The 72,089-nt window shown below is 43.1% G+C and overlaps 1 protein-coding gene across 2 annotated transcripts; it reads left to right on the forward strand.

The window, feature by feature from the left end:
* The first annotated feature begins 13,651 nt into the window (after positions 1–13,651).
* LOC120991670 (C-X-C motif chemokine 10-like) lies at positions 13,652–35,157 on the forward strand. 2 transcript variants are annotated; one of them, XM_040420468.1, is made up of 5 exons: positions 13,652–13,713; positions 14,791–14,865; positions 29,337–29,472; positions 30,305–30,385; positions 33,944–35,157. In XM_040420468.1, exons 2-5 carry the CDS (start codon positions 14,799–14,801, stop codon positions 33,963–33,965), a joined length of 306 nt encoding a protein of 101 aa, XP_040276402.1. In that variant the 5' UTR covers positions 13,652–13,713; positions 14,791–14,798; the 3' UTR covers positions 33,966–35,157. The 2 variants fall into 2 exon arrangements, 1 of the variants encoding a protein (XP_040276402.1); XR_005776755.1 differs by lacking the exon at positions 13,652–13,713 and having other exon boundaries at positions 14,751–14,865; positions 30,305–30,389.
* The last annotated feature ends 36,932 nt before the right edge of the window (positions 35,158–72,089 follow it).

Raw genomic sequence — 72,089 nt, forward strand, 5'->3', positions numbered from 1 at the left:
AAACTATATAAATGTGGTATTGACCCATAGAATGAAAGTAACAGGTCAGTAGGGAATGTTGTAATAACAAAACCCATAAAACAGTGGTGGAATTGTGTGTTTTTACCAATTTTTTCCAATTTTCTTCCAGCTTCACACTACATCATATTCAACAGTAAATGGTGCCATTAGAGAGTACAACTTTTCTCACAAAAGACAATCCCTCATACAGCTATGTGAACAGAAAACATAAAAATGTTATTGCTCTGGGATGGCCGGTAGTAAAAAACGGAAACTTAAAAATGGAAAATCACCCAGGGCTGAAGGGGTTAAGCAGCTCTGTGTGCACCAGGGACAGACAGCCTAAAGGGATCCCAAGGAAAACAGACCAGGTGGCATCCTTCCGAGAGAAAGAAGTACAGCATTTTTTAAGATAGTTGAGTAGCCACATAAAGAGATTTGTGCATGAAACCAAGTCTGTTGAGGTAACATTCATGTTTAGCTTTTAGACTCCAAAGCTTTAGCTGGATTTCAAAGATCCTGGCTCCTAGTCATACCTGAGGGACAGATATAGATCTGTTATAAGGTCTACACCCCCAGCTGGGCATTGTGGACAGACGTTTTGAGAGAATTGCACCCCTCGGATGGATTGGGACGTTAGCACTGTTTCATTTAAAATTATCAGGCAATGTACTCACTCCATAATCCAGCCTCAGAATTGTTTGGTACATTCAAGTACTCTGCCTCCATTTACTCTGAATGTATGTGAATGCTGCTGATACTTCAGCAAAAGTTCATCATTTTACGGCATCTGCTACGTTTCCTGCCTTGCACCTCACAATCTACCAACGCCAAGGGCACCCCACCTTTCAACAGGCAGCATACCTTCACCAGGGCATGCCGCTGGGGAGCAAAGGTGCTCTCCTTTTTTACTGTGCACAGCCCAGGGAGCAGTGGATCAGGAACATCCCCACAGAGAGCACCAACACCTCTCGCAAGACTACCACTCCCACCCTGTTCACCACACACCTCCCATGCGGGCCCACTGCATATCAAACTTGCAGGAGCAGAACCTCGTAGAGTAAAAGTTTGTATTCACACTAATCGTGATAATAAAAGCTCCACAAAAGGTTTTTGTTCTCCTGTCCCTGACCCTTATCTAGTACTGTCAGCACTGTAGCATGATAAAAACTGCTGACAAATTCTCTTTAAGGTGGTGGGATCCCCCCTCCCCTTAAGTTGCACAACCCCTTTAAGTCCTATAAACCCCCTTTCAATAAATATTTGCAAAATAAATTATTAGGAAATACAGGATTGCAGTGACAGGATAAATTGTTACTGTTATTGGTGGTTGCAGATTTTCCAGTGAAATGTTTATGAATGAAAAATGAAAAGTAATGTCTATGAATAGACCTCAACAGCACTACTGAGAAATGAAACTGCATACATAGCTAGATATCACCATGTGGGATAACCAGGAACTATGGTACAACCTATTTTTTGTAGAGATTGAAAAAACACAGTTAATGTATCATTTAAAGTTTTTTTAAATTGATGGCCTATCCTTATGGTGGATTTACACTGGCAGATTATTGGGCAGATTATCGATAATTAATGTTCCTTCGAACGCTGCAATGTATCAATAGTGGAATAATGTACAGTTGGGAAATGCAGACTGATGTAATAATAATAGGAAAAAATGTGCATGGTGATTTCACAGTATAGGGATAATCCACACAGTGTTATCACAGTACAGTAATAAACACAGTGATGTCACACTACAGGGATAGTAAACACATAGTGGCACCACAATACAAGGATATTGTACACACTGATGTCACAGTACAGGGATAATGTACACAGTGATGTCACAGTACAGGGATAATGTACACAGTGATGTCACAGTACATGGATAAAGTACAGAATGGTGTACAGGGATACTATAAACCGTTACATCACAGCACTGGTATAATGCACACAATGATGTCACAGTACAGAGACAATACACACAGTGATGTCACAGTACATTGTTAATAAACACAGTGACCTCACAATAAAGTGATTATGAACAGAATGATGTCACAGTACAGTGATGTAATGTTACAACATGAATTATACATAGTGTGATGTCTCACAGGGTGAAGTAATTGAAGGTATATATGTGTCTCCCAGGTTCTTAGCATATGCTGAAGAAAGATATTTAGGAAAGGGTTAAAAAACCTAAGCCTGGGTCCTGATGAGCTGCACCTGGGGAGTTGCTAGCTAACTGGGCTGTCAACACACTTGCTCAGAACTTCCTGAGAGTGAGAGAAGCCACATCTCACTGAGGGACCCTGAAGGTCCAGAGCCTGCAAACTGCAAGTATCACAGGTTGCTGTTCAGACAGCGTGCTTATTTTGGGTGGACTGAGGATAGCTCATCCACGTCCTAGAGTGGGACCTATTGTTTAGTTAGAGCCTGGACAAGGCTAGGTGTTCCGTTTATGTTTTTGTGTTTTAATGCAACCTGTGAAATAAAGCTGGCAGGAAGCCAGTTGAAATGCACTTCTGTCTCCTGAAGTCTCCTTGTGCGAAATAATCTGACTAATCCCACTACCTTTTCACCTCTGAGCTAAATAACGGACTATCAGAACTGGTGGAGGATGCGGGCAACGACACCTCAGAAAAGCTGAATGCTGCTGAATACTGCAAGAAAAAATAAAAAAACTGTGTGGAGTTAAAGGGGGCTTGCTGCTGGAAATTTTTCTGGTCCTTGAGCAGATGGTTGCTAAGGGTAACGCCTGCATACGAATTTTTTCTGGACTTGGTAATGTCCTGGGTAAAACCTGCTACGTTGCTGCAGAGAGAGACTCCTGACATGGAGGATATGTTAAAAGCTTTGCTGCAAGCCACCGCAGCCCAGCAACATGCAAACAAAGTGCAGCAAGAAGCTAATTGGCAGACAGAGGATCTGCCGCGGTCTATGGCAATGCAACTTACCGTTCTAACCGAGATGCAAAACAAAGATCATGTTGCTTTGACTGAGCTGGTGCAGCGCTTTGCATACCAGACCCCTTGGTCGACTGAAAGTGGTCCCATGGAGAAGAAGGACATATGTGCTGGGAACTACCTACAAAAGATGGCTGCCACGGATGATGTGGAGGCTTATTTGATTACCTTTGAGCGCACCGCTGAGAGTGAAAGGTGGCCACCAGATCAGTGGGCGGGGTTGATAGCCCCGTTTCTGAGTGGAGAGGCTCAGAAGTCTTATTATGATTTGGATCCTGCTGACGCTCAGGATTACTGTAAGCTGAAAGCGGAGATTTTGGCCCGTCTGGGAGTTACTTTGTTGGTTCGGGCCCAAAGAATGCACCATTGGGTTTTTCAGGCAGGCAAACCAGCTCGCTCCCAAATGTACGACCTGGTACACTTAACCAAGAAGTGGTTACAACCAGATGTTCTATCGGCTCCAGAGGTTGTCCAAAGTGTGGTAGTGGACAGATATCTTAGAGCCCTTCCACCTGAAATATGCAAGTGGGTTACCCACGGTGACCCTAACAGCGCAGATGAGTTGGTCTCTCTGGTGGAAAGATATGCTGCGGCAAAGGACCTGTTACAAAAGCCCCACCTAACCCAGGAAAGTACCCGGCAGGGGGGTACTCCTGCGAGGGGTGGGGCCCCTAACAGGGACACAAAGTCCAAAGCTGAACTCTGGCCGGAACGCTCCAAAAGGTCCAAGTCTGACTTTCTGAGACCAGAACCTGAAAGGAATCCATGTTTTTTTTAATGATAAAACCAATTCTGCTTTTTGCTGAAGTTTCATTTCTCTGTTAGAAACTAACTCTGATTGCTTGCTGTTAAGTTTCTTTTCTCTGTAACCCTGAATTTTATCTCTTTGGCACTACTCCCGGACAATATTCCTAATATGGAAGTTCCGTTTTTGTTTCTCTTTTTCTGTCTGTAGAATAGTAGAACGTGTTAATATGATAGGTTGAGTACATAACTTACGATGATATGCTAATAAAGGGGGTAAAGCCCCCTCTATATAACCTGTGTGCATTAAAAATAAACCTGAGTGTTTATTCAGTACATCACTGTTGTGTCTTTTATTACCTACTGAGTGAAGCGCTCTCCTGACGTCAGAAAAGGACTCAAACCAAGCCGATACTAGAAGTTTGGTGCCAGGGGTACCAAGTGGGACGTTGAGATTCCTATCAGAAACTATCAAATGCTTCCGGTGTAAGGGACCAGGACATATTACTGCTAACTGTCCGTTAATCTCAGAACCCATGCAGTGTGATATGAGTGCTATGCCAAATACGAAATCGATGTTTGCCCAAGGGGTTTGTTCTATTGGGATCCCTGAAAAGGTCGATAAACATCTGTGTCAGTAGAGGGGAGAGAGGTGCAGGCTCTCCTGGATACTGGCAGTATGATCACGTTAGTCAAAGCCAGTTTGGTAAACTCCCATAGCTTACAGACCCAGTCAGTAGGGGGTCACCTATATTTATGGGGAAACTCGAGAGTATAATACGGTACGGGTTACCATAGGAACTCTGCTCAAACAGGTAACCTGTCAGGTAGCGATAATACCCACTCTCATGTATGACGTAATACAGGGGAGGGATTTTCCTTTTTTCTGGGAATTGTGGGAAAAAAGGGTTAAAGAGCCAACAGTGGTTACGATCTCTGGAGAAAGGGCAACAGGAGTCACAGAACCTGAGCTTCTTCATGAGGTTCTGTCATCTCCTGATGGGGCCGTGTTTCCTTTTAATGTAATGTCAGGGCACACCGAAACCACTGATGTAAGTGGGAAGCCAGAGGAGAGGGTTAACAATGTCTTAGCGGATATAAAGGTTTCACGCGACAATTTTGCCACAGCGCAGCTGAATGACCCTACTTTGGTTCGGGCCTGGGAAAATGTAAAAATAATAAATGGTGTTCTGGTTTACCCAGATGTCACGCTTGCTTATCCCCATATCGCGATGCAAAATAACTTACTGTATCAGGTAGACAAGCAAGGTGAAGACATCGTAGAACAACTGATAGTTCCCAAGCCATTTAGGAAGATGGTCTTGGATCTAGCACATGGTCATTTGTTGGGGGAACATCTGGGGATGAAAAAGACAAAAGAACGAATTTTAATGTGTTTCTTTTGGCCAGGGCTAGTAGCAGAGGTACGAGATTACTGTGCATCTTGTCCCGAGTGCCAATATACAGCTCGTCCCCTAACTTTAGAAGCCCATTAGTACCCTTACCCATTGTGGAAGTGCAATTCTAACGAATAGCTATGGATCTAGTAGGCCCTATAGTGAAATCAGCTCGCGGACATCAGTACATACTGGTGATCCTAGACTATGCCACCAGATATCCAGAAGCTATTCCATTAAGAAATATGATGGCAAAGACCATAGCCAAGGAGTTGGTCCTGGTGTTCAGTAGGGTTGGGATCCCTAAAGAGATCTTAACGGATCAGGGCACCCCATTTATATCCAGCGTGACCAAAGAATTATGTCAGCTATTCAGGGTGAAGCATATCCGAACCTCAGGCTACCATACGCAAATGGATGGATTGGTGGAAAGATTCAATAAAACCCTGAAAAAAGGTGATTGCCAAGGATGGTAGGGATTGGGATTGCCTACTTCCCTATTTACTGTTTGCCATACGAGAAGTATCGCAATCGTCTACAGGGTTTTCACCCTTTGAACTTCTGTATGGCAGGCAGCCCCGAGGGCTACTCGACATAGCTAAAAAGACGTGGGAGCAAGAATCTACCCCGTACCGCAGTATAATTGAGCATGTGTCACAGATGCAGGACCGGATCAAGGCAGTCATGCCCTTGGTTCGAGAACATATGCAGCAAGCCCAACAGGCCCAAAGTAGAATATATAACCGGGGTGCGAAACTGCGTCATTTTAGTCCAGGGGACTGGGTGCTTGTATTAATACCCACAATAGAAAGCAAATTCTTAGCAAAATGGCAAGGGCCCTTCACAATTATTAAAAAGATAAGCAAGGTGAACTATCTAGTTCATCAGCCCGGGAAGAGAAAACCCGAACAGAACTATCATATTAACTTGATAAAGCCCTGGAAAGATAGGGAAGCTCTGGTGGTAAACTCAGTACCACGAAGCTACACCATACCTGAGGTTAGAATTGCTGAGTCCCTGTTTCCCCATCAAAAACAGGAATCACAGGAATTCGTTATGAGAAATAACGATTTTTTCTCAGAACTCCCAGGCCTCACTCATGTGATAAAACACGATATTGTCACAGAACCCAGTGTTAAGGTGAAGATTAAGCCCTACGGGATCCCCGAAGCGAGGCGCGAGGTCATTACCCAAGAGATTAACAAGATGTTAGACCTAGGGGTAATAGAAGAGTCCGTAAGTGAGTGGTCTAGTCCCATCATTTTAATTCCCAAACCTGATGGGTCCATAAGGTTCTGTAATGACTATCGCCAGTTAAACTCAGTCTCAAAGTTTGACGCCTACCCAATGGCGAGAGTAGACGAGCTAATAGACAAGCTGGGTAGCGCTCGGTACATAACAACAATGGACTTAACTAAAGGGTACTGGCAAATTCCGCTAACTGAAAGGGCCATAGAAAAGATGGCTTTTTCTGCACCCAGCGGTCATTTCCAATACACTAGGTTGTCATTTGGCCTCCATGGGGCCCCGGCGACTTTTCAGCGTATGATGGATAGGATCCTAAGGCCACATATTGGTTATACATCAGCATATCTGGATGATGTAATAATTAACAGTAGCGACTGGGAGTCTCACCTACAAAAAGTGCAGGTGGTTGTGGATTCACTAAGACAGGCGGGTCTCACCGCAAACCCAAAAAAGTGTGCCATCGGCTTGGAAGAAGCCAAGTATTTGGGGTACACCATTGGGCGAGGTCTGATCAAACCCCAGCGAAACAAAATAGACGCAATGCAAAACTGGCCTAGACCCCTAAACAAGAAGCAAGTGAGGTTGTTTTTGGGAATTGCAGGGTATTACAGAAGGTTTATCCCTAATTTTTCATCTAGGGCGGTTCCCTTAACCGATCTTACAAAAGGAAAAAATTTGGTGATGATAAAATGGACCCCAGAGGCCGAGAGGGCGTTCCAATCCTTGAAACAAGCCCTGTGCTCCCAGCCGGTACTGGTATGTCCGGATTTTCATAAACCCTTCTCACTGCAAACCGATGCTTCGGAGGCCAGGTTAGGAGCAGTGTTATCACAAATAATTGATGGGGAAGAACCCCCTGTCTTATACATAAGTCGGAAGCTGAATGACCATGAAAAGAGGTATGCCACTGTAGAGAAAGAGGCTTTGGCCATTAAATGGGCCCTGGATGCTCTCAAATACTACCTACTGGGCAGAGAATTCACCCTCATCACAGACCATGCACCCCTAAAGTGGATACAGAATAACAAGGAAAAGAATAGTAGGGTTACCAGGTGGTTTCTGTCCCTCCAGCCTTTTAGGTTTACAGTACAGCACCGAGCAGGCAGCCTCCAGGGAAATGTAGAAGGTTTGTCTCGTACTTACTGTTTGTCAAGCCAGGGTGCCCCAACCCATAGGTTAGTGCAAAAGGGGGGGAAATGTGGTGTCTCACAGGGTGAAGTAATTGAGGGTATATATGTGTCTCCCAGGTTCTTAGCATATGCTGAAGAAAGTTATTTAGGAAAGGGTTAAAAAACCTAAGCCTGGGTCCTGATGAGCTGCACCTGGGGAGTTGCTAGATAACTGGGCTGTCAACACACTTGCTCAGAACTTCCTGGGAGTGAGAGAAGCCACATCTCACTGAGGGACCCTGAAGGTCCAGAGCCTGCAAACTGCAAGTATCACAGGTTGCTGTTCAGACAGCGTGCTTATTTTGGGTGGACTGAGGATAGCTCATCCACGTCCTAGAGAGGGACCTATTGTTTAGTTAGAGCAGGGGTAGGCAACCTCCGGCACTCCAGTTGTTGTGAAACTACAACTCCCAGCATGCATACTTGCTCTGCTCTTCTCAGAACTCTCATAGAAATGAATGGAGCATGCTGGGAATTGTAGTTTCACAACAGCTGGAGTGCCGACGGTTGCTGATCCCTGAGTTAGAGCCTGGACAAGGCTAGGTGTTCCGCTTATGTTTTTGTCAAGCCAATTGAAATGCACTTCTGTCTCCTGAGATCTCCTTGTGCAAAATAATCTGACTAATCCCACTACCTTTTCACCTCTGGAAAGGTGAGCTAAATAACGGACTATCACAATGCCTTGAAAAAGTATTTATACCCCTGGAATTTTTCCACTTTAGCTTCCTGACCTCAGTTTGGCACGGCATGTGGAAAAACTGCTCCATCATGTTGAGGAGACTGAATTGGCTGTTGCTTCTGTGGCGGCACAAGGGGGGTGACTACAGGGGGTGAAGAAGGGCCTCCCTTTTAGACACACTGGCAGCAGGCGTGTGGTCGTCGTAAGCTTCGGCAAGCTGTATACACTATGTTTCCTGGTAATAACGTAACATAATTTGTTGTCCCTTTTTGCAAGAGCAAAACATTCCCCCGTTTTGCCTTGATCACGACGGTCTAAAAACATGGCTACTCAGTAATCATCAGACTGCTTGTCAACGATACGCCTGTCACTGCGTAAGCAAGTGAGCATACAGGCTGCCATTTTGGCCAGTGTGCCCGAGGAGCCGTTTCTTTCTGACTCTGCCCCCCACTGAGACAATTGGGTGTCCTGACCGGTGCCATTGTCATTATCGTCCTCTTGTTCCTCCACCTCTTGCAGTGGCAGCTCATAATCCTCCTCCCCCTCCATGGCAGATTCCCTTTGTGTGTCCCCACCAGCTATAGGATGGACTGCAAGATGTGTCATCGTTCATGCCGCAGTTCTCCCTTCTGACGAACACTGTGACCTCGAAGGGCTTCAGCACCAACAGGCATCTCAAATGAGCTGCCACTGCTGCTGAGGTTGTCTTGTTCTTGACACAATCGATCACAGCTTTTCGCTGCTCATACAGACGCTCAAGCATTTGCAATTTTGAATTCCAGGGAGTTGGCACATTGTGGATTAAGCAGTGTAGCGGCAGGCCGTTCTGTCGCTGAGGTCCAGGGGAGCGTTTCTCACCAAGTAAGAGTGGCTGAAGTGCTTGAACAGTTTTCTGGACTTTGCCAGCACCTTGCGCAAGCCACTGTACTTATTTAGAAAGCATTGCACCCAGGTTCTGAGCGGCCAGGATGTTGCGCTAATTTTCACTGACCGCCGTGCCCAGGTGGAGTCGGCGAGGTGACAGCCAGTTGGATGTTTTCTGCTTAGAGTACTTCAGCAACTAAACGCCTTTGTGGGTACTCTCGCCCAGGCCGATCAGCTCCAACATGGCATGGCAAAGCTTGACTTGACACATGTGATAGGAAGGAGAAAACATTGACCCAGTAGGCCATGTACTGTCCCTGACCATAAGAGCTGCTCCAGGTGTCCACTGTGGTGTGAACCTTGCAGCACAGCCAGAATCGCAGGAAGCGTCACATGTTGTCCACCACGTGAGAGTACATGGCAGGGATGACTTTTTGGGAGAAATAATTCTGGCTAGGATTCTTACAGTGAGGATGAGCGCACACCATTAGCTCTCTAAAGGCAGCAGACTCTACTAAATTGTCTGACAGCAAACCCTGACTGCTCTCACACAAGTCTTCAACAGGGAGACTCTCTCGACTATCTGCTGTTAGATAGATAGATAGATAGATAGATAGATAGATAGATAGATAGATAGATAGATAGATAAAAAAGCAAAAGAAGGCAGCACTCCAAATAGTGATGAAAAAAAGTGGACGGTTTATTCACTCATCAGCAACGTTTCAGCTCTCTCTATGGAGCCTTTGTCCAGCTGAGTAACATGTGCAAAATTACATTTATAAATAGTGCAAGTGATTAACAAATTACAAATTGATACATTATATAATAAAGTGCAAATGCATGGATAATACAGCCATGTTACAAGTGTAATCAATATATCATCATAGTTCAATATCGCAGAAACATAAGTGTAATGATAAAAATTCCATGACGTGATACATACAATATAAAATCGCCAAAATTGCATAATTAATAATCAAGTGTGGTAAGTGAACAGGTGTGTTTACCATAATACATCAATAAAAATAGTTAAAAACCTTTGAATGGATCACTTTAGGCCGAGTAGACTTGGTGGGAACTGTTGGCGTCCAGGAGAGAAGACGGCGCATGCGCCGCTCTAACCGCTATCGTGAGACTCACAGTAGTACGTAGTATACAGACCACATCAAAGATGGCCGCTATTGAACATTGCTTTAGGGCGCATGCGCATGCCAGCACAGCCGCCCATATAGAATTGACAGACACTTGTACAGTGTCTTAAGCGCCGCAGTGTATAGCAGACAAAGCTGATCCAGACATCGGGGACCAGCGGATCAACGTCGGTCACCAATAGGATATCTGTATCAGCGGGGTGATGCGGTGGTCATACCGCTAACATCCCGCTGTTCAGAATTGACAGCATATCCGCTCCATGTCACTCACCGCCACACAGTGGGTAGGATCCACATTTTGTGAGTCCAACACCACTGTCAGTTGGGAGGACACGGACAAACTGCATCGGGGCTCATAATATATTAGTATTGCATATGGCAGCAACACCCGTCTGCACAGATGCCACCCAAGTCCCTAAAGGGGGCTGGAGTCGCACCACAGCGCAGACAGGGGCTGTCATCAAACAGTGGCTAAACATAATAAAAATACAAAAATGAAAAATGTAAAGAAGGATCGCCAACACAGTTCCTCCAGTCTTCGCCATACGTGACCATTCGTAATTTATATTTCAAAATAATGTCCTATAGAAAGGAAAAAAGACCAGTTTAGTATATAGTGTTGTTTTCCATATATGCCATCAAAACAGAAAAGAACACACATGATCAATAACTAGACAACCCTAAACTCCACATTTAATCCTGTGGCTTTAAGGTGCCAAGTGTATAAATCCAGTAGAGCTCACGTTTCTTCAATAATTTTATTCGATCACCACCTCGCCTTGAGGGGGATATTTGCTCCAAGATTCTAAAACGTAAATCATTTTGTGTGTGTTTAGCTTCGGTGAAGTGTTTTGACACAGGGAGATCCATTTTTTGTTTTCTGATAGAATACCGGTGTTGGTTGAGACGAGTTTTGACGTCCCATGTAGTCTCACCAATATATAGAAGACCACAGGGGCACATCAACAAATAGATAACATAAGACGAGTCACATGTTAAATATTGTCTGATTTTAACCCTCTGTCCAGAGGCCGGGTGCACAAAGGAGTCACCTCTCAACATCAATTTACAGTTAACACAATTATAACAAGGATAGCAACCTTTACGGGTAGAACCAAAATAGCTCTCACACGTCTCCCTTGAGGAGCCTATGTCAGACTTCACCAGTCTATCGCCTAAATTGGGGCTGTGTGTTGGTACCCACGTGTCTGGAATTTAGACCCCATTTCTTGCAGTCTGTTCTCTACTTTTACTGGATCTTGGACAATTTTTTATTTTTTATTTTTTAACCCTAAGGAGTTGACTAAAGGGAAGTGACCTTATCATAGGTTTTGGGTGGTGACTCTCATAATGCAATAAAGTGTTTTTGTCTGTAGGTTTCACATACAAGTCAGTCACTAACTTGTCATTGTGAATACTAACCTGAGTGTCCAAAGATTGTAAAGATACCTCAGAGTGTGTCAATGTGAACTTAACACTGGGATCAATGGTATTCCAAAAGCTATGGAAGGCGATGCGGTCCCCCGTGGCGCCGACCCAAATCAGGAAAATGTCATCAATGTAACGCCACCACCCCAGCACATGGCTGAAGTGGTGGCTCACATAGATGACAGACTCCTCAAGGTGTGACATGTAAAGATTTGCATAGGTCGGCGCCACGTTGGACCCCATTGCGGTTCCGCGCAACTGTAAAAAGAAGTCATCCTGAAAAAAAAAAAAATTCGAGTCAGGATGAACCTCAACAAAGTACTCAAAAATCGTTGACAGTCAATACTGTATTGTGTTTTTTGTAGAACCTGTTCAATGGCTCGTATGCCTAATTCGTGTTCTATCGAGGTGTATAGGCTTACCACATCGAAAGAAGCCAACAGTGCCCCCTTAGGAATAGATAGACCATCGATCTTAATCAGAAAGTCACTAGTGTCTCTAATGTATGATCTTGAAGATAGGGCAGAGGGATGTAAAATCTTATCAAGGAAAATGGCTGCCTTACAGAACAGTGAATCCATCCCCGAGACGATAGGACGTCCCTGGGGTGAAGTCAAGGACTTATGTATTTTGGGTAAAGTATATAAGATAGCTGTGGCAGGCTTATCACAATACAAAAAGGCTAAAATATTCTCATCAATTATGACTTTCTCTTTGGCTTCAATTAATATTTCCTTGAGCTCTCTCAATAGCACAAATTTAGGATCATTGTAGATCCTTTCATATACCTTAGTATCTGCAAGCTGCTGTCTGATTTCAGCTACGTAGGATCTGGTGTCCATGACCACAACCCCACCACCCTTGTCCGCAGACTTGATGGTGAGGTTGCGGTCCAAAGCCAGATCTCTAAGTGCCGCCATCTCTGCTTTGGTCATATTAGCGAATTTGAGTGTTTGCTGAAATGTTTCCTGTTTGAGACTCTCAATGTCGCGTTTGACTGCGAGACCAAAAGCCTCAATAGCAGGATGATCAATTGCTGGAGTGAAATCACTTTTAACATATAGACCCTATCATATAGATAGATAGATAGATAGATAGATATACTCAGCTCCTGCTCTATAACATGCTGCCTGCAGATTGCATTGCAGTTGTGGAGACAGTTCCTCTTTAAGGGCAATAAGGACAATACATCAATCTAACAGTAATGAGGCACTCTGCCATAGCCAATGGTTACTCAAGTTGCATCATGTTCATTCACCTTTCATCTATGTAGTCCTATGCCCTTGCTTCCCTTATAGTTTTTTTTTATTGCCTGTGTAGTGCATTGGAAAGTCAAGAGGGGGATTTCTTATCGACACATTTTAAAATCATGTTTTGATCTAACTTTATTTCCGAAAAATCAAATGGGAGGTCCAGTTATAGCAGCGACATTTCACATGTTAAAATGCTGAATCTCTTGGAATCACCTGATCCACAGGGAAGCCTCACACTAAGAAAAAGCTGTCCAGTTGGGACACCCTCTTTAATCTACATTCCCCAACAATGGTATTCCAACACCAGAAGGACAAGCCGTAAGATTATGAAAATTAATGTAGTAGAAGGTTGTATTGCAGATCCAATTTTCAAGCACCTAGCTCCAGTCCGTGGCATGGGGAAGGGGCATAAAAGCCAGATTAAAAGCAACATTTTTTACCCATATGAAACCTAAAAAATCAGATGATGTGGGATGATTGTGTGATGCCTCCTGTTCATCAACATGCCAACTATTGCCACTTGTCTCAGACTGAGAGGGACATAATGTTTGAACTGAGAGACCTAGGTTTATAACTCCAGCCATGGCTTGAGAACAGCTTACTATAAGCCAAAATGTTGTTGCTTTATATATGATGGGAATCTAATAAAAAGAAAGATGCAGAATTTTTTTTTGTTCATTTTGTCCTAGATAACCTGTTAACATCAGCCTTGTGGCCATCTCCAATTTGTTCAAAGGAACCACTATTCCAATCTATTTCAGTCTTTCCACTACTCTCCATTTCTAACTAGGTGCCACCAAATGGTTCCTTACAGGTATTTTGTCAGTTTGTCACTCTTTTCTAAAGGTAATTGTCTTTAATGAGACCAAGGAAGGGGAGCACTGGGAACTAAAAGTGGCCCTGGAAACAAAAATGAAAGTGGCCCCATGTTGTACGCGAGTCTAAATTGACAGAAGGCAGGCAACACAAGTAGGCAGAGACAACAGAAGTAGACAGGACCAGCAGTACCTTAGTGTAATACAAAATACCGCCCCAGCAAAACCAAATACTACAGCACAAAAAGCTGCCCTAGAGGACCCAAGTACCACAGTGCAGCATACAATACAGCCCAAGCAAAACCCAGCACCACAGCGCATCACAAAATAGTGTAGCCCCTGCTACAGTATTCAACTGTATCACCATTCTGAAAACTTTGATACAGTTGAATTTAAGAGGGCCCATGTGGCCGTTGTCCATGTGTATAAGCACCTGATTCTCCTAGCATAAATTAATGGTGAGGGCATCAGATCGTTATGTAACTAGCCAATGGCTGTGAGTGAGGAGGGCTCAGGTGGTGCCCTGTGAATCAGCCCACCGGGAAATTTCCCTGTACAATCTATGGCCAATCCACCCCTGGACCAAGGCTCAGTGTCACGTGCGATCTCCTGTCTCTCTTCCTGTTCACTGCTGCTTTGTCACAGACCATCTCCTCATACATTTGATCGGCAGGGGTGCTGGGTGTCGGACCCTCGCCGATCTGATATTGATGATCTATCCTGAGGATAGGTCATCAATAGTAAAAGCCAGGACAACCCCTTTAAAACAAGGCATAGAACAATAAGTAGACAAATGAGTGACACTGAGCCAGATGTACATGTAAAATAATGCAAATGAATATTAAATCAAGTTGTAGGAAAAATAAAATAAAGTTTACTGGAGGTTGGGGGGGGGGTTCTTGTTTTTTTCATTAATGGAAAAATAGTGGTGGGATGCTGGTTTAGCATATTTTGGAAAGAGAAGCTGGTGCAACAATTTCGATACAAACTTCCTCGTTTTGGGGAATAAAAAGAAGGGACAAGTGCAGCAGGTCACAGAGCAGAAGAGCTGATACCAGTTGTTGTATTTACTGCAGATTTGAAAATGAAAGGAACATTTTTGGCTGTAGTTTGTCTGTTGGGACTGCATCTCTGGATTCAAGGTGTAGCCGGTGAGTAGGTCATCACATTTTTAACAAGCATCTGCTTTTTTCATAGTTTGGTAATATAGGATGCCAATAAAGTATCATTTCCCATTTCAGAAATGATTTTCACAGATATGTATTTCTTATTGCAGCAGTAATTATTTATACTATATGATATAAATATATATATACATATACAGTACAGACCAAAAGTTTGGACACACCTTCTCATTCAAAGAGTTTTCTTTATTTTCATGACTATGAAGGCATCAAAACTATGAATTAACACATGTGGAATTATATACATAACAAACAAGTGTGAAACAACTGAAAATATGTCATATTCTAGGTTCTTCAAAGTAGCCACCTTTTGCTTTGATTACTGCTTTGCACACTCTTGGCATTCTCTTGATGAGCTTCAAGAGGTAGTCCCCTGAAATGGTCTTCCAACAGTCTTGAAGGAGTTCTCAGAGATGCTTAGCACTTGTTGGCCCTTTTGCCTTCACTCTGCGGTCCAGCTCACCCCAAACCATCTCGATTGGGTTCAGGTCCGGTGACTGTGGAGGCCAGGTCATCTGGCGCAGCACCCCATCACTCTCCTTCATGGTCAAATAGCCCTTACTTTCAAAGTTTTCCCAATTTTTCGGCTGACTGACTGACCTTCATTTCTTAAAGTAATGATGGCCACTCGTTTTTCTTTACTTAGCTGCTTTTTTCTTGCCATAATACAAATTCTAACAGTCTATTCAGTAGGACTATCAGCTGTGTATCCACCTGACTTCTCCTCAACGCAACTGGTGGTCCCAACCCCATTTATAAGGCAAGAAATCCCACTTATTAAACCTGACAGGGCACACCTGTGAAGTGAAAACCATTTCAGGGGACTACCTCTTGAAGCTCATCAAGAGAATGCCAAGGGTGTGCAAAGCAGTAATCAAAGCAAAAGGTGGCTACTTTGAAGAACCTAGAATATGACATATTTTCAGTTGTTTCACACTTGTTTGTTATGTATATAATTCCACATGTGTTAATTCATAGTTTTGATGCCTTCAGTGTGAATCTACAATTTTCATAGTCATGAAAATAAAGAAAACTCTTTGAATGAGAAGGTCTGTCCAAACTTTTGGTCTGTACTGTATGTATGTGTGTATATATATATATGCTTTTTTTTTTTGACTAGCGTAAAATATATACAGTAGTTTTCCCATTGAGCTTTCCTAATTGATTTGCCATAAAGCACACATACCCCGCTAATAGTGTCAAGAAAAAGCTTTACCGAAGTGTTAAAGGAACACTTCCACAAAATGATCACATATTAATAACATATATGTAACTATTTTATGTATTTTTGTAAATAAAAAAGGTAAATGGACATCATTTTTTTAAAATATGTTTTTCTACTTCCTGTGAGTCTTTAAAGGGCTTCTGTCACCCCACTAAACCTTTTTTTTTTTTTGCTTACTTATAATCCCCACACTGCGATTTATGCCTACATAATCAAATTAATTATTTTGGTCCTGTAGATTTTGTTTAAAACATGCTTTTAAAATATGCAAATTACCTTGCTACCAGCAAGTAGGGCGGCTACTTGCTGGTAGCAGCCGCATCCTCCGATCCTAAAGACGCCCCCTCCGCATTGTGATTGACAGGGCCAGGGAACTGAATCGTTCTCTGCTGGCCCTGCCTGTTAGCATTCAAAATCTGGCGCCTGTCTTCAATCGGCACCTGTCTTCAATCGGCACAGGCGCACTGAGAGGCGGCCCTCGCTCGGCCGCTCCATCCTCAATGCGCCTGCGCCGATGACGTCACATCTACACCCGGCGCAGGCGCATTGAGGATGGAGCGGCCGAGCGAGCGGCCGCCTCTCAGTGCGCCTGCGCCGATTGAAGACAGGTACGGCCGTGGCGCAGGCGCCAGATTTTGAATGCTAACAGGCAGGGCCAGCAGAGAACGATTCAGTTCCCTGGCCCTGTCAATCACAATGCGGAGGGGGCGTCTTTAGGATCGGAGGATGCGGCTGCTACCAGCAAGTAGCCGCCCTACTTGCTGGTAGCAAGGTAATTTGCATATTTTAAAAGCATGTTTTAAACAAAATCTACAGGACCAAAATGATTAATTTGATTATGTAGGCATAAATCGCAGTGTGGGGATTATAAGTAAGCAAAAAAAAAAAAAAGGTTTAGTGGGGTGACAGAAGCCCTTTAACCTCCTGCTTTTTTGGACTTTTAGCACAGTAGATAGTCTCAGTCACAGTAGACAGTCTCAGGTTACATGTTGGTGTTCTGAATGTGGATTTAGCAGTGGAAAACACCCATTTTCTTAATGAGTGGCAGATTTTAACTGTGTAAACATACCCTACTTTAACCCCTTAAGGACTCAGCCCTATTTCACCTTAAGGACTTGGCCATTTTTTGCAAATCTGACCAGTGTCACTTTAAGTGCTGATAACTTTAAAACACTTTGACTTATCCAGGCCATTCTGAGACTGTTTTTTCGTCACATATTGTACTTCATGACACTGGTAAAATGAAGTAAAAAAAATAAAAAATGTTGCATAAAAAAAATACCTAATTTACCAAAAATTTGAAAAAATTAGCAAATTTCAAAGTTTCAGTTTCTCTACTTCTGTAATACATAGTAATACCCCCAAAAATTGTGATGACTTTACATTCCCCATATGTCTACTTCATGTTTAAATTATTTTGGGAATGATATTTTATTTTTTGGGGATGTTACAAGGCTTAGAAGTTTAGAAGCAAATCTTGAAATTTTTCTGATATTTACAAAAACCCAATTTTTAGGGACCACTACAGGTCTGAAGTCACTTTGCGAGGCTTACATAATAGAAACCGCCCAAAAATTACCCCATTCTATAAACTACACCCCTCAAGGTATTCAAAACTGATTTTACAAACTTCGTTAACCCTTTAGGTGTTGCACAAGAGTTATTGGCAAATGGGGATGAAATTTGAGAATTTCATTTTTTTGCCTCATTTTCCATTTTAACCCATTTTTTTCACTAACAAAGCAAGGGTTAACAGCCAAACAAGACTGTATCTTTATTGCCCTGACTCTGCCGCTTACAGAAACACCCCATATGTGGCCGTAAACTACTGTACGGGCACACAGTAGGGCGTAGAGGGAAAGGTGCGCAGTATGGTTTTTGGAAGCCAGATTTTGCTGGACTGGTTTTTTGACACCATGTCCCATTTGAAGCCCCACTGATGCACCCCTAGAGTAGAAACTCCATAAAAGTGACCCTGCAGCACGCCAGACCTGCAGGGTATTGCGAAGTGAGGTCACGGTTATGGGCAATCGAGGGTTACTCACTGTTTGGAGGAGAACCCTGGGCAGGCATGCGGCAGTGAAGGAGAGGCTGACACAAAGTTCTTCTGGGGCACACTCTGTATGTAGGGACCAGGCCTGATGGTGGATGAGGTGCCCTGGATGATGCGGGTGTTTTGAGTGCCTGGGGCAAGGTCCCTTTAAGGATCGTGACGCCAGTGCCTGTAACGGTGGCACACCGGTTTCCAGTAGCAATAAGTGAGGTACACAGGTGGTATAGTGAACCAAACGTTGCTTTACTTTAAACAGTCCAACTTTGTATATACAGATGATGATGCAGTCCCTTATATCAATGTTCCACAAGCAGGCTTATTCTCAACAATATGGCAGGTAATAATCTTGTAAGATACTCGGAGGGTACAAGATTAATGCTTCACAGACCAGGTTGCACTATCTCACAGCTATTCTGGCTGGCTGTATCCCAAGGCCCGGATGCCTAAATGCTGGCTTTAATCCTTGGTAGTTAATCTTCCTCCCGTATTGACCCTTGCTCTCACTTTATAGTACCTCTGCCCAGTGCCATCTTAAGAGCATTATAGGCCCCCGGGCAATACAGTGCACTGGGGCCCTGTCTACACAATCACGCACTAGAATAAAAATGCAAATTATCAATAAGGCGATATTTATTGGTACTTTCAACAAAATCAGTGTTTAATATAGGAATAATATATAGGGGGGGCACAAAGATACCACAGTCAAAAATGGGGGGGCAAAAACAAAATAAGTATATATAAATAAGATTACAAAATATGAGAGAATTGCGGTATGCAGGGATACATTTATAATAAAACTATTTACTTACAAAAGAAGCTGTTCAATCGTCTGCTGTGCCGTCCTCTGCTTGCTTCCGCGGATTCTTTCCCCTTCTTTCTGTCTCTCGTCAGTGCGCAGGCGCACTGTTATGGTGGATCTGTGGAAGACACACTGTTATGGGGGCATCTGTGGATGACAGTGTTATTATGCCTCTCATTAGCCCCCATATGCTGCCTCTCATCATTAGCCCCCATATGCTGCCTCTCATCATTAGCCCCCATATGCTGCCTCTCATCATTAGCCCCCATATGCCTCTCATCATTAGCCCCCATATGCCTCTCATCATTAGCCCCCATATGCTGCCTCTCATCATTAGCCCCCATATGCCTCTCATCATTAGCCCCCATATGCCTCTCATCATTAGCCCCCATATGCCCCTCATCATTAGCCCCCATATGCCTCTCCATTAGCCCCCATATGCCTCTCCATTAGCCCCCATATGCCTCTCCATTAGCCCCCATATGCCTCTCCATTAGCCCCCATATGCCTCTCCATTAGCCCCCATATGCCTCTCCATTAGCCCCCATATGCCTCATTAGCCCCCATATGCCTCTCCATTAGCCCCCATATGCCTCATTAGCCCCCATATGCCTCATTAGCCCCCATATGCCTCATTAGCCCCCATATGCCTCTCCATTAGCCCCCATATGCCTCTCCATTAGCCCCCATATGCCTCATTAGCCCCCATATGCCTCATTAGCCCCCATATGCCTCTCCATTAGCCCCCATATGCCTCTCCATTAGCCCCCATATGCCTCTCCATTAGCCCCCCATATGCCTCTCTCCATTAGCCCCCCATATGCCTCTCTCCATTAGCCCCCCATTATATGCCTCTCCATTAGCCCCCATATGCCTCTCCATTAGCCCCCATATGCCTCTCCATTAGCCCCCATATGCCTCTCCATTAGCCCCCATATGCCTCTCCATTAGCCCCCATATGCCTCTCCATTAGCCCCCATATGCCTCTCCATTAGCCCCCATATGCCTCATTAGCCCCCATATGCCTCTCCATTAGCCCCCATATGCCTCATTAGCCCCCATATGCCTCATTAGCCCCCATATGCCTCATTAGCCCCCATATGCCTCTCCATTAGCCCCCATATGCCTCTCCATTAGCCCCCATATGCCTCATTAGCCCCCATATGCCTCATTAGCCCCCATATGCCTCTCCATTAGCCCCCATATGCCTCTCCATTAGCCCCCATATGCCTCTCCATTAGCCCCCCATATGCCTCTCTCCATTAGCCCCCCATATGCCTCTCTCCATTAGCCCCCCATTATATGCCTCTCCATTAGCCCCCATATGCCTCTCCATTAGCCCCCATATGCCTCTCCATTAGCCCCCATATGCCTCTCCATTAGCCCCCATATGCCTCTCCATTAGCCCCCATATGCCTCTCCATTAGCCCCCATATGCCTCTCCATTAGCCCCCATATGCCTCTCCATTAGCCCCCATATGCCTCTCCATTAGCCCCCATATGCCTCTCCATTAGCCCCCATATGCCTCTCCATTAGCCCCCATATGCCTCATTAGCCCCCATATGCCTCTCCATTAGCCCCCATATGCCTCATTAGCCCCCATATGCCTCATTAGCCCCCATATGCCTCATTAGCCCCCATATGCCTCTCCATTAGCCCCCATATGCCTCTCCATTAGCCCCCATATGCCTCATTAGCCCCCATATGCCTCATTAGCCCCCATATGCCTCTCCATTAGCCCCCATATGCCTCTCCATTAGCCCCCATATGCCTCTCCATTAGCCCCCCATATGCCTCTCTCCATTAGCCCCCCATATGCCTCTCTCCATTAGCCCCCCATTATATGCCTCTCCATTAGCCCCCATATGCCTCTCCATTAGCCCCCATATGCCTCTCCATTAGCCCCCATATGCCTCTCCATTAGCCCCCATATGCCTCTCCATTAGCCCCCATATGCCTCTCCATTAGCCCCCATATGCCTCTCCATTAGCCCCCATATGCCTCTCCATTAGCCCCCATATGCCTCATTAGCCCCCATATGCCTCTCCATTAGCCCCCATATGCCTCTCCATTAGCCCCCATATGCCTCATTAGCCCCCATATGCCTCTCCATTAGCCCCCATATGCCTCTCCATTAGCCCCCATATGCCTCTCCATTAGCCCCCATATGCCTCATTAGCCCCCATATGCCTCTCCATTAGCCCCCATATGCCTCTCCATTAGCCCCCATATGCCTCTCCATTAGCCCCCATATGCCTCTCCATTAGCCCCCATATGCCTCTCCATTAGCCCCCATATGCCTCATTAGCCCCCATATGCCTCTCCATTAGCCCCCATATGCCTCTCCATTAGCCCCCATATGCCTCTCCATTAGCCCCCATATGCCTCATTAGCCCCCATATGCCTCTCCATTAGCCCCCATATGCCTCTCCATTAGCCCCCCATATGCCTCTCTCCATTAGCCCCCCATATGCCTCTCTCCATTAGCCCCCCATTATATGCCTCTCCATTAGCCCCCCATATGCCTCTCCATTAGCCCCCATATGCCTCTCCATTAGCCCCCTTATGCCCCCAGCAGCCACATTTTCTTATAAAATAAAAAATCACTTACCTTTCCTGCTCCTGGACGCCGCCTGCCTCTCCTCAGTCGACTCTGTGCTCTGAACTGGCGCGCACAGCGTGAGGTCACAGAGCGCCCTCACGCTGTGCGCAGCCCTGCACAGCCGACAGCCGAGGACCAGGAAGTGGTGAGTACAGAGCGTTCACCACTTCCTGGTCTCTCGGTTCTAATGAGCGCTTCCATAATGGAAGCGCTCATTAGTATTCAACTGGTGGGTTCACTGGGCAGGCGGGCCCCCAGGCAAGTGGGGCCCCCGGGCAACTGCCCAGCGTGCCCATTCGGAAAGACGGCCCTGCCTCTGCCCATCAGCTTACTTATCTTAGCTGGTTGTACTGGCACTGCTTGGCTTGAGGGTGTCTGCAGGTTTCTCCCAGGAGGCACATCTCTTCTCTTGGGGTAATCTTCTGAGCTAATCTTAGACTCAGGAACTTCAGGCTGACTAGGTTACACTTCTAGCCACCTGGACTGAACTAACTCTCCCCTGTCTGGGCCTACCTATTTATACTCAGGGCTCTCTAGCTCCCTCTAACGTCTAGGAGGCTGAACTACACCCTAACAGGCCTGACACCCAGATAACACAGGGAAATGCACATTAAACATCACATTAATGCAATAGACATGTTAACCCTTGTGTAGTGCCCACCTTTAGCTAGTGGGACACTACAACCCCATCTAAGAAACTACACCCCTCAAGGTATTTAAAACTGATTTTACAAACTTTGTTAACCCTTTAGGTGTTGCACACGATTTAATGGAAAATAGAGATACAATTTCAAAATTTCACATTTTTGGCAGATTTTCCATTTTAATATTTTTTTTCCAGTTACAAAGCAAGGGTTAACAGCCAAACAAAACTCATTATTTATGGCCCTGATTCTGTAGTTTACAGAAACACCCCATATGTGGTCGTAAACTGCTGTACGAGCACAGGGCAGGGCGCAGAAGGAAACGAATGCCATACGGTTTTTGGAAGGCAGATTTTGCTGGACAGTTTTTTTTTACACCATGTCCCATTTGAAGCCCCCCTGATGCACCCCTAGAGTAGAAACTCCAAAAAAGTGACCCCATTTTAGAAACTACGGGATAGGGTGGCAGTTTTGTTGGTACTAGTTTAGGGTGCATATGATTTTTGGTTGCTCTATATTACACTTTTTGTGCGGCAAGGTAACAAGAAATAGCTTTTTTGTCACTTTTTTTTTTTTGTTATTTACAACATTCATCTGACAGGTTAGATCATGTGGTAATTTTATAGAGCAGGTTGTCATGGACGCAGCGATACCTAATATGTATGCAATTTTTTTTATTTATGTAAGTTTTACACAATGATTTCATTTTTAAAACAAAAAAAATGTTTTAGTGTCTTCATAGTCTAAGAGCCATAGTTTTTTCAGTTTTTGGGCGATTATCTTAAGTAGGGTCTCATTTTTTGCGGGATGAGATGACGGTTTGATTGGCATTATTTTGGGGTGCATATGACTTTTTGATCGCTTGCTATTACACTTTTTGTGATGTAAGCTGACAAAAAATTGCTTTTTTTACACCGTTTTTTTTATTTTATTTTTTACGGTGGTCACCTGAGGGGTTAGGTCATGTGATATTTTTATAGAGCCGGTCGATACGGACGCGGCGATATCTAATATGTATACTTTTTTTTTATTTATTTAAGTTTTACACAATGATTTCATTTTTGAAACAAAAAAAAAATCATGTTTTAGTGTTTCAATAGTCTAAGAGCCATAGTTTTTTCATTTTTTGGGCGATTATCTTGGGTAGGGTATGATTTTTGCGGGATGAGATGACGGTTTGATTGGTACTATTTTGGCGTACATGCGACTTTTTTGATCACTTTTATTACCTTTTTTGGGAAGTAAGGTGGGCAAAATTTCAATTTCCTCATAGTTTTTATTTTTTTATTTTTATGGCGTTCACCAAGCGGGGAAAGTAACATAACAGTTTTATAGATCAGGTCGTTACGGACGCGGCGATACCAAACATGTGTAGGGAATTTTTATTTTTACATTTTTTTCACTTTTTTTTTCTTTTTTCTTGACCCAGACCCACTTGGTTCTTGAAGATCCAGTGGGTCTGATGTCTGCATAATACAGTACAGTACAATATATATTGTGTACTGTACTGTATTTTACTTACACTTTTTTCTGAACAGATCTATGCCTTTAGCACAGATCTGTTCAGCACCATTGACAACAGGATGCCTGAGAAGGCGTCCTGTTGCCATGGGAACCTTCCCCGTCTGCTCAGTTGTGGCCACAACTTCACAGACGGGGAAGGGTAAGGAGGGGAGCTGTCTGGGGGCTCTTTCCCTCTCCATCGGGGGGCTGCAAAGGCACAGCAGCCCCCCGATGGGAGAGGGAGGGAGCCCCCTCTTACTGTTAACTTTTTCCATACAGCGGTCCATACGGACCGCGGTATGGAAAGGGTTAAACGACTGACATCGCATCACAGATGTCAGCTGTTTATACCAGAGTGTCAGCAATGTGCTGACACCCTGGTATACCCACTGGCCACCAACGATTATTCAAGAGAAGGCGGGCGGGGGATCGCGATCCCGCCTGCCGCACCGCGCGCCTCCCGCACCGCCCGCAACACCCCCCCTGCAACGCCGCCATAAAATCATTCAGGGGTGCAGGGGGGGGGTGAATAAAACTTTATTTGGGCCATTTTAAAGTTTGATCCCCGCGGTCTCGGAGATCAGAATTGGCAGAAAGCGCAGCAAACTGCAGGTCTGAATTGACCTGCGGTTTGCTGCGATCGCCGATACGGGGGGTGGGGGGGACGCGATACGGCTTTGTGACAGGATGCCGGCTGAATGATTTCAGCCGGCATCCTGTTCGGATTAACCCCCGCAGTGCCGCAATCTCATTTTAAACTCATGACGTACCGGTACGTCATGGGTCCTCAAGGACTCAGGAAACATGCCGTACCGGTACGTCATGCGTCCCTAAGGGGTTAAAGAGGTTGTCCGGGTTCAGAGCTGAACCCAGACATACCTCCATTTTCACCCCGGCAGCCCCCCTAACTTGAGCATCGGAGCAGTTCATGCTCCGATGCTCTTCTTTGCCCTGCACTAAATCTCCTTGGGGCTGCCAGGAAGCCTGGTGACGTCACTGGGACTGATGGGCAGGATTTAGCACTACCCTAGCCAGTAAAAAGGCTAGGGCAGTGCTAAAGCCCGCCCATCCGAGCCGGTAAGTGACAGGTCTGTGCGGCGCATTGCTTAATGATCTGTCACTTACCAGTAGGAGGAGCTCCCGGCCGGACACAGACATCGCAGCTCGCAGGTAAGTATAATGCTTCTACAAATTGCTAAGTAACCATGGCAACCGGGACTGCAGTAGCGTCCTGGTTGCCATGGTTACCGATCGGAGGCCCAGCGATTAAACTGGGACTCCGATCGGTACTCTCCGCTGCCACCAATGATAGGGGGGGAGATTTTAATTAGGAGGGGGAGGGAGGGGGGCCCACTGGCCACCAATGTGTTAACTACAGGGGGAGGGCCTGCCCCCTGCTGCCTGGCAGCACCTGCCAGGCAGTAGGGGGCAGTCATGTACACAGTTCTTTTAGTATATTCTAACCTGAAGCGTCCCCATCACCATGGGAACGCCTCTGTGTTAGAATATACTGTCGGATCTGAGTTTTCACGAAGCTTTTATGCAGACGGATCCGTCTGTATGAAAGTAACCTACGGCCACGGATCACGGACACGGATGCTAATCTTGTGTGCATCCGTGTTCTTTCACGGACCCATTGAATGGGTCCGTGAACCGTTGTCCGTCAAAAAAATAGGACAGGTCATATTTTTTGGACGGACAGGATACACTGATCACGGTCTCGGCTGAAAAACGGTGCATTTTCCGATTTTTCCACGGACCCATTGAAAGTCAATGGGTCCGCGAAAAAACGGAAAACGGCACAACGGCCACGGATGCACACAACGGTCGTTGTGCATTTGAGTCACAGATGTCCTCTCTGATTGGAGCCATTCACTTTTCCACTTCTTATCCTTCTGGCCCTTAACGGGATGACAACTTCCAGTTGTGACTAGCCTGTGACCCACAGACATCTTTGGCTCCTTGTTTTTCTACCAACCTCAGTCTGCTACAAACTATCCATCCAGCACCCCCAGTAATATTCATCCTGTTGCTACCTGTAATACTATTCTTGCTGCCATTAAATGTTATTAAAAGAGTTATCCAATACTAAAAACTACCCCCCCCCCCATATGCCAGGCCCCTCACGGGGAATATACTTCCCGCTCCCTGCGCCGCTCCTGGTCCCTGCACCACCACTGCTGCTTCTCCTTGTGCCCAGATGAAAACATCCTGTGGGGGGGAAAGAACAAATGGCAGGAGGGAGCAGGGACAAGCCTCCCTAGCATTACGGGTGACAGTAGGGAGGCTCGTCCCTGTCCCCATCTGCCATTGGCTGCTTTCCCACCCGACACCGGATGTTTTCATCCGGGCATGGGGAGAAGCAGCAGCGGCGGTGCGGGGACCAGGAGCGGCGCAGGGAGCAGGATAAGGATATTCCCTGTGAGGAGCCCGGCATATGGGGGGGGGGCAGTTTTTAGTATTGGATAACACCTTTAACCCTCAATAATGTTGATGCTATGCCGATTAGTGTCTCCAAATATACTGCTGATAAAATTGTGATGTCCTGCTATTGCCTTTTGTTTGTAATCTCAGTCAGGGCCTGCCCTCATTTACATGCCAGCTGTGCTTCTCAGTGCTCACAAATACTATGATGCATAAATAATAACTATAGTCCCCTCAAATAATACTGCAATACAATCAGTGTCCCCTAAAGTAGTGGCACATATAGAGATTCTGAGAAAAAATGCCACACACCAAGAAACTTAGCATAATCAGCACAGCTAGTTCTCTGCAAAAGGTGCAGAATAAGTAGCACCATACAGATAGTGGTCTATAATAAATAGCGCTACAGATGGCGATCTATAATAAATAGCGCTACAGATAGCGATCTATAATAAATAGCGCAATTCAGATAATGCCCCCCCTAAAATGTCCCATAGTAAATATCCTCTTATAGATACAATAGTGCTTCCTCGATAAATACAGCCATCAGATGGTGGTTCATTAAAATGTTACCTGGTACTTGATATTAATGGCATTTACTTTATCAATATCTGATCGGAGGGGTCCAACACCTAGCACCCTCACAGAACAGCTGGTTTGGGCAGCTGCCGGCACAGAGAACAATAAATTGGATGGAGCCATAAGCACAAGGTTCTGTACATTGTGTAGTGACCATGCCAGAGTACTGCTAAACAGCAATCTGCTGTGAAGGCTCATATAAATTTGTGTGTGTGTATATATATATATATATATACACTGCTCAAAAAAATAAAGGGAACACTTAAACAACACAATGTAACTCCTAGCCAATCCCACTTCTGTGAAATCAAACTGTCCACTTAGGAAGCAACACTGAGTGACAATCAATTTCACATGCTGTTGTGCAAATGGGATAGACAACAGGTGGAAATTATAGGCAATTAGCAAGACACCCCCAATAAAGGAATGGTTCTGCAGGTGGTGATCACAGACCACTTCTCAGTTCCTATGCTTCCTGGCTGATGTTTTGGTCACTTTTGAATGCTGGCGGTGCTTTCACTCTAGTGGTAGAATGAGACGGAGTCTACAACCCACACAAGTGGCTCAGGTAGTGCAGCTTATCCAGGATGGCACATCAATGCGAGCTGTGGCAAGAAGGTTTGCTGTGTCTGTCAGCGTAGTGTCCAGAGCATAGAGGCGCTACCAGGAGACAGGCCAGTACATCAGGAGACGTGGAGGAGGCCGTAGGAGGGCAACAACCCAGCAGCAGGACCGCTACCTCCGCCTTTGTGCAAGGAGGAACAGGAGGAGCACTGCCAGAGCCCTGCAAAATGACCTCCAGCAGGCCGCAAATGTGCATGTGTCTGCTCAAACGGTCAGAAACAGACTCCATGAGGGTGATATGAGGGCCCGACGTCCACAGGTGGGGGTTGTGCTTACAGCCCAACACGGTGTAGGACGTTTGGCATTTGCCAGAGAACACCAAGATTGGCAAATTCGCCACTGGCGCCCTGTGCTCTTCACAGATGAAAGCAGGTTCACACTGAGCACATGTGACAGACGTGACAGAGTCTGGAGACGCCGTGGAGAACGTTCTGCTGCCTGCAACATCCTCCAGCAATGCCAGCGTGACCGTTTTGGCATTGGGTCAGTAATGGTGTGGGGTGGCATTTCTTTGGAGGGCCGCACAGCCCTCCATGTGCTCGCCAGAGGTAGCCTGACTGCCATTAGGTACCGAGATGAGATCCTCAGACCCCTTGTGAGACCATATGCTGGTGCGGTTGGCCTTGGGTTCCTCCTAATGCAAGACAATGCTAGACCTCATGTGGCTGGAGTGTGTCAGCAGTTCCTGCAAGATGAAGGCATTGATGCTATGGACTGGCCTGCCCATTCCCCAGACCTGAATCCAATTGAGCACATCTGGGACATCATGTCTTGCTCTATCCACCAATGTCACATTGCACCACAGACTGTCCAGGAGTTGGCAGATGCTTTAGTCCAGGTCTGGGAGGAGTCCCCTCAGGAGACCGTCCGCCACCTCATCAGGAGCATGCACAGGCGTTGTAGGGAGGTCATACAGGCACGTGGAGGCCACACACACTACTGAGCCTCATTTTGACTTGTTTTAAGGACATTACATTAAAGTTGGATCAGCCTGTAGTGTTTTTCCACTTTAATTTTGAGTGTGACTCCAAATCCAGACCTCCATGGGTTAAAAAATTTGATTTCCATTTTTTAATTTTTGTGTGATTTTGTTGTCAGCACATTCAACTATGTAAAGAACAAAGTATTTCAGAAGAATATTTAATTAACTCAGATCTAGGATGTGTTATTTTTGTGTTCCCTTTATTTTTTTGAGCAGTGTATATTAGTACCCCATATAGTTAGTGCTTCTCCAGGTTCCCAATATCAAATTAAAGACAAAAAATAAAGTTGGTTAGCACATCCTAATGCACAGGTGCACGTCACCATGGCTGAAAAAATAAAACAAAACACTGCAAACAGAATATGTGAACTAATTTGTGCTCATCCACCATGGCAAGGTGACCTTTTTTGGACAGGAACCTATGCTAAATGCTACCACTTTTGGTGCCAACCAGCCTTCAATAATTTTAGGGAAGGCAGGTTCCACATATATACTGAACACACTCTGTATGCTACCTTTCCTAGTGCCAGCAGGCATCCAATGAATACAAGGAGAGTGGGCAGTGAAGATAGGTTAGTCAGTAGTGCACAACCAAAATGGAGATGGCAACATCTCCAAATGCACACTGCAAAGACAAATGACTGAAAATACAAAATGTAGAGTAGGTTCCCATCCAAATGAGGTCAACTTGTGGTGGATGGTGGATTTTTATCCAAATACATTTGCTAAGATCCTCATGTTTATTCATATAGTAAGTATAGCATTAGTTTATATATTCTGTGTTTTCAGAGTGCTGTTGCATTACATTTGATTTTCAGGCATGGCGATGCACCTGCACATTAGGGTTTCTCTATTTATCAGACTGTTATGGGTAAAATATCTAGTTTCCATGTGTAATTAGCATATATAATTGTATGTAAATGTCATATCTTAGTATTTTCTTTTAGATTTACATCGATACATACTTACACTTTAAAAAAAAAAAATCATGTGTGATTTTAGGTGCACAGCTAGACCCGAGTCTGCCAGGTGGGAGATGTAGGTGTCGTAAAGTGACAATGGACCCCGTAGGAAAGCATATGATTAAGAAGATTGAACTAATACCTTCACGAGTTTATTGTCCAATGACCGAGATTGTGTAAGTATAAAAACTTCTACATATCTGTAAATTTATTGACAATACTAGAATTAAGGGTCAGTCATCTACTCAGAGGTTGGTGCAGCAGTAAATAGTAAATTAATATACTAAAATGAAGAAGGCTACTTTCACACAGCAGTGCTTTTTTATTCATCAGTATTTGTAAGCCAAAACCAGGAGAGAGTTCAAAACACAGGACATAATCTTTCCATTACAGTTTTTCTCAGCTTTGAGTTACAAATACTGATGAAAAATATTGACTAAATACTGACCATGTGAAAGAGGCCTAATGCCTTATTCACACATTCAATATTTGGTCAGTGATTTCCATAAGTGATTTTGAGCCAGAACTAGGCTCTAAACAAAGAACAGGTGCATAATAGATCTTTCTCTTTTATGTCCGGGTTTTGGCTCGCAATCACTGATGGAAGGCTACTTTCACATGTCCGTTGTGAATTCCAGCAGGCCCCATTAAGTATAGTGGGGTCCGACGAAGATCTTTATGCTGTTCCGGCAGACAAGTGGAAGGTTGGCAGTACACAAACCGCTGCATGCGGCGGTTTGGTCTGGACGATTCTCTGTTTGTCTGCCGGAACAGCATAACTAAATTTCACACCAGAGGTGTGAAATTAGCCTAAAGCTTTAGACTTCATGTACATGGCCATATTAAAGCTCCTGGCCCACAATACAAAATCTACTTGTGTGCCTTTTGCTCTAAATATACAGCTCATACAAGGAGCTGTAATATAAATATGTGTATGAAAGGATTTTTTTGGTTCATTAATTTCTAAAAATAATGCTATTAACTAAATAATATATCATTCTCTTCTAGCATAAGCACAAAAAATAATCAGGCTGTATGCATTGATCCAGAAGCAAAGTGGTTTAAAAACATGTTTCCTCGTCTAATTCAGTAAGTACAAAGCTTTTAACGTGCATTCAGTTTTGAATAAAGCAGTTGTAAGGATTTAACATAAATCTAGACCCCATAAAATAATCCTTGTTCAGCATTTCTCAAATATATAATATGAACAAATATTTGTTATAACACTGTACATGGCTATGCCCATAGACAGTGAATGGAGCAGTGGTTGGGCACACATGTGCATTACCACTCTATTCAGATTTTTAACAGTAGAAATTAATTTATGGATTTATTACCCGACGTCTCACGAGTCTTCGCGAAGTAAAAACTTCGGCTCATCTGAGCCAATACATTCTAATACTGTATGAAACGCCTGCTCCGTACAGTATTCAAACTAAATTTTAACGCGAATCGACTTCGGATGTTTCAACATGTCTAGTTGCAACCTACAGTCATGTGAAAAAATTAGGACACCCTTTGAAAGCATGTGGTTTTTGTAACATTTTTAATAAATGGTTATTTCATCTCCGTTTCAACAATACAGAGAGATTAAAGTAATCCAACTAAACAAAGAAAACTGAAGAAAAGTCTTTTCAAGATCTTCTGTAAATGTCATTCTACAAAAATGCCTATTCTAACTGAGGAAAAAGATAGGACACCCTCACATGTATTCCCTCTTAAATTGGCTCAGATCTCACACCAGGTGCACATAATTAGTAGATCGTTACTCTGCATGTTGAATGAGGCTTGCCCTATTTAAACCTCAGACATTTAGTTTGGTGTGCTCCTGACTGTTGAAGTGAGAGTGAGCACCATGGTGAGAGCAAAAGAGCTGTCAGAGGACTTCAGAAAAAAGATTGTAGCAGCCTATGAGTCTGGGAAAGGATTTAAAAAGATCTCAAAACATTTTGAAATCAGCCATTCCACTGTCCGGAAGATAGTCTACAAGTGGAGGGCTTTCAAAACAACTGCCAACATGCCCAGGACTGGTCGCCCCAGCAAGTTCACCCCAAGAGCAGACCGCAAGATGCTAAAAGAGGTCTCCAAAAACCCTAAAGTGTCATCTCGAGAACTACAGCAGGCTCTGGCTACTGTTGATGTAGAAGTACATGCCTCTACAATCAGAAAGAGACTGTACAAGTTTAACTTGCATGGGAGGTGTGCAAGGAGGAAACCTTTGCTTTCCAAGAGAAACATCGAGGCCAGACTGACATTTGCCAGAGATAAAGTTGACAAAGACCAGGACTTCTGGAATAATGTTCTTTGGACAGATGAGTCCAAAATTGAATTATTTGGACACAACAGCAGAGGACATGTTTGGCGTAAACCAAACACAGCATTCCAAGAAAAGAACCTCATACCAACTGTGAAGCATGGAGGTGGAAGTGTCATGGTTTGGGGCTGCTTTGCTGCAGCAGGACCTGGTCAGCTCACCATCATAGAATCCACGATGAATTCTACTGTGTATCAGAAGGTGCTTGAAGAACATGTGAGACCATCAGTTAGAAAATTAAAGCTTAGCGGAACTGGACCATGCAACATGACAATGACCCAAAACATACTAGTAAATCAACCAAAGATTGGCTGAAAAAGAAGAAATGGAGAGTCCTGGAATGGCCAAGTCAAAGTCCAGATTTGAATCCCATTGAGATGCTGTGGGGTGACTTGAAAAGGGCTGTACGTGCAAGAAACCCCTCAAACATCTCACAGCTGAAAAAGTTCTGCATTGAGGAGTGGGGTAAAATTTCCTCAGACCGATGTCGAAGACTGGTAGATGGCTACAAGAACCGTCTCACTGCAGTTATTTCAGCCAAAGGAGGTAACACTCGCTATTAGGGGCAAGGGTGTCCTATCTTTTTCCTCAGTTAGAATAGGCATTTTTGTAGAATGACATTTACAGAAGATCTTGAAAAGACTTTTCTTCAGTTTTCTTTGTTTAGTCGGATTACTTTAATCTCTCTGTATTGTTGAAACGGAGATGAAATAACCATTTATTAAAAATGTTACAAAAAACCACATGCTTTCAAAGGGTGTCCTAATTTTTTCACATGACTGTATATCTATATTTACTATATCATTGCTAACTCTGCACAGAGATTGTCTCCACATTAGTCCCTGTCCCAATGGGGTTACATTAATCTCAGAAACACTATAGGGCCAAGTAAGCTATCACTAAAACACAGGGACAACATGCAAACTTCATGCAGATGTTTTCCTTTGTCTAATTTAAACTCAGGACCCAAGTAGTGCAAGGTAAAAGTGCTAACTATTAGATCACCATACTGGATAATGTAAGGGTGTAGCTGTAGAAGGTACAAAGGTTGCATATGTACCCAGACCATGAAGGCTTAGGGTTCCCTTGCCACATAAGAAGATACTAGTATTATAAGGCCTCTTGCACACAACCGTATGGCTTTTTCAGTATTTTGCGGTCCGCAAAAAAAGGATCCGCAAAAAATACAGATGACGTTCGTGTGCATTCCGTTTTTTTGCGGAACGGAACAGCTGGCCCCTGATAGAACAGTACTATCCTTGTCCGTTATGCGGACAATAATAGGACATGTTCTATATTTGAACGAAACAGAAAAATGAAAACGGAAGGCATACGGAGTACCTTCCGTTTTTTTTGCGGATCCATTGAAATGAATGGCTCCGTATACGGAACGCAAAAAACAGAGCGTAAATGGGAAATAACAACGTTTGTGTGCAAGAGGTCTAAATGACACATTGTAGGTTGAGGTCCCGTAATATATCTGCATTTGGGCCCATTAACAAATGAAATGTATCTTGTCACAGGTTAAAAGGGTTTTCTGATGTTTTAATACTGATGATTTATCCTCTTGAGATGGTAGGTCATCAATATCTGATCATGGGTGTCCAACACGTGGGACCCCTACTGATCAACTGTTTGAGAAGTCTGTGGCACTCCTGTAAGCGCTCTGGTCTTCTCAAAGTTTACCCTGGGCCAGCGATGTCATCGGTCACTTGGCCCAGGTGCAGCTCAGTCCCATTCAAGGGAATGGGGCTGAGCTGCAATACCAAGCATCTCCAGGATACAATGTATAGCAATGTATGTGTTTGGTAAGCTGTGAGGAGGCAGCAGCATTCACTGGAGCACCACAGTCTCTTCAAACAGCTGACAGGCAGGGGGTCTCGGGTGTTGGACCCCCACCGATCAGATACTGATGACCTATCCTGAGGATGTCATCAGTATAAAAAAGTTGGCAAACCATTTTATACATTCCTGTATGCCTGATTTTATCGATACCCCTTAATTAGTTTCATTAAAATATTTATTATTTTCGTATTTAACGTTCTTTCAGGCTGAGATTTATAAATCATTTTATTTGACCTGATTCTTATTTGTAAGGGTGCCTTCACACATGGCAGATTTTTCTGTGATTGAAAATCAGTTCCATTCAACTGAATGGGTCTGTTTTGCCGGCAAGCACATGGATTTCTGCAAGCCTTATTCAGGTGATTAGATCTGATCTAGCCGAAGAAAATTTCGGCAATACAATCTGCCAAGTGTGAAGGGTCCCTTACTCATCTACAGAAATATCTATGCCATCTATCATTAATTTCTTTGTGTTATCCCTTTGGCAGAAAAAAAGGAATAAAACCATGAAGTTCAAGCAAAACTACATAACAGTCAAGAATACATTTCAATATGTGGATCAAGAAATATTTTCTTTGCATTATCTTGAAGAAAAGGTGGTATAATGAAGCAGTTACTAGTATGTTTAGAGGTTACTTCACAGGCATAATGAATGGTAAATGGGTGGAAATCAATATGTTATCGTTTGGCTACAGCTGTAACCACATGCAGATTACCATTATTTGGTTTTATGTGCTTCGCCCATACTTGCAGCAAACCATGGCAGATATCGGTGATCCACAAGTGGTTACATGTACGGGTGCATATGTACTAACCAATAATCTTCCCAATTTGCTCATTTCTGAGTGTTCAAAATTATAATTGAACAGTATACCGTAGAAGAAGAAAGAGATTAACGACAAATAATAATAAAACTATTATTGATGATCTTGACCTTTCGTTGTACCACTAAATAAATTTGTTTGGAGGTATATTCTTCATATCAACATTAGTATGCTCAATAGGGATGGCTGCATGACTCTTGAGATACATCACTAGGTAACAAAGGAAATTACGATGATAAGGACAATGAGCCATGATGCTAGTGTGAACAAACCCTTAAAGGGGTTTTCCCAGTAATATTGATTTTTTAAGCAAGTGCCAGCAGCCTGCCCTCTAAAATTGAAGATTCATACTTGAATACCTGCTTCATGTCACTCCGGTCTTCCGCACTGCCTCCATCTTCCACTCCCAGCACTGTTTACATCTGGCAATGCAGCCAATGACTGGCTTCAGCAGTGATGTGACCACAATCAGTCACTGCAGAATGTAAACCGTGCAGGGACTGGAAGATGGAGACAGTGGGGGAAACACGGAGGACCTTGGTGGTATGGAGCACGTAAGTATGAATCTTCTATTTCAGGGGGCAGGTTGTGGGCACTTGCTTAATTACTGGAAACTCCATTAATACAAGGTTGCCAGATATGTACTTGGTCTTGGTGGTCAGGTATACTGGTCATACTGTGAATTACGTTTGCCACTTCCAAGGAAGTACTCATGCTGTGAATTATAAATGAGCTTTGTATATACATATATTATTTATAAGAATTTTAAAACCAAAACTATACTAGCTTTAAAAATACTTTTCAACCAGTTTTAATTTGCTATTTACAGTTTAATACCTGTATATCTTTAAGTAACCTTAATAAAAATGTTCTCATTACTTTCATGCTTTGTGCTGATTTTGCACCTAAAAATTTTGAATGTTTTTCCACAAACTATGTGCCTGTTCAATGAGTCTAGAAATTAAAAATGGATAAACTGTCAGTTTTTCATACTCATTTTACATCAGTGTGTGCATCCGTCTGTCTATCTGTTTTTAATGTCTGTTTTGATCAGTTTTGCATCCATTTTTAATGGCCATTAAAAGTGGCTGAATTTCATTGACTTTTTAAACCCCAACCTCTGCAGTGCCCTAAGAATATATTATGCGTCCTACAGTGCCCTCAGTATATATAATGCCCCTCTGTAGTGCCCTCAGTATAATGCCCACCATATTGTCTTAAGTATTTATAGTAGCTTCCCTGTAGTGCCCCCAGTTTCTATAATGCCCCCAGACCCACATCCCCCTGCTCCATCCACTATAGTGCAGTCTCGGGAGCACTCGCTCCGCACTGGAGGCAAAATGTGGCCACAGGAGGAAAAAGGTGCTCATAGGGCAAGTAAGTTCAAAATAAGCCTCCAAACACAGGAAGAGTGGTTCTGCTCACCCGTTTTTGTTGCACCTAATATTGGGTGCAACCACAATGAAGGTGAATAGGAGTGATTGAGTATAGCTGGTCGGTCAGCAAATGTGGTAAGTTTCCACTGGACTCAGAGGTCGAGTGGAGAGGTGGACCATAGGCGCAAAGACGCTACCAAAGATTTACAAACCAATAGTTTTTTTTATTATTATTGTGACAACGCGTTTCGGGGTTCTGGGGACCCCTTTTTCAAGTCTAAAAAACATACATACAGTCATATAAGATAAGACCACAATGATGGTTGTAAAATACCACTATAGCGTCACTTGTATTGTGTGAGTGGTTAGCTGTTGATAAGGTAACTAGACCTATATAGGAAGCGGTTCAGGTGATGGCTGGAACAGAAAGGCATGATGTAGCGTTGGATGTGAGAGATTGGATATCGGTGGAGGGAGAGGATGAGCGGCGCTGGGAGACATACCTGTGGAGAAGCTGCTGATGGAGGATGCGCTGCTTCCGGCGTCTGGCACATGTGGTCACCCAGGGTTACCGCCCAATCGCATCACCAAGGTCCGCCCACCCTACTCCCACTTCTACATCGATGCCCCGGCATCACACAACCGCCTCCTCCCAGCTGTGATGGATGCCCCATCACGTCACCAGACTCCTCCCACTCACACACCCACTCCAACATCGACGTGCCAGCAGCTGCCTCCGCCCAGTAGGGGCGGTCGCTTCATCCCCGCCCATCCTAGCCGCTTGTCCCTGCCCACTTTCCTTCCTCTTTGCCACCCAAGCGCGCGCTCCCAGCACACAGCATCTGGACACCGCACGTGCCAGACGCCGGGAGCAGCGCATCCTCCATCAGCAGCTTCTCCACAGGTATGTCTCCCAGCGCCGCTCATCCTCTCAGTCCACCCATATCCAATCTCTCACATCCAACGCTACATCATGCCTTTCTGTTCCAGCCATCACCTGAACCGCTTCCTATATACAGTTGCAAGAAAAAGTATGTGAACCCTTTGGAATGATATGGATTTCTGCACAAATTGGTCAGAAAATGTGATCTGATCTTCATCTAAGTCACAACAATAGACAATCACAGTCTGCTTAAACTAATAACACACAAAGAATTTAATGTTACCATGTTTTTATTGAACACACCACGTAAACATTCACATTGCATATGAATTTTTATTGCATATTCATTTTATATTTATACGCATTTTAGAATAGCTATTTATCACCATGCTCTTATTTATCCATCCATTTATATTTATATCCAAGTTTAAGCTTGAATGACCCTCCACGTGACGGTCATATTATTACTATTATTATTTCCTTTTATTATGTGTTTTGATAATTTTACACCCATCATTGTGGTCTTATCTTATATGACTGCTTGTATGTTTTTTAGACTTGAAAAAGGGGTCCGCAGAACCCCGAAACACATTGTCACAATAATAAAAAAAACTATTGGTTTGTAAATCTCTGGTTGCGTCTTTGCGCCTATGGTCCACCTCTCCACTCGACCTCCGAGTCCAGTGGAAACTTACCACATCCGCACTGGAGGAAGCAGGACCTGATGCTCCCAGAGTCCCAGTGTCATGACGTCACAACAGTGTGCAGCAAATGTTCCCTTGCGTACAAGCCTGACAGCCTCTGGCCTTCTGAAGGTTCTCAAGCATGTTATAGTAAAGGCAATGAAAGGCAGTGGCCCCCAACCACCAGGCCACGTACCAGTACAGGGCCGTGGACCATCTGGCACTGGTCTGCGGGGAGTGCCGTTGTTGAGCGGTGGGTACTGGAACTATTTGTTCCTGTGCCGCCCCGTTTAGCCTCATAGGCATCAGGCTGCTATGAGGCAGTGTAAACATGCAGGAGGTTGCAATGACATCATCGCAACCTGGAGCGAGGTGAGTATTTTGTTCATATTTTTTTATTTGGTTTAGGGACACTACTGGAGGCACTATATCTTAAAAGGCACTAATGAGGGCATTACATCTATATTAAGAGTAAGGCGGCACTATATTAAAAGAGACCTCTACTGGGGGTTGGCACTATATTAAAAGAGACCACTACTGAGAGGCATCTGGGGGGTGTTATATGTACATAGGGCACTACTGGGGGGCATCATATCAACTAGGACCTAAACGGGGATGATTATCAAGTAGGGGCATAAAAGGAGGCAGTAATACTAAATAGGTGTGTTCAATTATTTGGAAATAAGTTGTGGTGAGGAGACGTCATTATGGTGATCTGTGCAGGACTAAGAAAAAGGAAAGAGAATGACTCCAGCCACAGGAGACATCACTTGTAAGTCACTAAGTGGGGGCTTAAATGGGATTATTAATGAGTGGGTCATAGTGTAGCGGTATTACTTGGCCTTTATAAAGTGTTCTTATTGACCATGTTGGCTATGTATTCTGTAATATGTACTTTATTGTGTCTTATTATGTACTTGATTAACCTCCGCGCCCAAATTGCGGATCCGCAATTTTCAGACCGCAAAACACACCATGGTCGTGTGCATGAGGCCTAACAGTGATCAAAAAGTGTGATGTATCACAAAAATGGCACCAATAAAAACTATAGTTTGTCCTGCAAAAAACAAGCTCTCGTATAGCTCTGTAAACAGAAATATAAAAAGTTATAGCTGTCAGAAAATAACGATTCAGAAAATTTTGAAAATGGAGATTTCAAATGAACTTCTACCCCACACCTTTGTCTGCCAATTCCTCCCTACATGGAATCAACCTTTTTTTTTTTTTTTTTTCAACAAACCTGTCACCTGATTTATGCTACCCTACCTAAGAACAATGTATTATAGAGGGAGAGGTTGAGCTATGTGATATATAGGTTCATATGATTTGGAAAGTTATCAACCACAGTGTGAATGAGGGGGAGGGCAATGTAATCCGGACTCTCTCTGTCTCTCCTAGGAGTACTGTCTGAATCTACTCAGCTTCTAACTCAGAAATCCTGTTTTAAATGCTACTAATCTATATACCGCAGAGTTCAGTTTCTGCCTGTTATACACTGCACTCAGATAGGGCAGCATAAATCATCTGACAGGTGCCAGATTGGCTGTACAAAGACATTTAAAGTAAGAGATTTAAAAAAATAAATTTAATCACATAGTGTGCTCCCTTCTCAATCTTGCCTATGTGTTTGTGTGGGTTTCCTCTGTGTACTCCAGTTTCTCACACTCCAAAGACATACCAATAGGGAATTTCGATTGTGAGCTCCACTGAAGACAGCAAGAGATGATAATGTCTGTTCTGTCTTCATACACTTTCACACAGTGTGCAGTCTGACATTCAGTATAAACCATTCCTGTCTTCCAAATAAGAGGACTGTTCTTTGTAGTCTAACTCGTTTATTGGACAACAAGTCGTACATATGTGATTGATTGATCGATTGGTAAAACAGGATTGTTTGGTAAAACTACAAGAATAAAAATAACATGTAAAAGTATTAAGCATAGAATGTACTAGAACATTACATTAACACTGAAGCACATGGTAAAATGGCTGCCTATACATAAGATTGCATGGCTAGCTAACAGTAATAGCAACTCCCTGAGTAACAATTACAACTAGCTAAACAGCTCTGCAACACACAATATCCCTGAAATGAAGGTAGATCTCTCACTGGATATGCTTTTACAAGGATGGTGGAGTTTGAGAAGGAGACATGCATAGGACAGCTCTACTGATGTGTCCTGGAGACTTCCCTTTCCCAGGATGCCTTGCACTCCGACAATGCAGTAGTCTGTGTAACAGGAAAAACAAAGTGTAATACAAATTAACACCGCTAGATGGTGCTATAACCACACTAAACACGTCGGAAATACCAAGACTGAGGCAAATTGTAGAGTCCAAATTTGGCGTAAACAGAATGAGAACATGTATCCATCCTCTGATGGCTACTTCCAGCAGGATAATGCACCATGTCACAAAGCTCGAATCATTTCAAATTGGTTTCTTGAACATGACAATGAGTTCACTGTACTAAAATGGCCCCCACAGTCACCAGATCTCAACCCAATAGAGCATCTTTGGGATGTGGTGGAACGGGAGCTTCGTGCCCTGGATGTGCATCCCTCAAATCTCCATCAACTGCAAGATGCTATCCTATCAATATGGGCCAACATTTCTAAAGAATGCTATCAGCACCTTGTTGAATCAATGCCACGTAGAATTAAGGCAGTTCTGAAGGCAAAAGGGGGTCCAACACCGTATTAGTATGGTGTTCCTAATAATTCTTTAGGTGAGTGTATTTCCTGAATATTATTATGGGGTCGCCATCTTGCCTCAGCTGTTCTTAACAGCATTTACAGAGCATTGCTTTACGGCAGCCCAATGGGCCATAGACACAATGGACAGGAGGAGACCTCATTGACTTCTATGGGAGTTTTCCAGGCAGCTCTGTGCTCTGAGCAGAGGTCATTGTACAAGGAAAGAATAGATAAGTTCTGACAACAACCTATTGTGAATGGAGGATCATGTCTAATCTGTCATTCTAATCCTGCCTGTATTGATATCACCTCTGTGTATAAATAAGAAGATAACTGCAATAAAGTGATCCGTACAGACCAAGAAGTGGTGCCTATTATTAGGCTAAGTGACCAGTGCAAAAACTGTAGAATTTTATGTTGTTTTTAAAAAAAATATAGATATTGACATGGAAAATTAAAAAAACATAATAAAAATGCTTTCAAAATATGTTAAACATAAAAATGTGATTTAAACAACAGGTAATTTTCTGATGACACATTTCCTTTAAGGTAGATGTATGTTACTGTACTTTCTTTCTAATCTTGAGACCTTTCTTCTTTGCCTTTTGTCTAAAATCACAAGAATAATCTGAGCTTATCAGCGGCTGGAAGGCCAGTGTGCAGAATGGATCTACATAATGGCTGTAGATTGTTTCAGGTAGCGTAGGTGACCAGCAATTACAGGAACAAATTGAGAAAGTAAAGCTGCTGAGTTAAAAGTGAAAATAATTGTTGAACTCTGAGCTTAAAAAGAAGCTTGTAATCAAATTCTTATAGGGTTAAAATAATTGTGAGGCTTGTAGTGTAGAAGAGTATGGCTTTGCCTGAAGCTGAGTAATTATTCATAATTATTCATACCCCTGGCAAATTTTGACTTAAAGTTACTTTTATTCAACCAGCAAGTAATTTTTTGACAGGAAATGACATAGGTATCTCCCAAAAGATAATAAGACGATGTACAAGAGGCATTATTGTGGGGGGAAAAACATCTCTCAGCTTTTATTTACATTTGAGCAAAAAGTGTCCAGTCCAAAATTATTCATACTCGTCTCAATAATCAATAAAAAAGCCTTTATTGGCTATTACAGCAATCAAATGCTTACTATAATTGCAGACCATCTTTTTGCATGTCTCCACAGTTATTTTTGCCCATTCATCTTTAGCAATGAGCTCCAAATCTTTCAGGTTGGAGGGTCTTCTTGCCATCACTCTGATCTTTAGCTCCCTCCACAGATTCTCAATTGGATTCAAGTCTGGACTCTGGCTGGGCCACTCCAAAATGTTAATGTTGTTGTCTGCTAACCATTTCTTCACCACTTTTGCTGTGTATTTTGGGTCATTGTCATGCTGAAATGTCCACTGGTGCTCAACGCCAAGTTTCTCTGCAGACTGCCTGATGTTGTCGTTGAGAATCCTCATGCAATGCTCTTTTTTCATGGTGCCGTTTACTGTGATTAGGTTCCCTGGTCCATTGGCTGAAAAACACCCCCAAAGCATTAGGTTCCCACCACCATGTTTGACAGTGGGGATGGTGTTCTTTGGGTTGAAAGCTTCTGCTTTTTTACGCCAAATGAAGGAAACATCATTGTGACCAAACAATTAAATTTTAGTTTCATCTGACCATAACACAGAAGACCAGAAGTCTTCTTCTTTGTCCAGATGAGCTTTTGCAAAGGCCAAGCAAGGTTTTGTGTGCCTTATCTTGAGAAGTGGAACCCAGCAGTGTGCAGTGTCCGTTGGATTGTCTGCCTTGAGACATTGCCACCAGCAGCCTCCTTTACATATCTCTCCCTAACACGTGTTGGGACTGTGCAATAATTTATTTACAGTTGGTCACTAGGACCATAGATGTCCCTGATTGACACGTGTTATTAATTCTAAAATTTAGCATTTATTTCTTGTCCTTAAAATGTTACGAACGCTTCTATTAAAATAATCAGCAATGCATGCTATATACATGTGTGATTGGTGCCAGTGATACTGTTTGCTGAGTGATACCACTAGAGGGCGCTTATAACTAATAGCTGTTTGAGGCTCTCCTGCCTGTTAGGATAATGCTCCAGTACTGAGTAATTGCGCTCTGTTATTAGCACAGTGCGCTACTTTCAACAGCATGAGTCCTCATGCGGTACACTCTCTCATTCTCTGTCCTCTACAGATCACTACATGGACATGCACAAACTGGCTAAAAGACACACTATCTGCCCCCGACATGTTTCGCCAAGACACTTGGCGTCTTCAGGGGTATGGGCAGTGAAGTGTGTGTTGGGGGCGGATCCCGGTTTATAAGACCTCCCTATCGACGTATCTGTTCTATTATCCAATGCGTGTCTCTCTTACTCTGAGTCAAACACGCTCAGCCACTCTTGGTGTGTCTACCGTCTATAGTTCTTGGATGGCTCCTCCTCATATTTCAACAGCCAATGATGGTTCATCTGCGCCGTGTGAGTTGCGCTGTTACTTAGACTGTATTGCCGATCTCTGTGGTCACTTGCGCATGTCTAGGCACTTAGCTGCTGGTTCATATCAGTTCTACCTATATGCGCTTCTCCGTTCTAGATGACGACTAATCTATGCGCCGTCATCGATGTGCGCATGTCATCTGACTAGTGCCCTAGTGAATAACTCAGTGGCTATAATACATTTTTAAAATTACATGTAGTTACAAAAGTATTCAGATCCAGGTGCTGGTTTGAAAACTGTATAATATTTTTTGTGAGATAACCCCTTTATATGTGCAGTATATCATCATATGTTGCATATCTTTATTTAATTTTCACTTTACAATGGGTTCACTTTCCATGTCATTTGTCACAAGGTTTTCTCAAGATGTGGAGCCTGCAACCTGGCTTACCTTTTTGGGGGAACCAAAACTTGATGCTAATCTCTAAGGGATGATTGGGGAAGCCTAGAAGCCTTTCTCTTGGGTTTCACATGGGGCCTTCTAGCTAAGAGGTTTCAGGTCAGAAGGCAGTCTCCTTGCACAGTCTAGAGCAGTGGTGGTGACCTTTTAGAGACCAAGTGCCCAAACGGCAACCCACTTATTTATCTCAAAGTGCCAACACGGCAATTTAACCTGAAACCAATATAGTATATCTTCCATGTACTTTATCATTTAGTTATGTTAGCCTGCCTACATTCAGTGCGCGGCCTGTGCTGTTCATAGTGCGTCATGAGCTGATGAATGGCAGGAAAGGTCTAAGGCATATTTGTACACCATAGACTTTTTCCAGGGTGCGGGTGCCCACAGAGAGGGCTCTGAGTGCCGCCTCTGGCACCTGTGTCATGGTTCGCCACCACTGCTCTAGATATGTAGTATGTAGAACTTGAGGAAAAGAACAAGTAGGGCATCTATAGCTGGCTCTCTGGGGGCTAATTGAAAATGAGGTAATTATATGGTTATCATGAAGTCAGGATCAAATTTGAATATAATTTTCCCTAATTTATGGAGTGCAAGTTACAAAATACAGTAACACAGCAACATAGATACGAAAACAGCGTAACTTGCTGTGTTGGTTGCGTAGCTCCAATTCACTGTTATGAAAGTTATGGAAACTCCGGTCATCATGAGTCAGCCCTTACTGTGGGTTATTCCCATCTCAGTCAAGAAAGGTTGAGTTGGAACAACCACTGGGCAGCGTTTTAGTGAGAGCTAACTCTCTCTTTAAATCAATGACTTTGAGTGACAGAATATTAAAGGAGTTGTGATATTGAGATATTGATGATCTATTCTCAGGATAGGTAGTCAATATTAGATTGGCAGGAGTCTGACTCCCAGGACCCCTGCAGATCAGCTGTTTGAAGGGATAGCGTCTCTTATGCGAGCTCTGCTTCCACTTTAAATATTACCTGCGTATCGTTTCCTTTGTGGAAGTGCTATGCCTCATGCAAAGCTCAGCATGGAGATTGCCATGACAGGCCTGGAGCACTTCAGCAGCATCCAGGCTTCCATGGCAACCAATCAGAGCCCCGCAATTTCACTGCGGGGGCTCTGATTGGAAGGCAGAGGGAGCCGCATCCCTCTGCCTTCTCACAGGTGCCGCGATCAGTGTTGCGGGGTTAAATGATGGGGGCGATGTCATTGCCGCTCCCCGTCATTGCTGCAGAGGCCTGCCCCATACAAATGAGGACGCTGTACATGTACGGTGTTACGGGTTAATGGGCAAAATTTACAGGGTTTCATAGATGGTGGTTGAGAAGTAAGCACTACGGACATATTAACCTCTGTGACATTCTTGAAAAGTAACCCTTTGTTAAAATGTGGCTGCATATATTCTGCCCATAGAAATTAAGAGGTGACCTGAGTAGACAGTTTTTGGACAGCAGTTTAATCAAAAAGGAACAGTGTGCTCATGATTGCCGCTCTCCTTTCCCTTAGATAGTGCCAAGCCTGCTAGCTTTTCCCACTCCTTCATCTTCTCCTGTGCAGTCTTACTGCCATGAGCACATGACGGCCTAGTCCCTAAGCATTCTAATCAACATTTTCAGACACATATAAATTTGCTAAATAGTAGGCACATCTCATCACTGAAAAAATAGAGATATATATGGCAAAATAATCTTTCAAAATGTTATTACTAAAATATACAATAAAATAATAATCAGACCGTCGAAAAAGCTGGAGTGGCATTACGTGAATGTCATGACAGTCTTCTACTGATAGCGTCACAAATGCAAACCAAATCATGTATAATAAAACATCCAGTAGTACTCTGCATTGACAGGCAATATCTTCAAGAATCAAGTGCACAAGAAAAAGGAAATTGCGGCACTCACCTTCGGATGTAAAAAACTTTCTTTATTCTTCCATTGTTAAAAGTTAGGTCAGCGGGACAGACAACATAGAATGCGCTTGTGTGCGCTTCCTCTGGACTCTGTATGTGAGTGCAATGCAGGTCTTAATACCACACCTGGTGCTCAACCCGCCCACAGGTGAGGTCGTCACTCCCTATACTGGGAGGTTACTAACAGTAAAGACCGGAGTGCACCACATATATCCATAGACCCTTTACACAAAAGACCGCCAACCTGATATCCAAAACCAACACAAAAAAAAACAATCTACAAAAACACTCCCATGTCCAATTTTTCATTAAGTCCCAGGGGTCACGTGGCTCCAGAACGTAGTATCCACCTTCCTTCTCTCCTCAGTAGTTCCCGCTCTCTGTTGCCCCCTTGCGGTGGAGGTGGCACTACCTCCACTCCTGCAAGCCTCAGAACTCTACGATCTCCACCGTGGGCTTCATTCACATGTTGTATAAGACGGGGAAGCCCTCTGCCAGTATTTAAGGTATTTAGATGTTCAAGGAACCTCTCAAACATACTGCGGATGGTTTTCCCAATATAGAATCTCCCGCATATACAAGATATTACATACACCACAAACTTTGTTCGGCAAGTAATCAATGTGTTCACCCTGTGCCTCAAACCCCCAAAGAACAACACATCCCACTGGGGGTTAAAGGCACAGAACGAACAGTTTCCACAGCGTCTATTGCCCTTAGGCTGAAGGCTGTCTGGCAACTACGTGGCCTCACGTACAGTGAAGCGACTAAGAACCAACCTGTCCTTCAGAGTATGACATTTTCTGAACGCAATTAACGGGCGAATATCCCTTATACAGGGAGTGCAGAATTATTAGGCAAGTTGTATTTTTGAGGATTAATTTTATTATTGAACAACAACCATGTTCTCAATGACCCCAAAAAACTCATTAATATCAAAGCTGAATATTTTTGGAAGTAGTTTTTAGTTTGTTTTTAGTTTTAGCTATTTTAGGGGGATATCTGTGTGTGCAGGTGACTATTACTGTGCATAATTATTAGGCAACTTAACAAAAAACAAATATATACCCATTTCAATTATTTATTTTTACCAGTGAAACCAATAGAACATCTCAACATTCACAAATATACATTTCTGACATTCAAAAACAAAAACAAATTAGTGACCAATATAGCCACCTTTCTTTGCAAGGACACTCAAAAGCCTGCCAACCATGGATTCTGTCAGTGTTTTGATCTGTTCACCATCAACATTGCGTGCAGCAGCAACCACAGCCTCCCAGACACTGTTCAGAGAGGTGTACTGTTTTCCCTCCTTGTAAATCTCACATTTGATGATGGACCACAGGTTCTCAATGGGGTTCAGATCAGGTGAACAAGGAGGCCATGTCATTAGATTTTCTTCTTTTATACCCTTTCTTGCCAGCCACGCTGTGGAGTACTTGGACGCGTGTGATGGAGCATTGTCCTGCATGAAAATCATGTTTTTCTTGAAGGATGCAGACTTCTTCCTGTACCACTGCTTGAAGAAGGTGTCTTCCAGAAACTGGCAGTAGGACTGGGAGTTGAGCTTGACTCCATCCTCAACCCGAAAAGGCCCCACAAGCTCATCTTTGATGATACCAGCCCAAACCAGTACTCCACCTCCACCTTCCTGGCGTCTGAGTCGGACTGGAGCTCTCTACCCTTTACCAATCCAGCCACGGGCCCATCCATCTGGCCCATCAAGACTCACTCTCATTTCATCAGTCCATAAAACCTTAGAAAAATCAGTCTTGAGATATTTCTTGGCCCAGTCTTGACGTTTCAGCTTGTGTGTCTTGTTCAGTGGTGGTCGTCTTTCAGCCTTTCTTACCTTGGCCATGTCTCTGAGTATTGCACACCTTGTGCTTTTGGGCACTCCAGTGATGTTGCAGCTCTGAAATATGGCCAAACTGGTGGCAAGTGGCATCTTGGCAGCTGCACGCTTGACTTTTCTCAGTTCATGGGCAGTTATTTTGCGCCTTGGTTTTTCCACACGCTTCTTGCGACCCTGTTGACTATTTTGAATGAAACGCTTGATTGTTCGATGATCACGCTTCAGAAGCTTTGCAATTTTAAAAATGCTGCATCCCTCTGCAAGATATCTCACTATTTTTGACTTTTCTGAGCCTGTCAAGTCCTTCTTTTGACCCATTTTGCCAAAGGAAAGGAAGTTGCCTAATAATTATGCACACCTAATATAGGGTGTTGATGTCATTAGACCACACCCCTTCTCATTACAGAGATGCACATCACCTAATATGCTTAATTGGTAGTAGGCTTTCGAGCCTATACAGCTTGGAGTAAGACAACATGCATAAAGAGGATGATGTGGTCAAAATACTCATTTGCCTAATAATTCTGCACGCAGTGTACTCTCCAAGCTGTCGTCCTGCTTCAGCGACTCCTGGTGGGTCTTCACTACAGAGAAAACAAAAGGTTTTGAAGTAATACGCACTTCTTTTTTAACTTGTTGTCTTCCTGCAGATTTTTCTGAACTCACATCAGTAACCCTAGAAAGGGCCTCATTCAATAGGGCCGAGGGATAGCCCCTAGCAGACAGGCGGCCCCTTAGGTCCAAAGCCTGTCTCCTGAAACCCTCCTCGGTCCCATTGATGCGCCACAGTCTGACAAACTGACCATAGGGGACAGTCATTTTTACGTGAATCGGGTGGTAGCCAGAAAACTGTAGCAGAGATTTAGTTGCCGTGGGCTTGCGATAGCCCTTGGCAACCAACTCTCCCCCCTGTGTGGATATGTGGACATCCAAAAACTCTAACCTGTCACCTCCATATTTGTGTGTGAATTTCATGTTCATGGCATTTACGGTGTTAAGATGTTTCACGAAATCCATAAATAGGACCTCTGTCCCTGACCATGCCATGAACACGTCATCCACATACCTCAGGTATAATTTTATATAAGGGAGGAAAGGGTTGGTTGTCAAAGGTACATATGACGGGAGTCCCCATCGCCGTACCAGACTTTTGAGAATACCAGGAATCCCCGAAGACGAAGGCATTATTTTTCAAAACAGACCTAAGCCTTCTCTGATAAAATTCAGGTAGGCTTCACTTTTATCCGTATTTTTTAAAATCGTAAATACAGCTTCTATGCCTTCGTCTTGGGGGATCCGAGTATATAGGCTTCCCACGTCTAGGGACACCAACCGATACTCCCCCTGCCACACAAAGGATTTCCGTGTCTGGAGGAGATCAGCGATGTCCCTGAGGTATGAAGGGGCCTTACTGACCATAGGCCTTAACAACCAATCAAGGTATTTTGGGAGTGGTTCGGTCACCGACCCGACCCCCGAGACAATGGGTCTGCCTGGGGGCCGGGTCGGTGACTTATGGATCTTTGGGAGGAAATACCAGCTTTTTTCCTAGATATTATACCTCCCACAACCTGTCTGTGCAGAAAAACGCATAGTGTGTTCTGAATCTTAATGGTCGGATCTGACTTATATTTTACGTAGACGCTCGTGTCTTCGAGTTGCTTCCTCGCCTCTGTAACGTAATACTCTTTTGAGAGCAAAACCACGTCCCCCCTTGTCTGCCGGTTTTACAACACAAGATCTGCCTCCTAGATCCGACTCCGTTAACAATCCCAGTACAGCTGTCTCATCGACGCTAAACCTGGTATCAATGCTAAAGCCCAAAGGGCCAATGACAACAGGTTGTTCGCCCTCATGAGAAGACTGACTTGTTGGGGGGGTATTTTTTAATATTTTCCTCAGATTAAGTTTCCTCACCGCTTTAAAAAGATCAATCTCGAACGCGACCGGGTCGAACTGCTCCACCAGGCTGTAATTCAGCCCTCGATATACAATAAAATAATAATTTATAATTGGAATTACCATCTACTATATGTACTTAATTGCTTGTTATTTCATAATAGGTCCCCAATTTTATACATATTCTTATTCATCATCAAAATATTACCAAAATAATCAACCAATCGATATATATTATTTGATAACTATAGTAACAGCAATAACAATAAATAAAAAATATTTTAAAAATTGTGAAATAAAAATAATCAATTTGATAACATATTATTTCAATTCATATATAGTGCTAGATCCAAAAGATGTTCAGTTCATCAGCTGTAAGTAAATTCATAGACCGAGTAAATATCCTTTCCTGCAAAAATGTATTATGTCCAATAGATATTTCTATAATGGTAATAATAATTTGTTGTACAATAAATGCTGTATTCACCAGTTCTTATAATGCTCTGTTGCCTCCAAATCAGCCACATAGATATGAGTTATGCGCTTGTGCGCTGGCAATACTAGAGGGCTTGGTCTACCACATGTTTATGGCGTTCTACCGTTTGCAATCACTCCGGTGTTGTATTCAGAAGGCAGGTCCTTTACATATTTGTTGTTATATTCAATATATCATTATTATATTCATTGCAGCACTTACTTGGCCAACAGGAAATTTGCGATCCAAATATATATCGCTCACCGTTTGATGATTTATATTCAGTTGTAGATCGCGGTACTCAGCCACTCAAGTTTTAATCTTATGGCTGTAAGGCCTCATGCACACGACCGTTGTTTGGGTCGGCACCGGCGGCTCGGATGCGGACCCATTCACTTCAATGGGGCCGCAAAAGATGCGGACAGCACTCCGTGTGCTGTCTGCATCCGTGGCTCCGTTCCGCTGCCCCGCTAAAAAAATATAACATGTCCTATTCTTGTCCGCGCTTTGCGGACAATAATAGGCATTTATATTGCCGGTGCCCGTTCCGTTCCGCAAATTGCGGAAGGCAACACGGGCGGCTTCCGTTTTTTGCGGATCCGCGGTTTGCGGACCGCAAAAAACGACACGGTCGTGTGCATGAGGCCTTAGGTGCATAAAAGCAGTGTCCGGCTGCTGGTTGCTGTTAAAACTTGGGCAGCCGGACACTGCGTCTATGCACCTTATAGCCATAAGATTAGAACTAGAGTTATCAACTGATTATACGAGCCAGTTATCATGAATGAGCATCCCTATGAACACTTGCTACCAGTAATTGGCCCAAATATTATGCACTGTAATAGAAGCTTAAAAGGATTTCCTGGTAAAAATTACTTTTTAACAAGTGCCCACAGTATGGCCCCTGAAACAGAAGACTTATACTTATTAGCTCCCTGTCACTCCGGTCCTCCGCGCTGCACCTGCTGCCTCCATCTTCCTATCCCAGCACTGTCAACATCCGGCTGGCTCTTGGCATAGTCACATGTACTTATCAAGGGGAGAAAAACTGAACTGGATCGCACATCCACAATGCTATGCTTAGATCTAATTAAACTTGCTTCTCAGTGCCATATTAAAGTGTACAGCCCCCCATACTGCATGCTGTACAAGAGGCATTAGTGTACATTTTGATCAAAAGGCATAAGCCCACTCACCACGCCAAGGTCGCCTCTTTGAGTGGGACCTACTCTGAAACAGGCACAGCGACCATGCGGTAACGAGACGGCACTGCCCTAGTAGGCGGCAGGACCCAGGAGTCAAACAGCAACCCTGCTGTCTGACAATGCCACCCATGGCACTGGGTCCCACCAGCACAGCGCCACAAAAACAAAGGCCACCATGCAGTACTGCACCATGTGAACAGTTGTCTAACACAACATGTCCATTGCTATCAGAAGCTACAGGTCAATTACCACTTATATGAAGACTTCTGTGAAATTAAAACCACCTGTGCAGAATGGGAGAAGTGCTGATACCTGTAATAAAGAAGAAAAAATCAACATGCATATATCAAGGGGAGAAAAACAGAACTGGATCGCACATCCACAATGCTATGCTTAGATCTAATTAAACTCGCTTCTCAGTGCCATATTAAAGTGTCCAGCCCCTTATACTACATGCTGCACAAGAGAAGAAAGATTGTACAGTTTGATCAAAAGTGTACAAAAAGTGTACATTTTGATCAAAAAGCATAAGCCCACTCACCACGCCAAGGTTGCCTCTTTGAGTGGGACCATTGGTGGCATTGTCAGACAGCAGGGTTGCTGTTTGACTCCTGGGTCCTGCCGCCTACTAGGGCAGTGCCGCTTTGTCACCGCATTGTGCTGCGCCTTTTTGTCAGAGTAGGTCCCACTCAAAGAGGCAACCTTATGCCTTTTGATCAAAATGTAGACTAATCCCTCTTGTACAGCATGCAGTATGGGGTCTGTACACTTTAATATTGCGCGAGTTTAATTAGATCTAAGCAGAGCATTGTATATGTGCGATCCAGTTCTGTTTTTCTCCCCTTGATATAGTCACATGTACTGCTCCAACCAATGACTGGCCTCAACAGTGATGTGGCCACAAGCAGCATGTCGACGCTGAAGCCAGTCATTGGCTGGAATGGTGCATGTGACCATGTCCATAGCCCACCAGGTGTAAACAGCTCAGGCATTGGAAGATGGAGACAGCACGGAGGACTGGAGCGACAGGGAGCAGGTAATTATGAATCTTCTATTTCAGCGGCTATGCTGTGGGAACTTGTTAAGAAATTATTTTTACAGGAAAATTGGCAAAAATTCCTTTCATCCTGTGTTTTTCTTCACTGCAGAGGGCGGTGCTCTCTGGTTATTACCACCTCCTGCCCCCCAGTTATAGGTGCCCTGCAATTACCAGTAAGCACTTTTCCTTACTAGAGGGGAGAGCACTTACTGGTTAACCCTTTAATAACCAGGCCTGAATAGGTGTAACAGCGGCTGCTGTGCGCTACTGTTCCCCTGCTTACCGCCGGCTCTGGGAGAGATCTTAGAAGTTCAGATAGACGGAAGACTCAGGAGTCGATCTGACAGATCTCTATTGTTTTCATTGTTGCTGACAGGTTTCTACCCCTTTGCAGGTGTTGCTCATTATCAGTCAGGTGGCCCCTTTATATGTTCCGCCTTTCAGTGGTTTCCCCGCGGCTAATAGTTCTTCTGTGAGTGCTCTGCTTGTGTGGTGATTCTGTAGTGTACGGGGGCTGTAATGCCCGTCACTACAGAAAGGTCACTTGGTGTGCTGTCATTCCCCCCTTATTTATGGGGAGGTTGGTATGAGTCATCTTTATAAAATGTAACGTAATGTAATGCTATGTACTTCCCTGTTACTGTAAAATGTGCATGTACAGGCCTGCTAGGGGTGTCATTCCAGCTCTTAGTCACTAGAGGGAGCTAGGGAGCCCTAGGTTATATAAGGCCCAGTCAGGGAAGGGAAAGGGAGTCGGTAGTCTAGTCTAACCAGAGTGAGAACCAAGTTGGAGACTAGACAATGTCAGAGTCAAGTCCAGGCCTGAAGCCTGCAGACCAGGAGAGGGTATTGCAGTCCCTGTAACCGGGTCCCTGATCCAAGGAGAAGGTTCCCCTCCTGAGTTCATATATGCAGAAGCAGGAACACCACAGTTAACCAGCCTGAGGAAACTGGGAGAGACAGAGGCAAGTCCAGAAAAGCAAGAGGTACTAAAGACAACAGAGGAGGTACTTGATAATTGTAAAGCCAAGGATATACGCCAGAGCTAGGGCATTGGGCCTTGGAGAAGAGTTTCTATGTTCCAGGATCAGTCAGGAATAGAGTGCAAGCCGCCTGTACTGCAAGTCCTGTGTTTAACACTCTGAAGTCACCTTGCTATATATATACTGCCTGCATCAAATGTATTGATACCAGCTGTCTTCAAAGGAACTGCGCTTCCATCTGAGTCCATGTATGATGACTACTAAAGTTTGAGTTCTGTTTTAACATCACGTGGTTCCTCAGTTATTCCTGCTATCAGCAAACGGCGTGCCACCGTTTAATTGGCACTGGCGTCACGAACATTACTTATCATCACCTGCCCTTGCAGAGAGTCAGCTGTCTCAGGTTAGTGTCACGATTGCACTACAACACTCAGGAACACTTTTAAACCTAACTTGAGTACGCTGCAATTCTCCTGTTCCAGTTGCTTCTCAAGCTAAGTCCTTTCCTTGTCTTGTTGTGTCTGTCCTGACTAGACCTCAGGGAGACACTGGCTCCTTCAGGTTTGAAGGAACCGGTTGCCTTTTTCCCTGTTCCCTAAGCTGAGGGTTTGGTGCAGTGTGTCAGCAGTCTTAGGCTCCAGTGCATGTGCATTTCTACCTTTAAGATTTGCACATGTGGGTAGCAGCTTAGGGAGAGAGTCAGGGTTTTGTTGTTGTTCCCTTTGGTTGTCTTTCCTTCTCTGTACAACCCGTGACACACGGTCCCAGGCGCCGTGTTCAGCAGTGATCTACGTCCGGTGCTTCTCATTCACCGCTGCAGTCCTGGGCTCTGTCTGTGTGGGTGCTGTTGTTCTGGGATTCGCTCCTAGCCCTCCTACGCATATATAAGTGGCTCAGCCTCCTTCCCAGATGCCTCAGTGTCAAGGTCCTTGTGCCCTGCTAAGGTTCCTGTTTTCAACTTGTGTTCTTGTGTTCCTGACTCGTATCTGTATTCCTGGACTCTGCTACCTGTTATATCCCTAGCTGCTTGCCTTGACTCTCCTGTTGCCTGACCTGTATCTGTGCTGCCTGCCCTGACCTTTTGCCTGTCTGACTATGCCTTTGCCTCATCCTTTGGTCCTGCACCTCTGGTACCTTTCTCAGGTACCTCCTGGTCAACCTGGACCAGCTGCCTCATGTGCCTATCCTCCTCAAGAGGTAGGGACCTGGTGTTCCCCTAGGGAAAGTCTATCTCCACCATCAGGGGTACTGTGAAGATCCACGGGTTAACTTAGACAATGCCCTTAGAGGAGGTAGGACACGTGGCACAGTGGGTTCAGTGTGTGACAGTACACTGAGGCCATGGACCTCACTGGTCACCCCAAGCCTGTTGTTCAGGAATTGTTACATGAAGTTAGGCGTCAGAGCGAGTGTCAGAATGTCATGATGCAGTTCATGCAAAATGTTGCTGCTCGTCTGGATGCCATCTCTTCTCCAGCTACTGCAGGGTCACCTGTCGCTGCTACCCCTGCAATTCCCACACCGGTGAATACGGATTTGTGTGTCGCTAGTGTGCAACTCACTATGCCATCACACTATGGTGGAGATCCAAAAACCTGTTGTGGATTCCTGAACCGGTGTATGATCCACTTTGAGTTGCATGGGCAGAAGTTTCCCACTGAGCGGTCCAAGGTTGCCTTCATTGTGTCCCTGCTGTCTGATGAGGCCCTTGCTAGGGCAAATCCTATTTGCGAACATGGAGGTCCAGAGACCACTAATCTTCCAGGTGGTCTTTGAAGAGCCCGGCCGCACTTCCTCAGTTGCATCAGCTCTGCTGCGTCTACGACAGGGTTCCTCGTCTGTAGGTCAGTACAAAATCCAGTTTTTGGGAGGGCCTTCTGACCGGATTAAGGATGAATTAGCTGGTCGCGACCGTCCGTCTACTCTGAATGACCTGATCACCTTGGCCACAAGGATAGATATGCGTTTTAAGGAACGTTCTAAAGAGGTCGCATGCACCAGAAGACCACCTCGTTTGGCTCCATCCTTCCAGAGGCCGGTTCTTCCTCTAGTGTCCACCCCATCTGAAGAGCCCATGCAAATAGAGCGCCTTCGATTGTCTAATCAGGAACGTTTATGCCGCAATGCAGAGAATCTGCGTCTGTATTGTGGAGGCAAGGCCCACTTTATGCGTAAATCTCCTCAGAATCCGGGAAACGCCAATGTTTAGGGTCAGTTGGAGAGGTGGTCCTAGACAAAGAAAAGTCCTCTCTGAAACTTTCAGTTCCGGTGACTCTCTCTCACAAGGGAGTCACACTGTTTGTGCCTGCATTCTTGGACTCTGGGTCAGCCGGTAACTTAATTCAGCAAGCTCTGTTCCATCAGTACCGGCTTCCTACCATCCAACTAGAAAGGTCTCTGTCAGTGGCTTCCGTAACTGGACTGCCACTTCCTGAACCTGTGCTTTCTGTTACTATGCCCCTTAAGTTGAAAATAGGGGTTCTGCATTCAGAGAGGATCTCCTTCTATGTGCTGCCAGTGTCTGTGAATCCGGTTATCCTCGGTCTTCCCTGACTGCATCAGGAAACTCCAGTTCTAGACTGGCAGTCCAGTCAGATTCTGCGTTGGCGATCATCCTGCCAGTCCACCTGCTTATCAGAGGTTCGACCTGCTTCCTCACCTACTGTACCTGCCTGGACTTTCGCAGCAGTATGCTAGTTTTGAAGAGGTTTTCAGTAAGAAAGAGGCCGAGACCCTGCCTCCTCATCGTCCTTATGATTGTCTGATTTACCTTCTGCCTGGTGCCACTCCTACTCTTGCACCTCTGGTACCTTTCTCAGGTACCTCCTAGTCCTCCTGGACCAGCTGCCTCGTGTGCTTATCCTCCTCAAGAGGTAGCGACCTGGTGTTCCCCTCGAGAAAGTCTATCTCCACCATCACGGGTACTGTGAAGATCCAGTGGATTACTTAGACAACGCCCTTAGAAGAGGTAGGACACGTGGCACAGTGGGTTCACACCCACTAGTTCGTGACAATAGGCCTTAATGACCAGACACTTTTTTTGTGATTTAGCACATGTGGTTCAAATAGTTGTAACTTTTTTATCTGTTGGACTACCAAAATAACTTTTGCAACATTTTTTTACGTGACACATCGTGCTTTATAATATATTTTTTTAGTTTTATTGGGGGAAAACTGTACAAACAGTTTAAAGTCTTTTTTTTTTTTTTTAAACTATAGCTCCTTATTCTTTAAATATGCAAACTGACAACGAAATAAATTATTATAATTAGTTCCCTATTTTGTGTTGATTGTTTTGTAATATAATATGTAAAGTTTCACGTGAATTGTGAAGTAATGGTGACGGTTTTGGTTGGTGTGGGTGTTTTTTCTTTTATGTATTTTATTATTATTTTTATCTTCATTGAACCTAATTTTTTATTTATTTCTGCTACATAATTACATATGTCTCCCAAGTGGTCATAAAAAGACCTTTGGCTGACAATGACACTTTTTTTTTATTTTGCACGTTTTCCTTTTTATTTTGTCTTTTATTATTATTATTTTTTTTCATATTTTTTAAATTCTTTTATATATATTTTATTATTATTTTTTATTTTAGCGCACCATTAATTCCATGATGCTGTACATCCAGTCGAGGTTAAACAAATATAAAATACAAGAAACTATTAACAGACTGGTACAGAGGGTTTTTTGCCACATATGTCCCCCAAGAGGTCTTTAGAAGACCTCAAGGGAACATAGATTCTTTTCTTTTTTTTTGTATTTTATTATTTTAATTGTATTTTTTTAAAATATTTTTTAAATAATTTAGCAAACTTTTTTTTATATATATTTTCCACATAATTTGTCACCAAGAGGTCACTGAAAGACCTATGGAAGACAATGTGACTTTTTGTTTTTGTTTTCACTATTTCCACTGTAACTGGGGCATCCAAAAGAGCCCCAATTACATGGGAAACCAGTCTCCTGTGGGGGCTTTGTACAAGATAGAGCTGATCAGGGTCTACTGACACTGCAGCTCTGCACTCCTCTACTCCCAAGACGCCCAGCCATCATATGGTTGCCAGGTCCAAACTGCATACCACTTATTGAGAGCTAGGCCGCCTATCTGAGGAGAAGGCAGAAGCCCTGATAAACTGCTTCTTCCTTCTCCTCGGCTCCCCCGCTGTCAGTGACAGCCGGAGACCCGTCTACCTCCTGTCACAGTGCAGGAACAGGAATTGTAATGCTGCGTTGTGCGGAACTCTGGGCAGAAACACAGCTGACAGCACAATAAACTGTATTTCTGCTAAGAAGGACTGGGGCCGCAATACTTGGCTCTGTGGGCAACATAAGGCCCGCTGGATGTGGGTTGTGCACACGGTACAGGTATAGACACATTATACCTGAAGCTTCTATACCTTTGCTACAATCTTTCCAGACACAAGCAGTAGACATGCAACTTTCCTGGCTGTCATACAAGTATGTTCACTCATAAGCTTTCTCTTCTCAACTTCTCTTTACCCTAATGAGCTCACTGACTCTGAATCATTGCGAACACATTCTTAACTATTTTCTCACTGTGTACCTGTCCTGTATAGTCTACTTCTTTCCCTAACTAATGCAGAGTACCCCTCATCTGTCATAGATTGATAGGCAGAAACCTGGGTGCATAGTGAGAGAAGACCATGGAGAAAAAAATATACGTTCTTCTCCCACTGGCATTGGTGATTGGGAACTATATACATGTATACCATTTCTGTACCTGATAACTAGTGGCACTGTAACTGCCTCTATAAGGTGCAGGGGTGCCCATTAGTTCTAATTTTCCATGGGCCATTTCTTTGAGTCCTACCACAATGTTTGTGGTGTTATGGTATCCAACACCATCCTCATGGTTCTGTAGTCCTTTTCATTATATTTCTGCCCAAAACTAAAGAGATTAGTATTGAGATTTTTCCAGATTGCGGATTGTGCTGTGATTCCTCAAGACTGGAGATTCAGAGAGGTCCCTTGACCCATGAGCTCAACAATATTCTAAGGATGGAAGAATTATTGGCCTAGGATCCAGGTTCACAGGAAAGCTTCTTTAAACAATGAACTCTCTGGCTACTATTCAAATCTTCCAATGCTTTTCAAACCAGTCTTTGAGCCCCAAATTGGTATCTTCATACATATCCCCTCCACCACCACACCAACTTTTTCCCCTAACTCCCCTCTGCTTCCTCCTCATTTGCCTGTTATACACTGCCTGTCCCCAAAAAAATGTAACTAAGCAAATAGTTATGAGCTACTATTCAAATCTTCCAATGCTTTTCAAACCAGTCTTTGAGCCCCAAATTGGTATCTTCATACATATCCCCTCCACCACCACACCAAACTTTTTCACCTAACTCCCCTCTGCTTCTTCCTCATTTGCCTGTTATACACTGCCTGTCCCCAAAAAAATGTAACTAAGCAAATAGTTATGAGCCTCCTATTGGATAATTAATGCATGGGCGATTATCTTTCAGCTGGCAACAAGTTATTTAACCCCAACTGGTGCAATGAGTTCCTTCTCATTTCTTAAACAACCATGTCGAAAGACACATCTCGTGGTCTGTTTGAGAAGGGTCAAACCTTTGGCATGCATCAAGCAGAGACAACATCTATGGAGATTGCAGAAACTACTAAAATTGGGTTAAGAACTGTAAAACGCATTATTAAAAACTGGAAGGATAGTGGACCCATCGAATTCAAGGAAGAAATGTGGCGAGAAAAAAATCCTGAATGATCGTGATCGGCAATCACTTAAACGTTTGGTGAAATCAAATTGAAGAAAAACAGTAGAACTCAGGGCTATGTTTAATAGTGAAAGTAAGAGCATTTCCACACACACAATGCGAAGGGAACTCAAGGGATTGGGACTGAACAGCTGTGTAGCCGTAAGAAAACCACTAATCAGTGAGGCAAACCAGAAAAAAGGCTTAAATTTGCTAGGGAGCATAAAGATTGGACTCTGGAGCAATGGAAGAAAGTCATGTGGTCTGATGAGTCCAGATTTACCCTGTTCCAGAGTGATGGGCGCATCAGGGTAAGAAGAGAGGCAGATGAAGTGATGCACCCATCATGCCTAGTGCCTACTATACAAGTCTGTGGGGGCAGTGCTATCATCTGGGGTTGCTGCAGTTGGTCAGGTCTAGGTTCAGCAACAGTATGTGCTCCAAGAATGAGGTCAGCTGACTACCTGAACATACTGAATGACCAGATTATTTCATCAATGGATTTTTTCTTCCCTGATGGCACGGGCATATTCCAAGATGACAATGTCAGGATTCATCGGGCTCAAATTGTGAAAGAGTGGTTCAGGGAGCATGAGACATCATTTTCACACATGGATTGGCCACCACAGAGTCCAGACCTTAACCTCATTGAGAATCTTTGGGATGTGCTGGAGAAGGCTTTGAGCAGCAGTCAGACTCTACCATCATCAATGCAAGATCTTGATGAAAAATTAATGCAACACTGGATGGAAATAAATCTTGTGACATTGCAGAAGCTTATCGAAACAATGCCACAGCGAATGCGTGCCGTAATCAAAGCTAAAGGCGGTCCAACAAAATATTTTTGGTGGTGACCTTTTTTTTGGACGGGCAGTGTATTATTACAATTTTGTTGTGAGACTATGCATGTAAATGCTATAGAACCTCAGATCGTGTTTTTTTTTTTTCTCAGAGACAAATGTAGAATCTATTTAGGTTGCCCTGGTCAATAACCACTTGTCTCATCTACTAAAGTTCGTTCTTATATATTTCTGTAATTGCCATGATGTGCTCATGGTTATTCTCCATGTTTTTCTGTTGTTTCACATTATTTCTGCTGTTGGGGCTTGCTTTCCCATTGGTTAGTGTGTCATTTGTCTTGAAAAATTTTAATTAACGTACATTGCTAATAAAATAGACACTATCCAAACGTTTCTTTTTCGCCCATTTTAATGTCCCTTATAATGGGTTAAACACACAGTATGCTCATAACACTAGATTTTTATATGCATAGATATATTTATCCTGTTATACAATAGTGTTTGATAGAATGGATTGTATTCTTCATACTTCCTCTCCTTGTGATTTTCCGTAACTTTCTTCCCTTTTTCATGTAACTGTGGTAAGTAAAGGGAGATTTTTCTTTTTATCAATAAGACTATTTGTGCTTGTGTTCAAACATTCAATAGACATTTACACGTATTTGGCACTAAACAAGATATTTTTTGAGTATGTTAGTTATTTATTAGTTTACTGCGCATATTACCCAATTTTCCCAGTTCTCTAAACTCTTGTAAATTATCCAATGCAGAATGTTTTGTGATATTTGTTTATGCGCCACCATATAGAAGACAGGAATCTCCACTGAAGGCCCATATATTAATGTCATGGTAGTGTGCTACCAAGCAATGACTTTAGAACCATGACTTTTGAACGATAATCATAATGTTTTTCTAATGGTTTCAATCTATGCATATTAAAAAGACTACAAAACTATAAAGTAGAAATGCAAAACAAACCATACAATTTAAATACTCCTATTACCCTATATGGTACAAATCCTAAGGGGAAAACCAGGTGGTTTCAATAGCTTGTACTGTCTTATAATCCCATATACTGTAGATCCTGAAGGGCAATTTATTTTTCTCCAAATCTCTCTTGCGAATGTATATTGTCCCAATCAGGGTCAAGTTGGTTTTGCTGTGGAATTCCTACAATCTCTGGATAATTTTGAAGATTCTACTTTCATTATCCTTGAAAGTGACTTCAATTGAGTCTGGGATCCCTCTATAGATTTCTCCTCAGGTAGGACCACTTTGTTTTTTGTATAGATCCATAAACTGAGGAAAGAATTTTATAACAGACGTCTAATAGACGTTTAGCGCTCTCTTCACCCAGACACCCAAGGCCTACACATTCTTATTCCCTACTCATGCACTTGATACTACCCCTGATCCCTCCAAGTGGGAGGCTTTGAAATGTACCCTTCATGGCATTTTGGTGTTTATCTGAAAACGATCCATACCAAAGAAATTAAAGGCCTGTTCACTAAATTGGCTTCTCTAAAAGCTTTAATACACTTTCTTGTTTTGTAGGAACACATACATCTCCAGATCTGCCAGACAAAAATTGCTTAATTTATGCAAACAAAAATCGTTGTGTCTAAGAGAATGGGCTCATAGAGGGTACGAAAAGCAGCTGCTGGGTTTCCCATGCCTTCTATCCCAGATTTTTCTCATCCTGCATAATGTCTTTAAACTACCCCACCAAGGGACGCATTTATTCCATGTCTCAAATAGCAGAGAAGTTTACCTCCTTTAAGGAAAAACTCTATAATATTACCAGTTTCAAGAAAGGAATTGGGCTTATATTTCTAGAACTAAACTTATTTCAGATAGCTGGTAGACTTTATAGAGACAATTTGGGCCCAGAGATCTGGAACTTACCATTAAGAATCTTAAAAATTTGAAAAGTCCAGGACCTCATGGCTCTTCGGTTTGCTTTTATAGGACCTTTCAGGAGCTCCTCTACCTTTCCTTTGCTGTCTTTATACAATTCTATTGCTATTGGTCCTTCCCTCCATCCCCAGTCTCTTATGGCTCATATCATAGTTATTCCCAAACATGGTTAATGATCCCAATGTGTGCAGTAATTATTGCATCATTTCCTTAATAAACATTGATTTGAACCGTTACTCTAAAATGATAGCTTCCAGGTAACTATGGCTACTTTCACACTAGCGTTAATGTTTTCTGGTATTGAGATCCATCATAGGGTTTCAATACCGGAAAAAAACGCTTCCGTTTTGTCCCCATTCATTGTCAATGGTGACAAAATGTAACTGAACAGAATGCTGCGGTTTGCTTTCCGTCCTGAGATGTGGAGCAAAACGTCATGACCAACAATGCATGTCAATGGGGACAGATCCGTTTTCTCTGACACAATAGAAAATGGATCCATTCCCCGTTGACTTTTAATAGAGTTCATGACAGATCCGTCTTAGCCATGTAAAAGATAATACAACCGGATCCGTTCATAACGGATACAGATGGTTGTATTATCAGTAACGGAAGCGTTTTTGCTGAACCCTGCCAGATCCAGCAAAAACGCTACTGTGAAAGTAGCCTATCCTTGCTTCACCCCTGATCCATACTGATCAAGTTGGATTTGCTAATGGAAAATAGTTCTCAACTTTCTATTTTATTACCCGCGCCCAGGTGGTCTCAGTCAGGCAGGTCCTACTCTAAACCTACCTATGCCGTTTGGCATCTACAGTCATGGCCAAAAGTTTTGAGAATTACATAAATATTGGAAATTGGAAAAGTTGCTGCTTAAGTTTTTATAATAGCAATTTGCATATACTCCAGAATGTTATGAAGAGTGATCAGATGAATTGCATAGTCCTTCTTTGCCATGAAAATTAACTTAATCCCCAAAAAACCTTTCCACTGCATTTCATTGCTGTCATTAAAGGACCTGCTGAGATCATTTCAGTAATCGTCTTGTTAACTCAGGTGAGAATGTTGACGAGCACAAGGCTGGAGATCATTATGTCAGGCTGATTGGGTTAAAATGGCAGACTTGACATGTTAAAAGGAGGGTGATGCTTGAAATCATTGTTCTTCCAGGACGCCAGGACGCCAGGATCGTCTCCTAAAGAGGATTCAGCTGCAGGATCGGAGTACCACCAGTGCAGAGCTTGCTCAGGAATGGCAGCAGGCAGGTGTGAGTGCATCTGCACGCACAGTAAGGCGAAGACTTTTGGAAGATGGCCTGGTGTCAAGAAGGGCAGCAAAGAAGCCACTTCTCTCCAAAAAAACATCAGGGACTGATTGATCTTCAGCAGAAAGTATTGTGAATGGACTGCTGAGGACTGGGGCAAAGTCATATTCTCCAATGAAGCCTCTTTCCGATTGTTTGGGGCATCTGGAAAAAGGCTTGTCCGGAGAAGAAAAGGTGAGCGCTACCATCAGTCCTGTGTCATGCCAACAGTAAAGCATCCTGAGACCATTCATGTGTGGGGTTGCTTCTCATCCAAGGGAGTGGGCTCACTCACAATTTTGCCCAAAAACACAGCCATGAAAAAAGAATGGTACCAAAACACCCTCCAACAGCAACTCCTTCCAACAATCCAACAACAGTTTGGTGAAGAACAATGCATTTTCCAGCATGATGGAGCACCGTGCCATAAGGCAAAAGTGATAACTAAGTGGCTCGGGGACCAAAACGTTGACATTTTGGGTCCATGGCCTGGAAACTCCCCAGATCTTAATCCCATTGAGAACTTGTGGTCAATCCTCAAGAGGCAGGTGGACAAACAAAAACCCACTAATTCTGACAAACTCCAAGAAGTGATTATGAAAGAATGGGTTGCTATCAGTCAGTAATTGGCCCAGAAGTTGATTGAGAGCATGCCCGAATTGCAGAGGTCCTGAAAAAGAAGGGCCAACACTGCAAATACTGACTTTGCATAAATGTCATGTAATTGTCGATTAAAGCCTTTGAAGCGTATGAAGTGCGTATAATTATATTTCACTACATCACAGAAACAACTGAAACAAAGATCTAAAAGCAGTTTAGCAGCAAACTTTGTGAAAACTAATATTTGTGTCATTCTCAAAACTTGCAGAGCTCACAGCCTGGGAGAAAATAACCTCCCAGGCTGTGAGCTCTGCGCTGCGATTGGCCAGCACTACAGCAGAACAAGGGCAGACTCCGCCTACCATAACTTAGTGACTGAAATCTCCGCCTACCATAACTTTGTAACCGAAGATACCGGAGGGCATAGCAGGAGAACGGAGCGGCGCCCAGGGATAATAGTAAGTGCAGTGAGATCCCCGGGCGCCGCTCTCCATGTCTGTATACTTAGTTCACAATGTCATAATGGGTGAAAGGTCCTCTTTAAGTTTAAGTTTGGTCTTTCTTTTGTCCTGGGACCCTTGATTCCATTGTGTGATAACACAATAAATTTCCAACTGGCGTGATAGGTCTCATATTCTAGGATTTTCAACTACACTTAGACCCTGTCTTCATCAAGTTTTTTAATTTATTTTTCAACTTTTATAAGCATGAATAACAACTAGCACATATTTAGATTAAAGGGATCAGGTATAAATTATGTGGTGCACGTTCATTACATAGAGTCATAGATTTAAGTGCACTATGTTTATCAAGGTAGCAATCACCTGCATTGGTAAAGTCACTGTAAGTCATTCAGCACAAGATCTGTAATATTTAAAGAAAAAAGAGATCAACAAGAGAAAGAAATTAAAAAAGAAAGGAAAAAAAAAAAAGAATGGAGTGCACAGACCATCCCCTGAGGACCACAAGCGTGCCAAAGGGGCACTGGATCTGGGGAAACAGGTCAAAAAGAAAATGTTCTCCTCTTACTACCGTCAAGTTGGTATTTTGGAAATATGTATGGAGTTTGTGCTTGATTCTAGGTGGCAGAATTTCAATAAAAGGTTCCCATAGTGAAAAAACTTTTTGGATTTTTGCTTCTTTATGTTCCACTGTCTCCTCCCAGTCCATCTTCATTAAGTTCATACTGCAGCTTCAATGCCATCATTTTCAGAGTTTTCAAGCTTGGCTCCCGGAGACTGGTTTGTTTAGAGATAGCTCTTAAATTTTTACTCCTCTCCCCTTACAACTCATGATTCTTTTCACAGACATTTGACACTGTTCCGGTACCAACAGAAATCACGCTTCTATCTCTCTTTCCTGAATCTTTGACCAATTTCAAGAAGGCTCTGCGGAGACACTTCTTAGGGGTAGCAAAGACTCTTTTTTTTTTAATAGTCTTTATTTATGGCTTTTTTGCATAACACTCCAATAGGGAAAAGAACATTAAGAGACAAAGGACCATATTGGCCGTCAATCCAGATACTTCTTTACGCATACATAGGATCACAATAAGGGGAAACCATCCAGACAAAATACATTATCATGCATCGATATATGAGTAACCCCTAAATTTTTGGAAGCAAACTTTGAAGTACAGCACAATACCACCCACACACACAATCACTCACCCGGGCACTCCGTTACCCCCCCCTTAGGATTCAAATAGTATCCTGGGCTTGTAGCCAAAGGCCCCAAATCTTGTCAAACCTGTCAGGGGTTCCTCTGGCCGCAAATGTTAATTTATACATCTGAAGGTCAGCATTTACAAGTTGTATCCACTTTCCAAGAGTGGGGGTTTTAGGCGGTTTACAATTTAGAAGAATAGTCGTCCTACCATAAAACATCAGCAGAGGGGGCGGAGCTAGCGTCTGAGCCGGATGGTGTGTGAAGCTAGAGCTCCGTTTGAAAATGTGCCCTTTCAGCCTGTAAATCCGCCTGTCAGGTCGAAATATGGTGAAGATTGGAGGCCCTAAAACGGGTGAGCCGGTGAATCAATCCAAATCGTCCACCAACAGTGGAGAAATGGACAAATTTATAAAGAAAGCTGCCGCTACGTATGTGAGCAGGGAAGCCAAGATGGCGCCGGCATCTTCACACTCAGCCAGCCGAAAGCATGCAGAGTCTTCTCAAGGCGCACAGGGAGGTGAGGATGAACCCAACACCCTCCCGATATCCCGCTCTTCCCTGAGAGATACCCTGTCTTCATCACTAGCATCTGCCTTAGAGCCGCTCAGTGCCGATATTTGCACTATTAAGCAAGATGTCCGCCACATAGGGCGCAGAGTGGAGATGTTAGAGGACTCACAAATGGCCCTGATAGATCATCAAACAGCTGTCACACAAAAACTACAAGCAGTACAATCAAACCTGAACTCCATATATAGCGCAATTGAAGATCAGGAAAATCGTGGACGACGAAATAACCTGCGCTTCAGAGGTATACCCGAAACTGTTGCCCAGGGAGATATCCCTAATACAATTGTACAAATTTGCCTATCCCTTCTGGGTCCCGACTCGGTACATGAAGTGCTGCTTGAAAGAGCCCATAGAGCCCTGAAACCCAAGACGGCTCCCACAGCACCACCAAGAGATATCATCTGCAAATTTCTCAGCTTCCCAGTAAAAGAAGCTGTCCTCTCTAAAGCAAGAGACTTGCAAGCTGTTAAATGGGACGGCCAGGATATTATGATCTTCCAGGACCTTGCTCAAACCACTCTTAAGAAAAGGAGGCCCCTCAAGCCCCTAACAGAATGGCTCAGGGGCAGGAAAATTCCCTATAGATGGACATTCCCTTTTGGCCTCACCTTTGTATTTGAGGGTCGCAGGATGTCCATTACATCTCATCTGGATCTGGATACCATCTATGACCATCTGAACATCAACCCACTTGGCATCCAGGATTGGGACCCAGTTCAGGACCTATTGGAACTACCAGCCCTTCCTCCGTCCGGATCTTGGGACAAACAGCTTACCCCTAAACAGCAAAGAGGAAAAAGAGGAGCGCAAAAATCTACTCCGAGAATACTACCGCTAGGAGATTAAGAATTTACCACTTAGGTGATCAAACAGCTTTGGTTTAATCCAGGTTATGCCATTTAATGTCTCTCTCTTTCTCTACCCTTTCCTATGTCCTATTATCTATCTCTTCTCCCATAGGACAACTTCAATCCTTAGCCCCTCTGGTCTCACCTGTCCAGTATCTAAAAAAAAAAAAGGGGCACCGAAACATTTTTCTATCTCTCCCCCCTGATCTCTGATTAATTATTATCCATCTTTACCAAGTGATCTACAATTTTTCACTCTATACACCACATCCTATTGTTGCTAATAGTAATGCAAATAGTATTGTAGCTTTGTTGTTCCAGGTTTAAAATGTTTCTTAATGTTTATACTACAAGTAGATGTCTTGCCGATAGCAATGCTGGGACATATCTAACTAAAATTGCTTATGTTGATGATGAGAGCAGCTTCTGGAAGGCTGACCCCTCCCCTATTATCAATTTATGATGGCAGATTTAACTACAGTCTCATATACCGTCAAGGGTTTTAACGCCCCATCCAAAAGATGCCAAATCTTTTCATTCCTGAAAAAAAAAAAACTGCTTTATCTTGCTACTACAGGAAACACATTTCAAATTTAACCACTACCCAAACCTATCCCATTCCAAATATCCACTCTGGTTTCATTGTGGCTCAAATTCAGCAGCCTCAAGAGGCGTTAATGTAGGATTTAGGGGATATGTGCCTTTCCAGTACTGCTCTCATATACAGGATCCAGATGGTCACTATATTTTAATCAAGGGACATATATCCAAACAGGTCTATACATTCATTAATATTTATGCCCCTAATACCAACCAACGAAACTGGTTTGAGAGTATCACCCCAATAATAGACACGTTTAAAGAGGGCATAGCTATTATGGGAGGAGACTTCAATGTGACATTGGACCCTCAAATGGATTCGACTTCACATAAATCAACCCTTTCTCACAAAGCATTAAACACTATTAAAAAACAGCTCCACAACCAACACCTTATAGATGTCTGGAGAACGCTCAACCCCAAATCCAGAGACTATACATTCTTCTCACATGTCCATGGCTCCTACCATAGGCTGGACCATATCTTGATTTCTAAAGAACATCTCTCCCTTTGCAACAAAGCCTGGATTGAATCAATCCAACTTTCTGACCACTCCCCAGTCATGGCATCCATAGCTACCCCTCAAATGTCCCCCAGATCTAGTAGCTGGAGACTTAATGAGCAGTTAATTTCCTCAAAGGAGCAGATACTTAGATTACAGGAATTCATGGAGGAATTTTTCACCATTAATGCCCTTCCAGATACCTCCCCTCATGTGGTCTGGGATACCCATAAAGCCTACATGAGAGGACAGTTTATCAACGCAGGCTCAATATTTAAAAAGAAAAGGAAAGCACACCTAAACTTCCAAAAAATAGAAACTCTCCACAAAAAATCCATTCAGGATGCCCAACTATCGCGGCTTTGTAGTCTTCGGGCCGAACTAAAAAATTACCTGAACACACAATCAGCTAAGTTCTTTATTACATTCACAATACAAATTTTTCGCACATGGGGACTGAAGGCAAATGTGACTCCATGTTGTCTTCTCTAAGATGTACAGAATTGTTATAATATCTCAACCACGCACTTCACATCCCCCCCCCCTGTGAGTTAGGTTCACTTATCTGTCTCAGGACACATTCTGGGAGTCTACCAGAACTAGAACAAATGTTCTAATTCACTCAGGGTCATTCGGCACAACTGCGTACTTTCTTATATGTGACGTATTACATACCCATAAAAGGGATGTTCCAGTAGTATCTGTATGGGCGTCAATGTTTATCATTTTATGATTGGTTTAACGCTGTTGTTATGCAAACTATATGCAAACTTATGCTATAGCATAATAAAATTAGAGTGTTTCTCAGTGATGTGCGTGTCTATTATTACCAACTGAGAAACATCTCTCCTGACGTCAGTGTCTCAAACCAAGGTTGTCGTAGAGGTCCAGAAAGGTCCAAATCCTTTCAGTTTGGGGGCTCCGTCCGGGATAGAGAAGGCCATCCTTGTGTCCGGTAAGAGAGACATCCCTTTTGTCCACTGCCGGGTCCGAGGGCACTGGCCATATCTCTACCCGTGAGTTTTTATTATGCATCCAGGATACATTGTTAAGCCTTAAAAATAAACTCCGGGAGTTTATAATAAGTACTTGGAGTACTTTCATGGATAAGGCCGGCACTTGGAGTGCCACGCACGGAAAAAAATCTCAGGGAGATTTGTTTTGTGTCAGGGACACATCATAGGATCTCAGGATCCATTCCGTAAGTTGTTGCGTGTCAGGGACACACCATAGATCCTCCGGGAGATCTATTTACTTTATCTAACTGTCGACAGAGATTTTTTTTGAACCAGCAGTACATGTAAGAGAACAGTCTCCGGGAGACTGACCTACCTTGGTTTGACGCATACCTATATTTAGAGTATAAGATACATAGAGTCTTAAGATTAATCTGTTTGTGTGAGAGCTATTGTTCTGGTGGTAAGTGTAAGAACATATCTCACTGTAATATTATCACTCTGTCATTTGATGCATTTTCTTACTGTGGGTGGAGGAAAATCTAAGTGTGAGTTTCGCCCTCCCAACCAGAGACTGAAGGCTGCAGATAGTGACAGTCTAAATTCTCCTTCCCAATCTCATGTTGATTGTAAAGCAGCGCGTTTTCTCATGGATCTCAGATAAAATACAAGACTTTGAGAAACATTTATATGAGAAGGAGGCAGCGGGATGCTTTGAGATCAGGAAGATACAGACCCCCACACATAGTTACAAAAGCTCAGGAGCCAACACGTGAGTAAACAGACAGCCGACACATTTCTCAGTTGCTCTCAGCCATCTACTGCAGAAGCTGTCTGTTTCAGCGTGATAGACTTGAAAAATGCTTTCTTCTCTATCCCAGTTGATAAGTGGACCAGACTCTCTTTTTGTTTTTTCCTTTGAGGGTCGTCAACTCACCTGGTGCAGGATGCACCAGGGATATGCTGATTCACCTGTAGTGTACAGCATTGTCATCCAAGCCAGTTTAAAACACTGGCACCCCCTCCCCCCAGGGTTCTGTACTCTTGCAATACGTGGATTATTTGTTATTGTGCAGTATGTCAGAGAAGGCCAATGTAACAGATGGTTTGTCGGGGGGTAATAATTCAATTGAGAATTATTAATTATGGTCATAAAAATAATTAACCATAAAAAAAATAAAAAAATAAAAATTTATAAAATTTGTCATAAATTCTTAAAATCATGACCTGGTGAATTGTAGACAACCTAATTGATACAATTCACATCTGAGTCCGACTATTTCCTCAGATAAATAAGTTCTTTTTGACGTGAGATGACGTTAATGATAAAATGTAGTTCTACATTATACAATAATACACAGGTATTATAAAAATATGCAGATTTATTGGTTACAAGATTATAAACATATATAAGTAAATAAACACAATGATACATGCAAATGAATATATATATATCGTTAATATAAAGCATTACAGGCTTAACAATACATGTGAGTGGAAATAACTTGTCACATTATAACCAAGCTATTATAAGGTTAGGCTATCAAAATAGGAACATAAGTTATATACATTACTTCTGTTCAGAGAAAACCTCATGATATCAGGATGGGCATGTCTAATCCTAGACATCAATATAGAATGCTAAATACATTCTGCCCCCCTAACCAACTACACATCACATGACTTCAAGATGGGCAAATCCATCCAAGGATATAACTTAGAAGAGACAACTGTATCCTTCCGCCCCATCCCGGACTATTTTCACATATATAACTTTGGTAAGACTATTAAGACAAATAACAGGGATCTAGGATCTTAAATGGGAAGGACTTGACGTCTTTCCGGTGGGAATCCATCACTTAGCTTGGCGAAGAATGTTCTATCAATATCAATATATATATAAGCAATTATTTAATGCTTTGCTAGATTATGAGTCTAGATTCTTCTGCAGGTAGAATGAAGCCTCACAATATCCTAAGACTACATCTCAATATGGAGATGATCAATTTATTTAATCATTTATTTATTCACCAATCTAGATGGTACAATTTCACCCACACTATCAAATTAGTCCTAATAAAATGAAATATCATTTTCTGTGTCTCTTACCAAGTCCTAGCAGGAATCTCACTTCTGCTCCTAGGAAAGCTGGGTGGTCCATCATAGCGCATCTCATTATGGCTTCCATCTTGATAGACCTCAACTTCTCCTCTACTAGCTAGCTTTCTTTTCTCTTGAACCCCTTTTTTTTCCTCCTTGCTACTCCGCACACAAATAATTATTCCCCCCCCCCCTTATCTAAGAATCATCCCCTTTAGATTATGGATTCCCAATCAGGTAGGGTGGGTGTATTCGCATGCTAATAACATCATGACGTTATCTCAACTCCTAATATGGTATTAGAACAAATAATGAAATAATATAATGTTGCCCATCTGCCTCCAGATGGCACTGCGGTACCGTAGGTGAACATCCCAACTTTTTAAGCATTAAAATTAAGTATCTAATAATACGTTCTCAGGACCTCTTTGACCTTTCCATATAAATCACTGAGGAAGGTCTTTTCCTTACACTTTTAATTACCTATATCCTGGACTTGTTGGAGTTGACTGTCTTCTCCTATCTTTTTGAAATATAAGTTGACTTGATGAAAATTTTATGTAGCGGCTTTGATGCTTGGCATCGGAACTTGTATATTTCATTTATCTACATCCATGAATAACTATTGTTTTGAAATCCAATTAACTTAAACTTATTTGTTTCTATACCTTCTAAATGGTAAATACATGGTATAACATATATATAAATCGATACATTGTTACACATAGATAACACATTATGTGAATTATTGATTAACATATGTTGTAAACTAAATATACCATACAGAGATATATATATAATATTATTATGTATATATAAATTGAAGCTCATACAGCAGGTGTGCGATAAAGACATGAATCTTTATCAAGTAACCTTGTTCCCTCCATGTTTTAGGGAGTTGACTTACTCCTTAACAGATGGTCTCATATCTTCAGCACTAACTTTTTAAATACAATGTCCGTTTATGTTCACAATTATTATTATTATTATTATTTTTTTTTTTAAACTGAACTTGCCATGAACTCATCTTGGTTTTTTTCCAGCCACATAAGAAAACTTTGGTCCAAGCTGATCTTATTCTTAAAGGCAATGAGATGAGCATTAATTTTGATTATAATGTCATTAGATAATATTATATATGTATGAAAATGCCTAACAAATCCCCCCTTTTCAGCATATTCAATTTCGTTATTAGAAGGTTGAATAGGCTGAAATGCAATGAAGGGCTAAATGCTCCAAATCATTATGGATTGGGGAACGCAAGTTTTACCCTGGAATAAATTTATCACAACTTTGTGTGTACTTTTACGACACAAATCTAACGCACAAACTTTATGATTAGTTTAACTACAAGTGTGTTACGTTCCTTGTATTAGTGATAAACGCGTTGGTTCATAGAACGCAAATTATACAATTGTTTTGTTCTTTTCGTTTCTTTTTTTTTTTTTATGACCACTGTAGAGAGAAAGACGTTTCGGTCATTTTCTGGACTTTCTGGAAACGTGTCTCTAGTTAAGATCTTTCTTTGGTCCTCGAAGTAATAGCTTCCTGGCTTGTCAGCAACTTGGCCACTCGATTTAGCGAGCGGTGCTTGGCATCATATCTTCATGTCTGCGATCTCTAATACTTTGTCATGTTGCACTGGTGTGATGTACTTTTGCAGCGGCTGTCAAATCTCCTGGGGCTCTGCCCACTTGTCCCTCCTGGATACATCTTGGATACATCTGGGTTGGCTCCGACTGGACGTCTCTTGCGTCACGGATAGCCTTGACCTCAGGTTCTCTTGGTTCCGGATACAAAGACTTTTAGGATTCCGCCATCTGTCCTTCCATCAACACGTGATCCCATCTTGGGCCATCATCTAAGCTTAAGAAAACAACAGACAGTATGAGAAACAACGCAGCAAAAACTTTATCAAACATATACCTGCCTATTTTAGGCCTTTGACTTATGCCATACTTTAGCCATCAGCAAGTTGAGGACTTTTATGTTTTTTTTTTCCCCAAAGAAAAACAAACTACAGGGTACCATGAATAGATATAACTATTCTTCCTCTGCTAGGCTAATGCAGCCTTAGGTGTTATGCCTATTTAGGATAATAACCCAATCCATACTTTGAGACTACCTCGAAACAGAGTAATATATATGCATCCATATATCTACATGGAATACAGTGACGACAAGTTAGTCACAATTGAGAGACAAACAATATGGTTAGTATAACTGTTCAGTCTCTTTTCAGTCATACAATACCACCACCAATCATATGAAATTTATGATGTGTC

The sequence above is a fragment of the Bufo bufo genome, chromosome 2, assembly GCF_905171765.1.
Source record: "Bufo bufo chromosome 2, aBufBuf1.1, whole genome shotgun sequence".
NCBI classification, from domain to species: Eukaryota; Metazoa; Chordata; class Amphibia; order Anura; family Bufonidae; genus Bufo; species Bufo bufo.

Coding starts and splice junctions, on each gene's coding strand:
- LOC120991670 (XM_040420468.1), top strand. CDS start 14,799: ATGAAAGGAACATTTTTGGCTGTAGTTTGTCTGTTGGGACTGCATCTC. Junction 14,866..29,336: donor CTGGATTCAAGGTGTAGCCG/GTGAGTAGGTCA, acceptor GTGTGATTTTAG/GTGCACAGCTAGACCCGAGT. Junction 30,386..33,943: donor ATGTTTCCTCGTCTAATTCA/GTAAGTACAAAG, acceptor TCCCTTTGGCAG/AAAAAAAGGAATAAAACCAT.